This window comes from Nicotiana tabacum, chromosome 9, assembly GCF_000715075.1.
Source record: "Nicotiana tabacum cultivar K326 chromosome 9, ASM71507v2, whole genome shotgun sequence".
Classification (NCBI taxonomy): domain Eukaryota; kingdom Viridiplantae; phylum Streptophyta; class Magnoliopsida; order Solanales; family Solanaceae; genus Nicotiana; species Nicotiana tabacum.
In genome coordinates, this window is record NC_134088.1 from 43,874,760 (window position 1) to 43,946,848 (window position 72,089).

Here is a 72,089-nt window from a genome sequence, read left to right on the forward strand (position 1 = left end):
GTGTCACAAGTGCATGAGCATTTACTAAGGAATTAAAAATAAAATACAGCATCTGTCCAGAATACAAATTAGACAGGAAAATATAAATAACTCTGAAGGAGACTCTGTTGGCTGCGGATCGTAATATAGAATGTAGCTCACCTAAGTCCCTGCATTTTAACCACACCTCTGCGCCCACAAGGCTACTACAGCAAGTGTAGTATGAGTACGTAAACAACGTGTACCCAGTAAGTATCAAGCCTAATCTCGAAGTGGTAGAGACGAGGTGGCCGACTTTGACACTCACTATGGGTCAATAATAAAAAATGAAATAAAATTAGAATATCTAAATCAGCATGATTCAAAGAATTTACAATAATTTATTTAACCAGCAGAAATAATTAAATTCCTTCAAAAGCAACAATTCTCAATATATTAATTAAATTCCTTCAATTCCAATAAATTTCTAATTTATCAATTAGTCTCATTTACAGGAATAACAATAATTCCTTAACAAGCAGGAATAATAATTTTTTAAATTCCAAAGATTTCCAAAGCTTCGCAAGCTGCAATAAACTATCAAAGTATCGTGTAATTATTATTATTAAGCACGATTTCTGTCGAGGTCGTTCGGCCCGATCCAGAGTATTGTGTACACTGTAGAGGGACGTGCGGCATGATCCATAGATGCATCTATCCTGCCGAGGCGTTCGGCCCGATCCACAAGAAAGGATGACATTTTCTTATGTACCTCCGGAATAAGAGTATTTATTGTAAAATTTATTCGAGAGGATAACAATTTATTTCAACAATTAATTAATCTAAACAAAAATTAAGCATATGAAAATTTCATCTTTTACTACCTTTCATAACAATTCACAATATATATATACATCAAATAATTTAATTAATAAAGAATATAATTTACACAAGTAATTCATGCTTTAAGTCCTAAACTACCCGAACTTAAGCATTAAAAGTAGCTACGCACGGACTTTCATCACCTCATGCGTACGTAGCCCCCGCAATTAGCAATAATTATTTAATTTAATCATCTATGGGGTAAATTTCTCCCTCACAAGATTAGACAAGAGACTTACCTCGTCTTGCTCCAATTTAATCCACTAGTAGGCCTATTCCTCGATTATCCAACTTCGATTGGCTCTAATCTAACCAACAATAATTTGATACAATCACTAAAATTTATAGGAATCACTTCTATAAGAAAATACTACATTTTCATTTAAAATTCCGAAATTAATTAAAAATTTGCTCGTGGGGCCCACATCTCAGAATCCGGCGAGAGTTACGAAATCCGACAACCCATTCAATTACGAGTCCAACCATACCAATTTTACTCAAATCCAACTCTGTATCGCTATCGAAATCTCAAAAATTCGTTTCTAGGAGATTTCTAAAAATTTTCCCAAACTTCAATCTCAAAACACTAATTAAATGGTGAAAACAATGATATATTTGTGTATATAGACCAACTCCAAGTTGGAATCACTTACCCCAATATCTTTCCTTGAAAATCTGTCAAAAGTCGCCTCTGCTCAAGCTCAAGTTTGTCAAAAATGGCAAATGGGTCGAATGCCCCTGTTTTTATAACTTATAGATCTGTCCAGTCCGATCAGGGAGCTCGATCAGGGAGTCTGATCATGGAAGCTCGATCATGGGAGCTAGATCAGGGAGTCCGATCATGGGAGCTCGATCATGGGAGCTCGATCTTGGAGTCCGATCATAGGAGCTCGATCAAGGGAGCTCGATCAGGGGAGCTCGATCTTGGGCGTCGATCTTGGGCTCGATTTTGGGCTCGATTTTGGGCTCGATCATAGCCCAGAATTTCCAGCAGAAGAGAAAGATTGCAGCAGCTGTTTAAGTCCAATATTTTTGATCCGTTAACCATCCAAAACTCACCCGAGGCCCTCGGGACCTCAAGCAAATATACCAACAAGTCCAAAAATATCATACGAACTTATTTGAAACCTCTAATCACATAAAACGACGCTAAAACCACGAATGATGCTCCAATTCAAGCTTAATGAAACTTAAAATTTCCAACTTCTACATTCGAAGTCGAAACTTATCAAATCAAGTCCGATTGACCTCAAATTTTGCACACAAGTCATAAATGACATAACGGAGCTGTAAAAATTTTTAGAACTAGATTCCGACCGCGACATCAAAAAGTCAACTCCCCGGTCAAACTTTCAAACTTTAAATTCTTATTTTAGCTATTTCAAGCCTAATTTCACTACGGACTTTCAAATAAAATTCCGATCACACTCCTAAGTCTAAAATCACCATGCAGAGCTGTTGGAATCATCAAAATTCTATTTCGGGGTCGTTTGCATATAATGTTGACCGAAGTCAAACTTGGCCTTTTAAGGCTAACTTAAGGAACCAAGTGTTCCGATTTCAACCCGAACACTCCAAATTCTGAACCAACCATCCCCGCAAGTCATAAATCAATAAAAGCACATTCATGGAGTTTTATTTTAGGTAACGTGGTTCTAAAAGTTAAAAATGACCGGTTGGGTCATTACATTCTCTCTCACTTAACTATATTTTCATCCTCGAACGTGCTAAGGAATGTTCCTGAGTTGTACAAAATCATTGTTTAACACCTCGTGCCCATACCCGTGCTACCACACCCAATTGAGCACATTAGCTTGAGCCAATCTAAAGATTCTCCCCTTTATTTGATCAAATAAGCCTTAGAGCCAAATTCTAACATCCAGAATTTTCCACTATGCTCGTTTCCAACTTATGAACACCGTATCAATCACTACACGATGCACCAATACAGGATTGCATACCTTGGTTGAATTTAAAGCATGCACCACACCATTCACATGCCCAAAATAATATACTCGGTAACAATAGTCGAGATTCCACGAATCTGGTGTCCACAACACATCTCATGATACATATAAGTCATGTTCCAACTCTCGCAATGCTTCCACGATGGAAGAAATATGTAGAATTTTATAACCAACTGCCGAGTCAATAATTTACTAAGTTTCTCTTTCTGACAAGGACCATTATCTCATTCTAAGCTGAATAGCGATGTTTATTCTTTAATATACCTTATATAATTCTGATTGCACCTATTTCAGGTCCAATAGTCTCGTCTCACCCAATATAAACTACGCAGGAAATAAGCCGCCTCAAACCCTGACCAAGGTCTCGTATGACGCCAACAATGCACCAACATGCTACAAACTGGAATGCGATACATAAGGAAAAATGAACTCTGGAAAGAACTACTCAACCCGCGTAACTAATTAGACAACTGAAAAGGTGTCATGAACCTTCCTCGGAAAATGGGACACAAAACACATGAAATAGAATATAGGGGACTATACTCAACATCACACTGTTACGGCGTGCAACCTGATCCAAACAACATACCCGTGGCGGCGTGTCACCCGATTCGCACAAAAAGAATCTATAAGGAAATACTTACCGAGCTAGAATGCTCATTACAATAAAACATCTGAATATCGGACACAAGCACGCTAAGTGCATAACACCATCCCTAGAAGGACCGACAGCTCCATACGCTACAAAACACTAGCACAACTAAGGTACGACATATGATCTGAATCTCGAGAGCCATCCTGCTCACATAACACCATCGCTACGCGGAACCTCAACACATAAGAAATTTATCAAGCCGTTTCACAACTAACATGGCACAATATAGTATTACATGAAATAACCGACGACGAAATGACATCCAATGTCCGAATACTCCTCTATAGGGAGCGCTTATGCTGAAATGAACACGTCCGTCCTGATTTAAGGCTTGTATTCATATTTAAATCCATCAACAGAACTCAAGCCGATTCTGATCGCACCGTAATAGGCTAATAACCTTTCAAGGATCCATAATAACCCTTTTTACCATAATACACAAGAACAACCATCATAACCGGAACAAACTTCCAGAGTCCATAACCAAATTAACCGAGCTCCCTCCAGGCATAAATTCTCGAATTAGCGATACCGTCACAATCTTCATACTTGGTTGTTAAATATTTAATCAATCAGGTGACTACTTGTCACACTTATACATTCTTCCCGTGGAATACGCTCCTACGACCTTCCGTAACAGATAAAAAGTTTGCACATCCATATCACCGGCCATACTAATACTGTAAGGAGAATCAAGGATCCGTAAATCAATACACAAAGCCTCTTACACATAACACCGATCTCAGGTGACACTAAAGACAATACTAGCTTGCTTTAAACCTCTAAATCCTTTTCTGCTCGTCTGAGCTTTTGACACTCTTGTCAAAACCGAACTGCAACCTTGATACTCAACTTTCATATTCCCTATGCCGTTCACTGTACCTAGCATGCCAATACTCGAGAGTACAAGAATTCCATCATAACTCTTGAACCACTAACAGACCCAACACTTCATCATATAGCAACCTTTTGCTTAACTCAATTCAGGAGAACTATTGTAACACGCGATTGAATTCCCATATCCGCAGGAAATAAACTCCTCAAGTAGTGGTCTAAACCACCATAACTCTCCCGGGATCCATCTACACATAACATGCCATAATACTTGAATTTCTCCAAATACAATCAATTACGGCGGTCGTCAAGCCTCGCACGTACCGCCACAAATCACATTCATAACTTAATGCGCTAAAGGAACTGATCATTGCCACTATCATGCCAATTCAACCATTCTTAGCTGACCCATCTTTTCTCAATTTGTTTTCAACTTGCCTTAGAAATGATAATAGTCCCATTCATTACATCACGAATTCAAATCCACACTCATCTCGAGTGACCTTATTTTACGAGACCACGTTATTTCAAGACCCACGAATCATCTCATACTCTTCCTTGTGCAAACTTTTACATCTTCAACTAGTACACCCCTTCTGAAACTTCTTTTATGAATCCGAAGTTATTTTCTTCCATTTTTCTACTGCTACACCACAACCTAAAGATAACGCAGAGTATCCAAGCCCCGTTTCATAATCTGCTGTAAAAGCTCGATACTCAACCATACTACAGACTTGAGATCCTTAGACACTGTACTTTAAATTTTTGAACCCACTACGACCGTTGTTGTGAGTCACTTGCTCTGACTTGTTCCCAAACATGATCAACTCCAAGGCCTTATTAACACATGGACACTTTATCAAGGAAACACCCGACTTTCTCACTTTCCCTGTGCATTACATCTACACGAAGCATAAACTCTGAGTCCTCCTAAAGCCTAAACATGAATCGATAAAGCCAAATATGGCACACATTCCCCCAAATCCTTTGCTCAAATTACCACTGATGTTTTCTTTTCTTAGTTGAAATGACCCACTAATACACCGATAACCAGAAATCTCACAAATAGACAACCATGCAATCCAATTATAGACGGTGGGGCTCTCCCACTTAGCTTGAAGCTACAATTACATAAATTCTGGAATCCACCGAGATTCTTTCTTCATCGTTGACATGATTCTGCACACGCAACTCTCATTTATTAACTTTTAATAACCGCTCTGAACCACTAGCCACATTTACATATTTAATCTCTTATCGGGTGGCCAGTAGAATTCTTCGCAGAAGCTTTGTCAACACCACGCGACTGCTAACCTGCTCATAGGAGATAACCCGCCTGTGGAAATTACATGCTGACATATTCCAACATCGCTGCCCTGGGTGCAATTACTATGAAATCAGTAGATCATCCTGAGTCCTAGCTCATTCACCAGCTGCACCAATCTGTTCACTCCTCATGGACGTCAACTAGAGGTGCAACGATATATCCCAATCCAAAGTCATGTTGGATCCCTCTTCATATTAAGCAATTCCCTCCTGTCACACCAAATCTTCCTCAATATAGCAGTCAATATTACAACTTAAGTCCGTAGACTTAGTCACTGTCCATCATGAATTCCAAATCACTTCAAACTTTCCTCAAGTTGTGTAGTTATCCTACCACATAACCCATGTGCTACCTTGCCACTCTCCCACTTTGGTCAAACCCTCTCCTTTAAGCAACTACTCGACTTCTGTTTTCTCACACTTGGGCTTCTAGGAACTTAACCACCACAAGACACCTTCCACATGTCCTTCCTCATCCTTCGCTGCCCAAATATTGTATCAAATCAACATCCATTTCTGTAACACCTGAACTAACAAATTACTACCAGCCTTAATCCTCCTAGAAGATCATCTTCCTTGAGCCGTGACATTAGAAATACCAATTGAATCCTGAAGTTTTGCACACTGCTATTTCCGACAACTGCTTCTCTGATTCCAATTCCTAACACCCCGCCGTGAAAGCGAGTTAAAGAAAATTGTTACGACCAAACACACTCACGCAAGTATACGTGGTCGTCAAGTAATAGAGTAGTGAATAAAGTATCGTTCCCACGAAGACTTATGATTAACTTTTGACTAATTCAAACTCAAATAGCTTATTGATTCAAGCGATTTCTTATAAAATAGATAATTTTCTAATTTACTAACTAAAAACTATCAAGTAATGAAATACTAAAAATCAACACAACACTTAAATAGTTTTGAATAACAATCAATAGGAGATAATATTCCAGGGTCACGGGTTATCTAACAATCATGTTGCATTCTTAGCTTAAAATAACTAATTGATTTATCTGGATTGTTGATTGACAGGGTTGATATTACTCATAAGAATCTGTCGAGTCCTTACTCGCCTATTTAAGCTAACTTAATACCTATATGTCTATGGAAGTAAGATTAACAAGAACGCATTTACAATTCCTGTATTGCAACCGAGCAAGGCAATTAGTTATATGTCTATCCTAATTGCGAATCCGTTCCCCGATGCGCGGGTTTAAGAACTTGCTCTATTTAATTCTATATGCAATCTAGAGTTCCCACTTTCGAGTTCAACTCTAGATTCGTAGATAGTATTTCACTGTTAGCTACTCAGCAAAATAATTAAAAACAGAATTAAATAAACAACCTAATATGATAAAATCAACTTCGTCAAATTAAACTTCAAACATCAACATTCATGTATACCCATGACCCTAGAACAATAGGTTTCTTAGCCACTCATGTTCATACAATCATCAAAAATAATGTTTTCAAACATAAAATCAATGAATACTAGGAAAGGGATGGAAAAATTTATCAAATCCTTGCTTTCGAGTGTTTGGCGCCTCCCTCCTTTCTCTAAATCACGTCCCCCTCCTCAAAAATAGGTTTAGGTTGGCTTTTATATGAGTTGGGAGCGTCTAGGGGTCGAAATAATCGAGTCCTAGTCGAAAAAGGATACTTTCCCGTCTTCAGCGTCTAGGGCAGCGTGGGGCGCTGGCCCTGGCGCTCAAACATTTTGGCTGCTGTAAATTGCGCCACAGCCAGCGCCCCACGCTGGCTGTGGCCCTCAAATCTCCCTTTTTGCGATTTTGTCCGATTTTGCTCCAATTCGCGCCCTTTCATCCCAAATTGTATCCGAATGATTCCTACACATAGAAATACCAAAATGTAGCACAAATAATCATATTAAACATCTCAAATCGTTGAGACATGAGTAAAATCTGAGGGGATATATATCAAAATATGCATGCATTAAGTCGATTATCAACACCCCACACTTAGACTCTTGTTCGTCCTCGAGCAATGGAACTATATTAGCACCCTCAAAACGTATTTAGCACTATGAAAGAGGACCTCACAATTAATTCAATCAAACAACCAACCTTTTGACTATGATCGATGTCGACAATTAAGCATGAACACACAAATTTCATATTCTTCTCGTTTTTAAATAGCCCAAGTATACTCAATATTTTTCAACCAACTCAATCAACTCAAGCAACCTCTCCACAACCACCTTACCTCAAGAGACGACTCGTTACCACTAAGCATCCTCAACACACGCACTCATCCAACACAAGAAAGTGTACAATTTCACCAATCCGTCATGAGATCAAGTGCCCTCACCACAAGCAAAAGAGTGAATATCAAAGTAGTCCACAAATTTAAATATTTCATTGAACATAAATTAAGGACATCACACAATTGAACAACATTCACTCACTCTCACAAAGAATTCATGTGCATCCTATGGTCGTACCATAAGCTTGCCCGTAGTATACATCTCTACTAATCTAAGCTAGCTAAATCTAGGATCAATTAGGACTTTAAGGTTGTAATGCAGGCTAAGGGACGGGTAGGATACATTTAGGAATAGTGACTAACCCTCCTAAGCACTTTAATACACTACACTCACAATTCAAGCACAATATCTTCTCAACCCATTCACCTGTCATACACCATAACTAACATGACACTCTTTTCCATCAAGCACCTCTATGGTTTCACTAGCACGAGTGAGAAGGATAAGGAGGTGTGTCTTTCTACATTATTTGAACTTTTGTTTTCTTTTTCTTGCAAAATGTTTTCCTCTTTTTTTTTTTACACACTCCATACATTGAAGTTTATAAGCTAGTGATCTTTATTCACAATTTTAGTGCACCTTAAGGGCCCTTCCATGGTTCCACGCGAAAGCCACTTCCTAATCTCTCACCTTACTTCTTTTAGCGACTAAGTGCCTTAGGAGGTAAAGGTTCAACAATCTCAAATTAAGAACAACTAGGAGTACGGCTTGTAATGTGGTTGCCAAGGAAACGGTCTATAGGCTCAAAGGGGCTATCAATGGGAAAATTTTATTTGTCAGTGACAAGCACCTTTATGGTCAATCAAGAAACGCCTATGTCATCTCCTAGACTAGCACAACTTAATGATTTCGCGTTGATTAACACACGGGGCAAGTTCTAGACTGCACAGGGTAGCACAGAATATCAACAATCCTTACACACACATGGAACTTGACCCACTCAAGACGGTTCTGTGTGACTCTCAAGTCAAGAAAGCATATCAAGTTGAGGATTTTTAAGCAACAATGCACTAGTGGCATACAAGTCAATCAACTGAGTAAAAGGCATCAAAAAGTAGGTTACTTAATCTACTTGGGCATTACAATTCAAATCATATATGCAGGATGACAGAGCGCATGCTCTAACTTAACTTGCCAACACCAAATATGTCAACAGGTACCTCAGAGCAATCTCAATTTTCTCCCTTATCCTACTCCTAAAAAAATAAAACAAAACACCCGGTTCGAGCTACACTCTTGGAAAAGAACCGGCGTCCAAAGAAAAACCAAGGGATACTACCTAACTATCAAAAATAAAACAAAAGAAAATCTTTTTGGTATTTTTAATCGGACTTTTAATCCCTCAAGAAAATTATCCAACAGATCCATCGTCGGAAAAAGTCCAAGTTTTTGTTAATTTTTTTTTATGTACTCTAGCTAATTAGACTATGTTAGTCTTAAATTAAGCTAAAAGGTGATAAAAGAAAAAATAATAATAATAACACTAAAAATTTTATACAATTCAAGGAGTATTCCCTCCACCCCACACTTAAACAATGCATAGTCCCCGATGCTTAATAAATTCAAAAATAAAGTAAGGTGGAAAGAAAGAACTCCCTGTTAGTCAGAGTCTGCCTCATCAGGATGCCAACCAGCTACAGCAATGGGCTCATCATCATCTCCTAAGGGTACCAAAGCCATTGGTCCCATAACTTCATCATCATCCGCATCCTCATTATCAGATTTCTTGTCAGTGTTTTCATCCTCAGAGGGATAAACGGGACTGCTGGTGCTATGCCCAACATCTCCTTGGAAGAACTGGAGAGATCACTTCGCAATTGCGTGCGCTCCTCATCTGACACCCCAAGCCTGCTCATAATAACATTGAGGGATTTGTAAAGATACCTTTTGAAATTTTCGTCCCTCTCATTCCTAGCAGCCTGGGTGAGCTTGGATGTGGACTCTAGCATGGATGTGATGTCTAACAATGCTGTGGGTGCCTCCACTACCTCATCATAGCCAGGGTACTCTGGTACCCCATGAGAGAGCATGTATTGTGTCAGGATGTTGCCAAAAAAAAACCTTTTGATCCTTCCTCCAAAACGGGTGCGGGTCATCTCCCCAAGCATGAGCTCACCTACATTTATGGTGTGTCCGGTCATCAAAAAGTAGATCACGCACACTCCAGCTCGAGTGCACTCACTATTATGTTTGACGGGCATTAATCTAGCTTGCACAAAGTTTTGCCAAACCTTGGCCGTTTTGTTGAAATCGAACCGGAGCATTTCAAGGTGAATATTTCCCTTAGTTCGCGTCCATTTTGCATTAGAATAAATGCCACAAATTGTGTGACGTATTGCTTGGTAGCTTGGACTTTTGACGAACTTTTGAAGCCTTCGTGGGCTAGGACTATCAACTCCCAAAAAATGACACAAGGCTTCCCTGTCCATTAGAATTTCCTTTCCTCTGACCCACGACTCGTCATTTTTCTCGTTCCAGTTGGCATATAACTCTCTTACCATGCTGAGATTTGCCAGGCCCGGACATTCGAGGAGCTTATCCATCTTCTTTTCAATCAATGTAGCAAGTACAACTGGGAAGTTCCGTTCTAAAGCCTTCACATTTATTCCCATTTCAGACATATATCTCCCATATGGAACAAAAGTATCATGCCATTTGATGGCGTCATCCCGAACAAGTTCCACTTGAGGCCGTGGTGGCCTCATAGACTGCTAGCGTGTTGCTTTCCCTTGGCTTGTCGGGAGGAGCTCTCGCCTTGCTTGCGTTTCTTTGGAGGGGGAGCAGTAGTGGAGGACTTCCCCACCCCTTTTCCTTTAGCGGTATCGTCACGAGCCATAGCAACCTACACATGATAAACACAAAGATGAGAATGAATCAAGAGATGTTGCCTAAGGTCATCGTGAGAGGCAAGATGACCCCACACTTAAAACCTAAGGCTATGTATAATCGAATCATAATATTGATTCAATGTGCACCAATGTGTCATCACAAGGCTATAGGTACTTAGACTTCCCTATGCCATAAAATTCAATTAGTCTAACATGGCTGTAACTTAACTATGGTGCAAGCATAACAAAGCTAAAGTCTATATTACTACACTATTTTAGTACACTAACTACAACTTACAAAGGTTTACAACAAGATACAATACCCCCAAAACACCCCACACTTCGCCCTAACTCATATACAACTACACTCGGCTACTTAGACTTCACCGGTGTTCAAATTTACTCTCTTAAGCATTTTAGGAAACACCTTGTGGGCATCAATTTTGCTCTTCTATTTCAACAATGGTGGGAGAAGGTGGACCTCCCAAATTTACATGAAGTAGAGGGAATTATAGTTTACTACTTCAAACACAACTGCTCAACCAAAGTTTTGCACCAATTTCGTGTATAATCATTCGACCCACAATAACATCCAATATGTTAAAGAGGCCTAGGGGGTTTGAGGATTGGGGGAGAAAGAATACTACAAATACTCTAAGAACTTTCAAAATACAAGAAAACAGATAAGAAGACGAACATACCTTAGAGTCTTGAGATGGAATTGAGCAAGGAATATGGTGAGAACTTGAGAGAAAGGGGGAGAAGAAGAGCAAACCGTGTGTTTTTGGAGAGAATGGGGGGTTTTAGGTTTTAGCTATTTTAATTTAGGTGGGGGATGGGTATGGATAATTGGGTATGGGTTGGTTTGTGAGTGTATATGGGTAATTGGGTAGGGTATTTTTAATTAAACAAAGAAAACGAAAAAAAAATAAATTTTTTACTTACCTGAACCGCCAGCCCAGCGCCCCATGCTGGAGCTGGCGCTGAAGCTCCCGAGCTAATGCAAAGTGAGCCCCAGGCAGCGTGGGGCGCTGGCCTGGGCGCTCAATTCGTTTATTTTTTTTTAAAACAATCCCGACTACCCGAGTACTCAATATATACATTACACACATTCCACACCATTTCAACTTACAAAGAAAAAATTATGGCCTATAAAAGAAAAAACTATGCTTCGAAAGCGGTAAAAAATGGGTTGCCTCCCAACGAGCGCCTAATTTAACATCGCGGCACGACTCAACACGTGTTTAAGCATCTTCCAAGTCCACTGAGGTCTTGTGACGTGCAATGTCACCACCCCAATAATGTTTTATTCTCTGGCTATTTACCAAGAAGGTACCACTTGAGCTCGTATCACGCAGTTCCACCGCTCCGTGAGGCCTCACACTTACCACAACAAAAGGACCTGCCCAACGAGACTTAAGCTTTCCAGGGAATAGCTTCAACCTTGAATTGAACAAGAGAACTTCTTGACCCGGCTCAAACTCTCGATGTTGAATGTGCTTGTCATGCCACCTCTCTGTCTTTTCTTTATATAATTTGGCATTTTCATATGCGTGCAATCGAAATTCATCAAGCTCGTTGAGTTGCAGCAACCTATTCTCACCAGTTGAGTCCATATCCATATTTAGCTTTTTGATCGCCCAATAAGCTTTATGTTCAAGCTCGACGGGCAAGTGGCATGCCTTCCCATAAACCAACCTGTACGGAGAAGTACCTATGGGAGTCTTGTATGCAGTTCGATATGCCCATAATGCATCATCCAGCTTCCCTGCCCAGTCTTTTCTATTTCCACTTACTGTTTTCTCCAGAATCTGCTTTACCTCTCTGTTTGAAACTTCTACTTGACCACTCGTTTGGGGATGATAGGCAGTGGAAACTTTGTGCTTAACTCCATACTTTGTAAGAACATTATTCGACAATTTGTTACAAAAGTGAGTTCCTCCGTCGCTTATTAACACTCTTGGAGTCCCAAAGCGCGTGAAGATGTGCTTCTTTACAAAGCTTACCACTACCTTTGCATCATTAGTAGGAAGAGCAATGGCCTCCACCCACTTAGAAACATAGTCGACCGCCACCAAGATGTACCTGTGACCATTAGAATATGGGAACGGTCCCATGAAATCAATCTCCCAAACATCAAAAAGCTCTACTGCCAGAATATTTTGCAAAGGCATTTCGTGCTTCCTCGTGATAGTTCCGGTTCTTTGGCATCTGTCACACTTTTTAACAAAGGCATGTGCATCCTTAAATAATTTTGGCCAATAGAAACCTGATTGTAGCACTTTTTGGGCGGTTCTATCCCCACCGTGATGACCTCCATATGGCGAAGCATGACAGCCATGCAATATTGCATTCATCTCTTCCTTAGGAACAAACCTTCGCACTAACTGATCTACGCATTGCCTATATAAGAATGGCTCATCCCACATGTAGAGCCTCATATCATGTAAGAATCTTCTTCTATTATCAGGTGTTAATTCTAGTGGTGTCACCCCACTTGCAATAAAATTCACATAATCCGCATACCATGAGGCTTCACCTGAGGTGACTGCTAATAACTGCTCATCAGGAAATGTTTCTTTCATTGACCCTCCTTCAGCTACATGGTTCCGACTTTCTAATCTGGACAAGTGATCAGCCACTTGATTTTCTGTCCCTTTTCAATCTCGGATCTCTAATTCAAATTCTTGCAAGAGGAGGACCCAACGAATCAGCCTCGGCTTGGTATCTTTCTTTTCAAACAAGTATCTGATAGATGAATGATCTGTGTAGACGATAACTTTGGTTCCCACTAGATAAGATCTGAACTTGTCAAACGCCCACACCACTGCAAGCAACTCTTTTTCAGTAATTGTATAATTCATCTGAGCTGGATTCATAGTTTTGCTCGCATAATAAATGGAGTGAAATATTTTATCCCTTCTTTGCCCCAAAACAGCTCCGATTGCTATGTCACTTGCATCGCACATCAACTCATATGGCAGTCCCCAATCTGGGGCGATGATAATTGGTGCAGTCACCAACCTTCCATTCAGCTCCTTAAATGCTTTCAGACATGCATCATCAAACTTGAAGGTGACATCTTTCTCTAGAAGCCTGCATAACGGAGAAGAAATTTTCGAAAAATCTTTAATGAATCGACGATAAAAACCTGCATGGCCCAAGAAACTGCGAATGCCTTTGACGGATGCCGGTGGGGGCAATTTTTCAATCACCTCCACCTTTGCTTTATCCACCTGTAGACCATCTTTTGACACCTTGTGCCCTAAGACTATACCTTCACGTACCATGAAATGGCACTTTTCCCAGTTGAGTACCAAGTTTATCTCTTCATACCTAGCAAGCACTTTATCAAGGTTCATTAAACAATTATCAAAAGAACACCCAAACACAGAAAAATCATCCATGAACACTTCCACAAATCTTTCAACCATGTCAGTAAAAATAGCCATCATACACCTTTGAAAAGTCGCAGGTGTATTACAGAGACCAAAGGGCATTCTCTTGAACGCATACGTGCCATATGGACACGTAAATGTGGTTTTCTCTTGGTCCTCTGGGGCTATAGCAATCTGATTATACCCCGAATAACCATCTAGGAAACAGTAGTATTCATGGCCAGCTAACCTATCCAAAATTTGGTCAATGAAAGGGAGGGGAAAGTGGTCCTTTCGGGTGGCATTGTTCAATTTTCTATAATCTATGCAAATTCTCCACCCAGTGACAGTTCTTGTAGGAATTAAGTCATTATTTTCATTAACCACTACAGTCATCCCCCTTTCTTAGGCACACATCAAACGGGGCTTACCCATTTGCTATCAGAGATTGGGAATACAATACCTGCATCAAGCCACTTAATCACTTCTTTTCTTACCACCTCTTTCATGATTGGATTTAGGCGGCGTTGTTGCTCTACACTTTGCTTGTGTCCGTCTTCCATGAGGATTTTATGCATGCAGAAAGCTGGACTAATGCCTTTGATGTTAGACATCGTCCACCCAATTGCTCGCTTGTGCTCACGTAGCACTCTCAACAACTTTTCTTCCTGCAATTTAGACAAGTCAGAAGAAACAATAATAGGTAAAGTGTCAGAACTACCCAAATAAGCATATTGAAGGTGAGGGGGTAGGGGTTTAAGCTCCAATTTTGGAGCTTCTTCAATTGACAGCTTTGGAGAAGATCCGCTTAGCCTATTCAGGGGCTCAAACGGGTGTATTCCTTGCATGTAAGCACAAGATGCATCTAGGATATACATCATCTCCTCAACCTTATCATCAATCTCCAAGTTATCGAACAACATGAGTGCTTTTTCTAGAGAATCGTCTAGATATACACTCGTGTCAAGAAGTTTCTCATCCACCTCCATAACAGATATCATAGAGAGCTCCTCATAGTGGCGGGAAAGTTGGATCGCTTTGTAGACATTAAAAATTGCTTCCTCGTTCTCCATCCTCATAATCATTTTTCCCTCTCTCACTTTAATTATTGCGTCACCAGTAGCCAAGAGACGTCGTCCCAATATGATTGGAACTTGTTCATCAGCCTCAAAATCTAGAATAATGAAGTCAGCTAGGAAGATAAACTTCCCAATTTGCAGCAATACATCTTCAATCACTCCTTCAGGGTAGGCTGGACCTATCAGCTAATTGCAACATCACAGTGGTTGGTCTTGGAGCTCCCAGACCCAATTGCTTAAATAAGGAAAAGGGCATTAGATTTATGCTTGCCCCCAAATCACAAAGAGCACGACCCACGTCAATATTACCAATTCGCACAGGGATGGTGAAGATGCCAGGATCCTTAAGCTTTTGAGGAAGCTTGTTTTGGACCCTTGAAGTGCACTCCTCAGTAAGTGAAACTGTCTCAAACTCAGTCAATTTCCTCTTGTGAGCCACTATATCTTTTATGTACTTAGCATATTTTGGAATTTCACGAAGTACATCCACCAATGGAATATTCAATTGAACCTGGCTCAACATAGAGAGAAATTTGTTGAACATGCGATCATCATTCTTTTTCTGCAATCTCTGGGGGAAAGGTGGTGGTGGCCTTGCAGCCTCCACTGGATCTGAACTTGCATTATTTTTCTTTGACTCGTGTATTGCCTTAGGGATCAGCTTCCTCTCAGGTATAGGTTTGTCCTTTCTCTTCTTTGGCACTTCTTCTAGTTCCCTCCCGTTTCTGAGTGTAACTGCATTAACTTGAGGGTTATTCTCTGTATCACTGGGAAGAGCGCCTGCAGGTCTAGTGTTTTGATTTCTACAATCTCTAGGGGAAAGGTGGTGGTGGCCTTGCAGCCTCCACTGGCTCTGAACCTGCATCATTTTTCTTTGACTCGTGTATTGCCTTAGGGATCAGCTCCCTCTCAGGTATAGGTTTGTCCTTTCTCTTCTTTTGCACTTCTTGTAGTTCCCTCCCATTTCTGAGTGTAACTGCATTAACTTGCGGGTTCTTCTCTGTATCATTGGGAAGAACGCCTGCAGGTCTAGTGTTTTGATTTGTTGCTAACTGTCTCATTTGCCTCTCAAGATTTTTGAAATTGGTCCTGAGCTGTTGATTATCAAGCAACAACTTCTTCAGCAAGTCATTCGTATTCTCTTCTGTTTGTAGGGGTGGTTTCTGAGGTTGATTAAATTTTCCATGGGGCCTATACTGGTTCTGATTCTGTTGATTTCCTCCCCATGAGAAGTTAGGATGATTCCTCCAATTTGGATTGTAAGTATTCCCATATTGTGTATGATGATTCATTGGACCTCTGCTATGTTGCCCCACATAGTATATAGATTCAGGATTCGTGGGGCACATGTCACTCATATGACTGTCACCACATAGTTCGCAGCAAATAGACATCTGTTGTACATGTTGCATCTGTTGTGTTTGTTGCATTGTCATTCTATTCATCTAATTTGCCAATTTTGCTATATCGGCTTTCATGGCTGAGAAGTCATCAAGCTCAATCAACCCGGCTGCCTTCTATTTAATTGCCCTTCGTGAGTCCCCATCTCCTTGCCAATTATGGTCATTAGCAATGAAGTTATTTAGCAAGAGTTGTATTTCACTATACGGCCTCGCCATGCAACTACCCCCACAAGCTGAATCAAGATTCATCTTTGATGCCTCATCTAGCCCATCAACAAAAGTGTGACCCAATACTTCATCAGTCTAAAAATGATGCGGGCAGTCTCTGAGTAGCTTCTTGTATCTTTCCCAAGCTTGACGAAGTGTCTCTCCATCTCGTTGTTGGAACCCAAGAATTTGGCTCCTCAGCGACTTTGTCTTCTTAGTGGGGAAAAACTTGATTAAGAATTTCCTTGCTAGATCATCCCAAGTGTGGATTGAGTTCGCGAGCTCCTTTTGCAACCATTCCTTAGCTTCTCCCAACAGTGAAAAGGGAAATAGTGTCAGCCTGACATAGTCCTTGGAAACGTTTGGATAATTGTAAGTGCCCGTAATTTCCAAGAAGTTCTGAATGTGCCTCTGCGGGTCTTCATGAGATAGACCCACATATTTCCCCTTGGACTGAATCAGTTGTACCATGTACTGTTTGAGTTCGAAATGCCCTGTGATATCAGGCTTCACAATAGCCTGAGTCATATTCGCAAGATTGGGCCTTGCGGCTTCTATCACCGCACGCTCTTCATTACCTGCCATCTCTATTGGCTGTGGTTGAACTACAATGTCCAACTCTCCCTCTATTATAGTTCTTGTTTCAACTTCCCTCCTCACTCTATGAAGTGTTCGTTCAATTTCAGTATCAAAAGGAAGGGGGTTGTTTGAACTTCTACTCCTCCGCATTCAAGAGAAGATCCGGCGTTAACACAAACAAGGCGAACTGAAAATTATACACTTGAACAAATAACTAATAAAAGCTTAACTCAGTCAAGTAGCTAATTTCTAAGTCCCCAGCAACGGCGCCAAAATCTTGTTGTGACCAAACACACTCACGCAAGTATACGGGGTCGTCAAGTAATAGAGTAGTGAATAAAGTATCGTTCCCACGAAGACTTATGATTAACTTTTGATTAATTCAAACTCAAATAGCTTATTGATTCAAGTGATTTCTTATAAAATACATAATTTTCTAATTTACTACCTAAAAACTATCAAGTAATGAAATACTAGAAAGCAACACAACAGTTAAATAGTTTTGAATAACAATCAATAGAAGATAATATTTCAGGGTCACGTGTTATCTAACAATCATGTTGCATTCTTAGCTTAAAATAACTAATTGATTTATCTGGATTGTTGATTGACAGGGTTGATATTACTCATAAGAATCTGTCGAGTCCTTACTCGCCTATTTAAGCTAACTTAATACCTATATGTCTATGGAATTAAGATTAACAAGAACACATTTACAATTCCTGTATTACAACCGAGCAAGGCAATTAGGTATAAGTCTATCCTAATTGCGAATCTGTTCCCCGATGCCCGGGTTTAAGAACTTGCTCTATTTAATTCTATATGCAATCTAGAGTTCCCACTTTCGAGTTCAACTCTAGATTCGTAGATAGTATTTCACTGTTAGCTACTCAGCAAAATAATTAAAAACAGAATTAAATAAACAACCCAATATGATAAAATCAACTTCGTCAAATTAAACTTCAAACAACAACATTCATGTATACCCATGACCCTAGAACAATAGGTTTCTTAGCCACTCATGTTCATACAATCATCAAAAATAATGTTTTCAAACATAAAATCAATGAATACTAGGAAAGGGATGGAAGAATTTATCAAATCCTTGCTTTCGAGTGTTTGGCGCCTCCCTCCTTTCTCTAAATCACGTCCCCCTCCTCAAAAATAGGTTTAGGTTGACTTTTATATGAGTTGGGGGCGTCTAGGGGTCGAAATAACCGAGTCCTAGTCGAAAAAGGACACGTTCCGGTCTTGAGCGTCCAGGGCAGCGTGGGGCGCTGGCCCTGGCGCTCAAATATTTTGGCTGCTGTAAATTGTGCCACAGCCAGCGCCCTACGCTGGCTGCGGCCCTCAAATCTCCCTTTTTGCGATTTTGTCCCGATTTTGCTCCAATTCGCGCCCTTGCATCCCAAATTATATCCGAATGATTCCTACACATAGAAATACCAAAATTTAGCACAAATAATCACATTAAACATCTCAAATCGTCGAGACATGAGTAAAATGTGAGGCAATATATATCAAAATATGCATACATTAAGCCGATTATCAAAAATCATAACACCGGCAAACCTTAACGCATTTAACCACGCGATGACACCACATCACAATTGAAAATTTTACAACGCTCGAAAATATCAAGACTCATTACTCCATCAACCCCAAACCTGAACATTCATAGTACGATTACCTTCCCTTTTGCTGGAATAAAATGTAGAACCTTTTCATCATATACTGAGAATAACCCTTTATTTTCACTGCGTCGGTACATAAATGAGCACCCCGTCATACATCAATTTTGCGAGATAATAACTCATGAACATCGTAGTAACCTGTGCGTAGCCTCAAAACCCTCTGAAATATAGCTACTGAGCTGAAATGACATAACACCATTCTGCAAGATGACAACAATAGTCCAATCATTTATGCAGGGAGAAAACATCCTGCCTCACATCGTACCATTACAATTCCTCAATTCTCAATGTATAACAAGCGTTTCACGTCACATAAGATCGAGTAGGAAAGAAACAAAGGCATAAGCCTCAAAAGAATCGAATCGCACGATGAGGAATCAAGAAGGGAAATGCTCCTAACAGCCATGTAGCCTCTCGAAGATAAGCACAGACGTCTCCGTACCGATCCGCAAGACTCTACTAGACTTGCTCATGACTCGTGAGACCTAAGTGAACCTAGTGCTCTGATACCATGTTGTCACGACTCAAATCTCACCTAAAGGTCATGATGGCATCGGACACCGCTGTCAGGCAAGCCAACAATACAAACTTCACTTAATTACACATTTAGTATTTTTGAAATCAAAATTTCTTTAATGAAACAACAAAGATAGAACTCATAGAGTAAATGTTAAATATTTTTAGCAACTAAATTTCTAAACAATCCGTAACCGTTCCCAAAACCCGGTGTCACAAGTGCATGAGCATTTACTAAGAAATTAAAAATAAAATACAGCATCTGTCTAGAATACAAATTAGACAGGAAAATATAAATAACTCTGAAGGAGACTCTGTTGGCTGCGGATCGTAATATAGAATGCAGCACACCTAAGTCCCTGCATTTTAACCACATCTCTGTACCCACAAGGCTACTAGACATATCTGTGCATGCACAATAAAATGTGCAACAAGTGTAGTATGAGTATGTAAACAACGTGTACCCAGTAAGTATCAAGCCTAATCTCGAAGTGGTAGAGACGAGATGGCCGACTTTGACACTCACTATGGGTCAATAATAAAAATTAAAATAAAACTAGAATATCTAAATCAACATGATTCACAGAATTTACAATAATTTATTTAACCAGCAGAAATAATTAAATTCCTTCAAATGCAACAATTCTCAATATATTAATTAAATTCCTTCAATTCCAATAAATTTCTAATTTATCAATTAGTCTCATTTACAAGAATAACAATAATTCCTTAACAAGCAGGAATAATAATTCTTTAAATTCCAAAGATTTCCAATTTATCAATTAGCTTCGCAAGCTGCAATAAACTATCAAAGTATCGTGTAATTATTATTATTAAGCATGATTTCTGCCGAGGTCGTTCGGCCCGATCCAGAGAGTTGTGTACACTGCCGAGGGACGTGCGGCACGATCCATAGATGCATCTATCCTGCTGAGGCGTTCGGCCCGATCTACAAGAAAGGAGGACATTTTCTTATGTACCTCCAGAATAAGAGTATTTATTGTAAAATTTATTTGAGAGGATAACAATTTATTTTAACAATTAATTTATCTAAACAAAAATTAAGCATATGAAAATTTCATCTTTTACTACCATTCATAACAATTCACAATATATATACATCAAATAATTTAATTAATAAAGAATATAATTTACACAAGTAATTCATGCTTTGAGTCCTAAACTACCCAGACTTAAGCATTAAAAGTAGCTACGCACGGACTCTCGTCACCTCGTGCGTACGTAGCCCCCGCAATTAGCAATAATTATTTAATTTAATCATCTATGGGATAAATTTCCCCCTCACAAGATTAGACAAGAGACTTACCTCGTCTTGCTCCAATTTAATCCACTAGCAGGCCTTTTCCTCGATTATCCAACTTTGATTGGCTCGAATCTAACCAACAATAATTCGATACAATCACTAAAATTTATAGGAATCACTTCTATAAGAAAATACTATATTTTTATTAAAAATTTCGAAATTAATTAAAAATTTGTCCGTGGGACCCACATCTTGGAATCCGGCGAAAGTTACGAAATCTGATAATCCATTCAATTACGAGTCCAACCATACCAATTTCACTCAAATCCAACTCTGTATCGATACCGAAATCTCAAAAATTCATTTTTAGGAGATTTCTAAAATTTTCCCAAATTTCAATCTCAAAACACTAATTAAATGGTGAAAACAATGATATATTTGTGTATATAGACCAAATCCGAGTTGGAATCACTTACCCCAATGTCTTTCCTTGAAAATCTGTCAAAAGTCGCCTCTGCTCAAGCTCAAGTTTGTCAAAAATGGCAAATGGGTCGAATGCCCCTTTTTTATAACTTACAGATCTGTCCAGTCCGATCAGGGAGCTCGATCAGGGAGTCCGATCATGGGAGTTCAATCATGGGGGCTCGATCAGGGAGTTCGATCATGGGAGCTCGATCAGGGAATCCGATCATGGGAGCTCGATCATGGGAACTCGATCAGGGAGTCCGGTCATGGGAGCTCGATCATGGGAGATCGATCATGGGAGTCCGATCATGGGAGCTCAATCAGGGGAGCTCGATCTTGGGCTCAATCACAGTCCAAAATTTCTAGCAGAAGAGAAAAATTGCAGCAGCTGTTTAAGTTCAATATTTTTGATCCGTTAACCATTCGAAACTCAACCGAGGCTTTCGGGACCTTAACCAAATATACCAACAAGTCCTAAAATATCTTACAAACTTATTTGAAATCTCAAATCACATAAAACGACGCTAAAACCACGAATTATGCTCCAATTCAAGCTTAATAAAACTTAATATTACCAACTTCTACATTCGAAGTCGAAGCCTATCAAATCAAGTCTGATTGACTTCAAATTTTGCACACAAGTCATAAATGATATAACGGAGCTGTGAAAATTTTCAGAACTGGATTCCGACCCCGATATCAAAAAGTCAACTCCCCGGTCAAACTTCCAAATTTTAAATTCCTATTTTAGCCATTTCAAGCCTAATTTCACTACGGACTTCCAAATAAAATTCCGATCACGCTCCTAAGTCCAAAATTATCATGCGGAGCTGTTGGAATCATCAAAATTCTATTTCGGGGTCGTTTGCATATAATGTTGACCGAAGTCAAACTTGGCCTTTTAAGGCTAACTTAAGGAACCAAGTGTTCCGATTTCAACCCGAACACTCCAAATTCCGAACCAACCATCCCCGCAAGTCATAATTCAATAAAAGCACATTCAGGGAGTTTTATTTTAGGGAACGTGATTCTAAAAGTTAAAAATGACCGGTTGGGTCATTACAAATCTGGCTCAATTGAATGTCATGCTATAGTCGTTCATGATAGATTCGTTACTATGGGAATATAGGATTGATGGGTAGTATTGCGGGAGCATACTATTCATATAAATGATCCAGACAACTAACAACCATAGATAATTCGGGTTAACAAATGTAATCATGATTTACGAATTCAATAGGATTGATAAGCCGATCCCGTGATCTTCTTCTCAGTTGGTTAAGTCGTATTCATAAACACTTGCTTTTTTGTTAGTCTAGTTAATTTCTTGTTTAATTTCTGCAATATTAATTTAGTCATAACCACCAATTTTTAATACCTTGAACATATAATAATTTCTTGTTTGCTTAGGTAACTGACTAATCTAAGTCTATGTTGATTCCAATTTTGAATAAATTTACTACTTGTGAGCACATATACTTGTGTGCTGGCAGGTGACCATCTTATAATTGAATATAAGCACTGAAAGTAAGAGAAGTGAGGCGTTCGGGACCTACTCTAGTAGAGGAACCAACCCCGTAAAACTTGACCAAAAGATAGCTAAGTTCCTGTCACTAACTTTACTTTTGGGAAACAACAAAGATACAAGGTAAAAGTTCTACCAGCAACTGGTAAACTACAACTGGATTCTTTAGAAAAAAGTTGTTCTAATGTCTTCTATAAAATTTGGCATCTTTTTTTCTGTCCCTAAATGAATTAACGAGATATTAGCTTTTGTTATTTTCTGAGGACCTCAACTGAGTCAATTGTTAACGTCCGTTGCATTATTTTCGACTCAAATTCGCAATTGTAGTAACCCACAACAACATCGTACCAAATTATGTTAGATTTAACAAGTGACTAAATAGATCGAAGTGCCATAAAAGTTCGGGAAGATGCCACAAAAGTCCGATTAAAATTGTCCATAAATTAATCATAGTCCGATTTTTTTCTCAGGACTTTAATACTTAAATGGCCAATTCTAGTAAGCTGCTTATACATAGGTTGCCTAACTTCTATAATTCAGTTGGCTGCTTAGATTGACTTGTTTAGGGCATAAATATGAGTTAATACTTTTCTAGGGGTCTAAGTGTCCAAACAGGGCCTTATCTAGTAGTTTAGATGTGGGTACAAGGTAAAATACTAGTAAATCGAAATTTATCTATGTAAAATTCATTGGAATTACCGAAAATATTAAATTAGGAACCCAAAACTCATACAAAGTGATAGGGTTCAATGAATGGAACCTAAATTCTAAACTCATAAAATTAAAATATTAGATTCGCTATTATTACAATCATATACCTTATTTTAAGTATTTGCGTCCTAATTAGTGTTGTTAACATGTCCATTAGTTGATAGAGTCATTTGTGACCTATACGTATGGTTCGGGTTGAGATCCAAGGAGCTCGAGATGTCGGACTTGATTGCAACTTGAAAATAGTGCAATATTTTGTTGGTGCCAATTATGACTTACGCGGTTGCGGACCTGGAGGTCGCAATCGCGGAGTGAAAATGTGGATGGACTGAGGGTTAGGCAAAATGCCTTCGTGATCACTTCGGGTGGTCGCGATTGCGAAAAAAGATTTTGGAGTTGATTGAGTTTGATCTTTGCAATCGCGTGAGGAGGTCTGCGATTGCCTATAAAGCCTAACCTGGGTTTTGGACTTTGACAAATTTCAGACTTCATTCTTTGCCTTTTTGGAGAGGTGGAGCTCGTGGGTGATTCCAAAAATGGATGGATTTCAGCCTAAATCATTAAGGTATTGATTCTCTAATACTCTATGATGAATATACTTGATTTTGGTGCAATCTTGACCACAAAATCATGAGATTGAAAGAGTTAATTGAGAATTTTTGACATAGTTTCCTAATATGATTACAATCATATACCTTATTTTAAGTATTTGCGTCCAAATTAGTGTTGTTAACATGTCCATTAGTTGATAGAGTCATTTGTGACCTATACGTATGGTTCGGGTTGAGATCCAAGGAGCTCGAGATGTCGGACTTGATTGCAACTTGAAAATAGTGTAATATTTTGTTGGTGCCAATTATGACTTACACAGTTGCGGACCTGGAGGTCGCGATCGCGGAGTGAAAATGTGGATGGACCGAGGGTTAGGCAAAATGCCTTCGTGATCACTTCGGGTGGTCGCGATTGCAAAAAATGATTTTGGAGTTGATTGAGTTTGATCTTTGCAATCGCGTGAGGAGGTCTGCGATTGCCTAGAAAGCCTGACCTGGGTTTTGGACTTTGACAAATTTCAGACTTCATTCTTAGCCTTTTTGGAGAGGTGGAGCTCGTGGGTGATTCCAAAAATTGATGGATTTCAGCCTAAATCATTAAGGTATTGATTCTCTAATACTCTATGATGAGTACACTTGATTTTGGTGCAATCTTGACCACAAAATCATGAGATTGAAAGAGTTAATTGAGAATTTTTGACATAGTTTCCTAATATGATAAAATTAAGATTTGAGCATGCAAATGAACTGTAAATGAGAAACTAAATATAGATTTAGACTCATGAGCTTATGGGTAATCAGGTTATGTGGTTTATTATGAGGTTTGATTAGTTTGATTGAGAGTTAACTTTGAACGTCAACTTTGACTATGACTTATTTTAAAATTTAAAAATAGTTCCCGTAGACTAATTTGGACTTGTTATTCAATATTTGACATAGATTGAGGTGATTGGATGTAGTCTTGGTGGACTTGGGTTTTTCAAGTGAAGCTAAGGTTGACCATTTTAAGGAAAGTGAGACTTTTAACCTCTCGAATAAATGCTTTCTTTTCAACGCCATGATTTAGAACTTGTATGAATGCTCTTAAATACCTAATATGTTAAGTAGCGAGCGTGTATTAGAGTATTTATACCATTTTTTTTAGCTTAGATGCTATATGTGTCGACGCATTTCTCTTACGTAGTTGAGTTATAAGCATGTGTTATAATACCTTTTATGATAAACTGAGCATAATATATTAGTGTGTACTGATTATGAAGCATTGATAGAATGTGTGTCCTTCCTATACGTGTTAAGACTCATAGCAGGACTTTGTTCTTATCTATTGATATTGTTAGCTTGCATTGTTTGATTTGTGTGTATATGTTTGATGACTTGAGATATGTCACGACCCAAATCCCTTCACGGGGTCGTGATCGGCACCTAATTTCCCAAATTAGGTAAGCCGATCACTTAATATTATTTTTAAAAATAAGCATGATATAACAAAATAAAGTTTAACATCAATGTGAAAACAGAAGTAATACAGGCCAAAGCGGCAATACTCAACATAACTCCCCAGAACTAGGTAGTACAGAGTCACGAGCTCTAACTGAATACATGAGAATATTTCAAAATACAGTAGTGTGTGAAATACGCAAATAATAGAAATGAAACAAAGAGGGTGACTCCGAGACCTGCGGTCGGATCATGCAGGGATACCTTGAAGTCTCCGATATGCAGAATGCCTCACTAACTATCAGCCCGATCCAAAGTACCCGGATCTGCACAAAAATATACAGAAGCATAGTATGAATACACCACAATCGGTACCTAATAAGTATCAAGACTAACATCGGTGGAGTAGTAACGAGGTTCCAATCATATGATACTCACTAGACAAATATTATGTGCAGTGAATATATCAAAGAAACTGACAACATAAATATAACTGGAAACAACAACAACAATCTCTTTAGAACGTGTAATAACAACTCAGTGGAGTAAAACCCATCTTTCATCACAATTATCAAATAGAGGTGAGGCATGTGATAACACGTCAAATACAACAATTAACTCATATAAGTGCAAAATAAAAACTTTCAGAAACAATTATGTAATAAAAATATCAATCCCGTCTCAACACAATCACAATAACAAGAAGGACACCCAAAATATCACGTAACATTATCAGCAATGCCACCCTTATTCTGTCGCATGTGCACATAACAATGAAATGCCTCCCGTATTTTTTCACATGCGCATATAGCCACCCTTATTTCGACACGTGGGCAGCTTGAGATAACATCACCCTTATTTTGCCCCACGAGCACAATAATAGATACAACCGCACGACAAAGACCTCGTACTGACACCCTCAATCAATCCGCTTAATATGTCCACAAGTGCCATAATACCATAAAATAATAATACCAAGTGTCACAATATCACAAACAATGATACCAAAGTTTTACCAAGATATAAGCTCACAACTTTCAACAATAGTGCATAAGGACATAACAATAATCATAAAAGTGTAGGGGTGTTCAATAAATAAAGCATGACTATTCAACGTAATGATCAAGAACAAATAGTCATAAAGTGGTCTCAACATGTTTTATATAAAGTTCATAATCACATTAAGACATATTAATAGCCTACAGTCTATTCTAGTCAAAATCATACATATTACCCACATACACGCTCGTCACCTCATGTACACGTCACGTTTTACATCATAGAAATTAACAAATTAGGGCTAGAACCTAAGGTGAGTTTTTCCACACAAGATTAGACAAGATACTTGCCTCAAACAAGTCAAATCAGTACTCTAAAAATCCCTTCTCGCGTGAATCAACCCCCGGACAACTCGAATCTAGCCAAAATAACTTAATAATATAAATAGAAGCTACAGAAAATAACACCAAACAATAAAGCTTCGATCTTGAAGAAAAATAAAAAAGTCAGCTCAAAAGTCAATCCGGACCCGTCTCTCAAAATCCGACAAAAATCATAAATTTCGAACACCCATTAGAATACAAGTCCAACCATAGCAATTTCATCTAAATCCGACTATAAATCTAAATTCAAATCCCTATTTTTCATTTAGAAAGTTTTTTATTAAAACTTCCAATTTCTTTACTTAGATTCATCAATGAATCCCTAAAATCAAGGTTGGAATAATGAGTAATACATTAATCCGAGTAAAAAATGCTTACCCCAATCCAAATCGTGAAACTTTCCTCCAAAATCACCCAAATCTGAGCTCCCAATCTCAAAATGTAATAAATGAAATAAAACCAATGTTCAAGATATATTTTGCCCAGCATTTTCGCTTTTGCGGTCTCTCAGTCGCATCTGTGGTACCGCATATGGTGAAAAACTTATCGCATACGCGGAAGCAACTTAAATCCTAAAGATCCGCTTCTGCGGCCAAAACAGCGCTTCTGTGAACCAATAGGCGCACCTGCGATGTCTTTTTTATGACACGAATACTGCACCTGCGGACATCCAAGAGCCCAACCATTAACGCATTTGCGATCCCTTGTCTGCTTCTGCAGACTTGCACCTGCGAACCAAATGTAGCAAGTGTGAAAGCACCAGAACTGATCACCCCAAACAATCACAAAATTCGAAGCCCATCCAAAACTCATCCGAGGCACCCTGGACCCTATCCAAACACACCAACCAATTCCAAAATATAACACATACCTATTTGAGGCCTCAAATCACACAAAGCAACATCAAAATTACGAATCGCACCGTAGTTCAAGCCTAAGGAACTAATACAAATTTCAAAATTCAAAACTTACGTCGAACGTGCCTAAACACCTCAGAATGACCTCAAATTTTGCATGCATGTCCCAATTACCACAATGGACCTATCCCAACTCCCAGAACCAAAATTCGAACCCGATATTAACTAAGTCAAACCTATTAACCTTCAACTTTCTAACTTTCGCCAATCCAAGCAAAAATAATCTAGGAACCTCCAAATCTAAATCCAGACATATGCCTAAGTCCAAAATTACCATACGAAACTACTGGAACCATCAAAATATCATTTTGGAGTCGTCTACACAAAAATTAAACTTCGATCAACTCTTACAACTTAAGCCTCTAACCAAGAGACTAAGTATCCCAAATCAATCCAAAACCTCCCCGAAACCAAACTAACAATCCCCCCAAGTCACGTAAGCACAAATACACATGTGTAAAGCATAAAATGGGGGAAACATGGCTAAAACACTCAAAATGACCGATCGGATCGTTACATTCTCCCCTCTTAAATAAACATTCATCCTTGAACGAGTATAAAGACATACCTGAAGTGCCAAAAGGTGAGGATATCGGCTCCGCATATCATGCTCGGTCTCCCAAGTCGCCGCCTTGACCAGTTGACCTCTCCACTGAACCTTCACTGATACAATGTTCTTTGACCTCAACTTCCGGACCTGTCTGTCCAAAATAGCCACCGACTCCTCATCATATGTTAAATCCTTGTCCAATTGCACTAAGGTGAAATCTAATACATGTGATAGATCACCATAATACATCCGGAGCATGAAAACATGGAACACCGGGTAAACTTCTGATAAGCTGGGTGGCAAACCAAGTCTGTAGGACACCTCGTCGACTCTCTCAACAATCTCAAAAGCACCAATATACCGAGGGCTCAACTTGCCCTTTTTTCTGAACCTCACACACACTTTTCATGGGTGAAACTCTGAGTAAAACCCTCTCACCCACCATGAATGCCACATCAAGAGCACTCCTATTAGCATAACTCTTTTTCCTAAATTGTGATGTACGAAGCTGCTCCTAAATTAACTTCGCCTTCTCTAAAGCAACACATACCATATTAGTGCTCAACAACCCAGCCTTCCCAGGCTCAAACCAACCAACCAGAGAACAACATCACCTCCCATATAAGGCCTCGTAAGGAGCCATCTAGATACTCGACTGATAGCTACTGTTGTAGGAGAACTCTTTTAGCGATAGAAACTGATCCCAAGAGCCCCCAAAATCAATGACACATGCATGTAACATGTCCTCCAAAATCTGAATAGTGCGCTTGGACTTTCCGTCCGTCTGTGGATGAAATGTCATTCTCAGCTCGACCTGTGTGACCAACTCATGCTGCACGGCTCTCCAAAAATGCAATGTGGACTGCATGCCCAAATCAAAGATAATAGACACCGGCACACCATGAAGGCGAATAATTTCACGAAGATAAATCCGAGCCAGCTGCTCTGAAGAGTAGGTAGTCATGACTGGAATGATGTGTGTAGACTTAGTCAGTCTGTCCACAATGACCCACACTGCATCGAATCTCCTCAAGGTCTGTGGAAGTCCAACTACAAAATCCCTAATGATACGCTCCCACTTCCACTCCAGAATATCAAGCCTCTAAAGCAGACCACCTGGTCTCTGATGCTCATACTTCACCTGCTGACAGTTCAAACACCCAAAAACATACTCGGCAATATTCTTATTCATCATATGTCACCAATAGTGCTGACTCAAATTATGGTACATCTTCGCGGCACCCGAATGAATGGAAGACCGCAAACTATGGGCCTCCTCAAGAATCAGCTCCTACAACCCATCCATATTTGGAACACAGATCTAGCCATGAAGCCTCAATACCCGATCATCCTCAATAGTCACCTCCTTGGCATCACCGTGTCCTAAGGACAAGCAAGTGGGTATCATCATATTGATGCACCTTGATGCGCTCAAACAAACACGATCGTGAAACTATGCAAGTGAGAACTCGTCTAGGCTCTGAAACATCCGACCTCACGAACCTGTTGGCCAAAGCTTGAACATCCAAATCTAATGGTCTCTCCCCAACTGGAATAAAAGCAAGACTCCCCATCCTCTCAGCCTTCCTACTCAAAGCATCGACCACCACATTGGCCTTCGCCGGGTGATAAAAAATGGTGATATCATAGTCCTTTAGTAGCTCTAACCACCTCTGTTACCTCAAGTTCAGATCCTTTTACTTGATTAAGTACTGAAGACTCCTATGACCCGTGAACACCTCACAAGACACTCCATAGAGATAGTGCCTCCAAATCTTAAGCGCGTAAACAATGGCTGCCAACTCCAAATCGTGCACTAAGTAGTTCTTCTAATAGGGCTTCAACTGACGCGAAGCATAAGCAATCACTCTACCCTCATGCATCAACACACATCCAATGCCAATCCGTGAAGCATCACAATAGACTGTATAAAAACTCAATGCTGAAGGCAAAACCAGAACTAGAGTTGTAGTTAAGGCAGTCTTGAGCTTATGAAAGCTCTCCTCACACTCGTTAGACCACCTGAATGGGGCACCCTTCTGAGTCAATATAGTCAAAGGTAATATTATGGATGAAAAGTCCTCCACAAAGCAGCGATCTCAGTAGATGTAGAAGGTCTAGGCCAACCCTGAATTGTCTCAATCATCTTCGGATATATCTTAATCCCATCACTAGACACCACGTGGCCCAAGAATGCCACTGAATCAACCCAAAACTCACATTTGGAGAATTTAGCATATAGTTTTTTTCCCCTCAAAGTCTGGAGCACATTCCTCAAGTGTTGTTCATGCTCCTCTCGGCTACGAGAATATACCAATATATCATCAATAAACACAATAATGAAGGAATCTAGACACAACTCAAACACGTTGTTCATCAAGTGCATGAAAGCTGCTGTGGCATTGGTTAGCCCAAAAGACATCACCAAAAGCTCATTATGACCATAACGGTTCCTAAAAGCCGTCTTCAGAATATCTGAAGCCCGGATCTTCAACTGATGGTATTCCGATCTCAAGCCAATATTCGAGAATACCTTAGCACCATGGAGACGATCAAATAAAACGTCAATACGCGGTAACCTTGTTCAACCGCCTATAGTTAATGCACATCCTCATAGAACTGTCCATCTTCTTCACAAATAGAACTGGAGCACCCAAGGTGAGACACTTGGTCTGATGAAACTCTTATCAATCAACTCCTGAAGTTGTTCCTTTAATTATTTCAACTCCACTGGTGCCATGCGATATGGTGGACTAGAGATGGGCTAAGTGCCTGACACCAAGTCAATACCAAAATCAATATTCATATCGTATGACATGCCTAGTAGGTCTGCTGGAAACACATCTGGAAACTCTCACACTACAGGAACTGACTCAATGGTAGGCACTTCAACACTAACATCCCTCACAAAGGCTAAGTATGCCATGCACCCTTTCTCAACCATTAATTGTGCCTTCAGAAAAGACACCACCCTACTAGGAACATGACCCATTAAACCTCTCTACTCTAACCTCGGCAACCCCGACATAGCCAATGTCATAGTCATAGCATGACAATCAAGAATAGTGTGATATGGTGACAACTAATCCAAGCCCAAAATCACATCAATATCCACCGTATTGAAAGTAACAGAAGATTAACCCTAGTCTCATAGCCCCCAATAGTGACGAAACAAGAATGATAGACCAATACACCATAATAGAATCCCCAACGGGTGTAGACATATAGACATGAGTATCCAAAGAATCACAAAACATATCCAAATATAAAGCAAAATAGGATGACACATACAAATAAGTAGATTCCGGATCAAGTAGAAATAATGCATCTCTATGACAGACCAGAAAAATACATGTAATGGCGGGATCTGATGCAACTAACTCAGTTCTACTAGGAAAAGCATAACAACGGGCCTGGCCTCCCCCTCCAGGACATCCTCTACTCGCTTTTCCTCCACCCTCAGCTAGATGTGCAGCTAGATTAGCAACAGGAGTGGGAACCATAGCCTGAGTACCCTGCTGAGGTCCACCCCTCCGAAGTCTGGGACAATCTCTCATAATATACCTAGTATCGCCACACTCAAAACAACCCCTCTGCAGGCGTGGCTACTAGTACTGCGTCAGACGACTACAGTAACCACTACATGAACCCCGTGCAGAAGATTCATTGAAAGGTGGCTGTCTAATATGAGTATCTTGAGGTCCCTGATTAGCTGGAGCACGACGAGAAACCTGAAGTGCAGACTAAACTGGTCGACTGATAAAACCTCTGCCATGACAGAGTTTGCCTCCAAAGTAGGAGCCCCCAAGTCCTCTAAAACCACGAGGCTTCTTAGCCTCCCTATCCTCCCTCCTAACCACGGATACACTCTAACCTCCTAGCAATCTCTACAACCTGATGAAATATAGTATCAATCTCCAACTCTCGTGCCATCCCAAATCTGAGACCTTAACCGTATCCCTCAATAAATCCGCGGACTCTCTCTCTAATAGTGAAAACTAAAGCAGGTGCGTGACGAGATAACTCAGTAAACCTCATAGCATACTCGGACACAACCATAGTCCCCTGGCGCAACTGCTCGAAATCAGTGCGCAGCGCATCCCTGAGGGTCTGTGGAACAAACTCTCTCAAAAAGAGATCAGCGAACTGAGCCCAATTAAGTGGCATTGTGCCAACTGCCCTACTCTCCTCACATGCCTTCCATTATTTATATGTCGGCCCTGTCAGTTAGAAAGTAGTAAGGCCGACCCCGCTCAACTCCACTATGCCCATAGTGAGTAGAATATGGTGACACCGGTCAAGGAAACCCTGTGCATCCTCAGAAGGCCCACCGCTAAAATGAGGAGGATGGTACTTCTAGAACATTTCTAGCCTCTTGTGCTCCTCCTTTGATGCAGCTGGACTGACCTGGGGCTGAGCCGCAATCACGAGCTGCACCGGCATAACTCTCGTAGCCTGGTCGACAAGAGCCCGCTGCTCTGGAGTACGGGCGGTGGGAGTCTAAGCACCCCTCCCCCAGCCTGAGAAGTAGCTGGTGCTACTAGAATCAAACCTGCCTGAGTTAAGGTACCAAACATACTCAGAAAATGTGCCAAAGTCTCCTGAAGTCTAGGGGTAGTAACAGGCGCATCAGGTGTCCTGCTCCCAAACTAGAGCTACTGATGGTTCCTCAGATGCTGCTCTAGCAGGTGCTCTAGTTGTAGCACGTGCACCACCTCGGCCTCTGCCTGTGCCCTGGCCACTAGCAACACCGGCCCTGGGTGCATCATCATTAGTAACTGAAGCTCGTATCCTTACCATATATGAGAGAACAGAAAGAAAAAGGCTCAACTTTGGAAATTAACAAATCCGTATGATAAGGAATGAAAGAAGTGAAATTTCCTAATATTTCTATAGCCTTTCGAAGATAAGTATAGACGTCTCTGTGTCGATCCGCAAGACTCTACTAAACTTGTTCATGACTCATAGAACCTATGAACCTACAGTTCTATACCAACTTGTCACGACCCCAATCCTCCACAGGGGTCGTGATGGCACCTAGTATCCCAAACTAGGTAAGTTGGTCACTTAACGTTATTTAAAATAATAAAATCATGATATAACGAAACAAAGTTTAACATAAATGGAAAAAAGAAATAATTTATGCCAAAGCGGCAATACTTAACATAACTCCCCAGAACTAGGCAGTACAGAGTCACGAGATCTAACTGAATATAAGAGAATATCTCAAAATACAGTATTGTCTGAAATACATAAACAGTAGAATTGAAACAAAGAGAGTGACTCCGAGGCATGTGGTCGGATCATGCAGGGATACCATGAAGTCTTCGTTATACAAAATGCTTCACTGGCGATTGCCCGATCTGAAGTACCTGAATCTGCACAATAATATGTAGAAGTGTAGTATGAGTAGACCGCAATCAGTACCCAGTAAGTATCAAGACTAACCTCGGTAGAGTAGTGACGAGGTTCAAGTCATATGATACCCACTAAACAAATAACATGTGCAGTGAATATATCAAAGAAATTGACAACAGAAATATAACTGGAAACAACAACAACAATCTCTTTAGAACGTGTAATAACAACTTAGCGTAGTAAAACCCATCTTTGATCACAAAATATCAAATAGAGGTGAGGCATGTGATAGCACGTCAAATACAACCATTAACTCATATAAGTGCAAAAGAAAAACTTTTAGAAATATTTATGTAATAAAAATATTAATCTCATCTTAACACAATCGCAACAACAAGGACACTGCGAAATATCACATAACATCATCAACTATGCCACCATTATTTCACTGCATGTGTACATAATAATGAAATGTCTCCCTTATTTTGCCACATGCGCATCTAACCACCCTAATTTTGCCACATGGGCAGTTCGAGATATCGCCGCCCTTATTTTGCCCCACGACCCAACCACATGGCAAAGACCTCGTGCTGACACCCCCAATCCGCTCAATATGTCCATAAGTGCCAAAATACCACAAAACAATGATACCAAGTGCCACAATTTCACAAATAATTATACCAAAGTTTAACCAAGATATAAGCTCACAACTTTCAACAGTAGTGCACAAGGACATCATAATTATAAAAGTTGAGGGATGTTTAACAAATAAAGCATGACTATGGCTTAGTCAATGTAATGATGAAGATAAAATATTTATAAAGTGGTCTCAACATGTTTTATATTAAGTTCATTATCACATTAAGGCATATTAATAACCTACGGTCTATTCGGGTCAAAAACACACATAGTACCCGCATACACGCTCGTCACCTCATGTACACGTCACTTTTTACATCATTAAAATCAACAAATTAGGGCTAGAACCTAAGGGGTTTTCTCCACACAATGTTAGGTAAGATACTTACCTCAAACAAACCAAATCAGTACTTTAAAATTCCTTCCCGCGTGAATCAACCTCCGGACGACTCGAATCTAGCCAAGATAACTTAATAATATCAATACAAGCTATAAATAAATAACCCCAAATAATAAAGCTTGGATGTTGAATAAAAATAAAATAGTCAACTCAAAAAGTCAACCCAGGCCCGCCTCCTGGAACACGATAAATTTACAAATTCCGAACACACATTCGAGTATGAGTCAAATAGTAGCAATTTCATCCAAATTCGACGCCGAATCGGGATTTAAATCCCCATTTTTCGTTTAGAAACGTTTTTACTAAAATTCTCAATTTCTTCACTTAGATTCATCGATGAATCCCTTAAATCAAGGTTGAAATCATGAATAATAAATAATATTAGTCAAAAATGTTTACCCCAATTCAAATTGTGAAAATTCCCTCTAAAATTGCCCAAATCAGAGCTCCCTATCGCAAAATGTGATAAATTAAATTAAACCCTAGTTCAAGATATATTCTGCCCAGTATTTCTGCTTTTGCGGTCCCTCAGTCGCATCTGCGGAAAAATCAACGTAGATGCGGAAGCAACTTAGATCCCAAAGATCAACTTCTGCCGCCAAGACTCTGCTTCTGCGAACTAATATGTGATGTCTCTTTTGCGACACGAAGACCACACCTGCACACACCCTAGAGCCTAGCAAATAACACATCTATGGTCCTATGTCTGCTTCTGTGGACTCGTACCTGCGGACCAAATGTCACAGGTGCAAAAGCACCAGAACTGATCACCTCAAACAACCACAAATGATCTGAAGCCCATCAGAAACTCATTCGAGGCCCCCGGGACCCTGTTCAAACACACCAACCAATCCTAAAATATAATATGAACCTATTCAAGGCCTCAAATCATACAAAAAAATATCAATATCACGAATCGCATCTCAATTCAAGCCTAAGGAACTAATCCAAATTTCAAAATTCAAAACTTACGCCGAACGTGCCTAAACATCTCGGAATGACCTCAAATTTTGCATGCAAGTCCCAAATGCCACAATGAACCTATCCCAACTCTCGAAATCAAACCCGATATCAACCAAGTCAACTCTCAGTCAAACATATCAACCTTCCAAACCATCGACTTTTTAACTTTCGCTAATTCAAGCCAAAACAACCTTGGAACCTCCAAATCCAAATCTGTAAATACTCCTAAGTCCAAAATCACCATACAAAACTACTAGAACTATCAAAATACCATTCCAGAGTCGTCTACATAAAAGTCAAACTCTAGTCAACTCTTACTTCTTAATCCTGCAACCAAGGGATTATGTATCCCAAATCAATCCAAAACCTCTCCGAAACTAAACCAACCATCCCCGTAAGTCACGTAACCATAAATACATATGTGTAATGCATCAAATGTGAAAAAAAGGAGCTAAAACATTCAAGACGGCCGGTCGAGTCATTAGAAGATGATGCTACCATCATGCGACTATGGAATGGTACCCAATTAATGCACAGTCCGATTATTACCATAATGGCTATCACACCTCTTTTTTTCAGGGATGGGTCTTGACACATAATTTTGACCCTCTGTATAACTTCTGCAGGCTTTCTAGTCACTAAATAACTTTTTGACACATAAATTAACTTTTGCAGGCTTTCTAGTCACTAAATAGTAAAATATATCATTTTTACACATTTTTAACCTTAATGAAATTTATTGATAATTATTCCTATTTTTACCAAAATACATGAGTTCTTATCAATTTACTGTAATTATTTAAATACTACAACTTTTGTGTATTTTTTTAAAATTCAAAATAATTTATTGATAATTGTCCTATTTTCAAAGTATTAGGATTTTTCTATCAATTTATTTTCATTTAAAAAAATAAAATGATTACTACAACACTATTGTAGTAGTTGATATTTTTAAATAAATATCGCAAGCCATATATTTTAATTAAATAATTATATTTTAGTTGGTAACATAGTCTAATAATTACATGGGAATCAGTAGAATTTATCTCAAAATATGGATTAAGTCTAGTCAAATTCAATGTCCCGTCAACGTCCGATGTGACAGAACACTTGATGTGACATGGCATGATAAAACATGTGATTTGACAGCACATGTGATGTGTCATGACATCCCTTTTATCCAACGTGGAAAATCTCTACCCAATGAGTAAAGGCCATTATTTTGTCTTTTCCTATAAGCTAAATAAATTACACTGATATATATATATATATATATATAGATAAAATAAAGGAAAACACTATTTCATAGTGCATGGTATCTAGCACAAGGTATTTGGGCCCATGATTTTTGCCCATAGTTTTAGGTTAATGGTTTTACATATGACCCCCATATTTTCTTTTACATTTAACATTTATTTCACAAAAAATGAGGACCACATATTTTAATATGTATATTTTTCTTTTATATTTTATCTTCTAAATTTTGTCAAATAAAAATGTCCAAACCCTAAAACCAACACTCACTCTCTTAGAGATACACGAAAGGGACACAAGAATGGAAAAACAAGACGAGGATGCCCAGAAAATTCACCATAGGCGGGCACTATTGGTACTCCAAAACATGATCAAAGGATGAGCTATGGAATGACAACCCAATGCATTTCGGTACTTCAACTTCACATATACGGACTCATACAAAGTTTTCTACATATCAACGCTGTAAATCACAACCATACTTCCTCAAACTATACTGGTTCAATTACGTGCAAAACTGTTGCACAATGGAAACCAGTAAGGATACCCGTGGTTGTGCTGTGTTTTATCTTGATGTATGTGTACTTCTGGATCCTAGACATCATGAGGAAGAAATAATGACATGGGATTAGATTGGTAGATGCAAGGAGATAGAACATATGAAACTAGAAAATGGCAAGACAGAATACTTTGCGATACAACATGCTACCAGATATGTGGATGAAAACAGGAGATGCACATACAAGGAAGATGCAGATTCAGCCTGAAAAACGAAAATTGTGGCTACAGAACTGGATTTAATATGTTCATGTCTTTTACGGCGAAGGGAAGATGGCAAGAGTTGCAACAAAAGAAGATTACATATGGGCATCAATTGCGAAGAATTAGCATGGCTATTTTTTATAACTCAGTTTAATTGCTTTATTAGATTGCATATTCTAATATCAGTGTCGAGTACATCGTTCAACATTGATAATTGAAACTGTGTACTCGTCAAAGTTTATTTCTTTCATCTTGTAAAACCTCAATACATTTCATTTTGTTTTTAAGTTATATATACAAAAACTAACCCTATGCACATTGCCTGCCGGATTTGATTAAAAAAAAAACCCACTAACTCTCCCGTTTTTCTAAAAAAAAAAAAAGCCGTCTCCCGCATCTTCTTCTCTCATTGAGAGATCAGCCGCACCCAAAGGCTTTCTCTCATCTCTCTCTCAAGATGGAGAAGGCATCCTCCCTCCCTTAGCTCCATCTCCGGTGACTATGGTCGTCCCAACGGCCAAGACCCCACTGCCCGTCATTCTCCCTCACTCTTTATGCTACTATTGTCGCCGCCGCCGGAGGTGACGATCGGCTGGGCGACGATGCCACCAGTGACCTCCGATGAAGACTGCTCTCCTTCTCCATCTCCCCTTCCCCCATTTTCTAACTCTATACTGATTTTTCTCTTGCAGGTTATAGCCCGCCGGAAATAACTAGATCTGGCCGAAATAATTTTTTGACGGCCTTTCGTGTTCGCCTCTTTCAATGTTTCTCTGGGATGCCTTCTTTGGTTTCTGCCTTTCTTGATCAGATGTTCCATTGTTTGGTTTTGGACGTGACTTTTTCGTTCATGGAATTTTGAGTGACCGTGTGAAAAGATAAAACCCAAACTTTGATTTGTTTGGATGTACAGATTTGAATGAACATTGCACTAAAAGGCCGATGAAAATAATTTTTAAATTATTGAGACCACGAATTTCTCCGAAAATTACGAGGCGTTGATGATAAATATCAAAAAAAGAAAAAGATGAGAATGTGACGAACTAATAACCTTTGGACGGCAACAAGGTTGGCCACCATCGTCGCAACCAAGGCGGTTCACGTTCTCATTTCTAGATAAAAATAAAAAATACAATTTGAGCCTCCTATAATATTTTTTAACTATTTTTTAAAAAACTTTTTCCAAAACACTTTTAAAAAGGGAATTATTTTCTTAGTTCATCTTTATATTATATTGAGGTAAAATATTGTACTTAGTTCATCTTTATATTATATTGTTGACTAACATGTTTACTTCTTTTTGCGAGGTACGTTCACATGAAGCTGCTTCCAAAGCCGATATTTGGGTTGACTCGATATCCCCATCAAAATACCCCGCTTCGTACTACTCACTCTTAGATGTACACAAAAATACAAGTATAGTGAAAGCTTAGTTAGGTTTTATACATGTTATTTATTAGCCTAAAGTTAACTCCATAGATAATGAGTATGCTTAGTCAAATAAGTTACTTTAAGCATTTAGGTACTTTATTCTAATTAGAGTAAATACATAATACGTGAAATTTTAAATATATTTTTTATCAAATCAAATTTGTACATTTCATTAAATCATCAATATTTGTTTTTATATACTTTATTCACAATCATTGTATGTATGCCATTACATATGTGTTTATATTCTATCATGTGATACTCACATTTAATCACTGTTCTTCCAAACTACTTTCATATTCTTTGTATATATCACATTAATCATTCTTTATTTAATCCCTCTTTTATTTGATTGAGTCTACCGGAACTACATTTTGTGTATCTCGAGGGATGCCTAACACCTTCCCCTTGAGATAACTTGAACCCCTACCTAGAATTTCAACAGTTTCGCAGACCATAATTAAAGTGTACAATATATAGTGTAGTATAGGTGTCCTAGTATACCTTCAATACTAAGTGGCAACTCTAAACTCTAAATAACCTTATAGAGTACTATAATTTGTATATTATTTTGATTTGTGCAAAATAGGATGCGACAACATAGCGATTTTACTGGGATACTTTAGGTTCTAACCATAACTGACTTGATCAATTACTTGAGGGACTACAGGTTCTCCAATACTCAAATTTCTATTCTTTTGTATCACATGCTTCAAGTAGTATATTCTTTGTCATATGCTTCAAATCGTATATTCTTTGTCACGTGCTTCAAGTCATATATTCTTTGCCCGGAATTGAATTTGGAGATCCGTAGGTTGATTTGTGTTGTTTTGCCAGAAATTGGCAGTTTGAGGTTTAGAAGTTTGACTGTAGGTTGACTTTTTGCTATCGGGACCATGAATAGGTCTGTTATGCTATTTAGAACTTGTTTGCAAAATTTGGTGTTATTTAGAGTTGGTTTGACAGTATTCGGACATTTGGTTGCAATTCTAGAGGTTCTTGAACTTTACTTTTAAATTCATGTGTGTTGGTGTTTGATTCGTAGTTTTAGATATTATTTTTGTATTTTGATCACGCGAGCGAGAGCGTATGATATTTTTAGACTTGTGTAAATTTTTGGTTTGGAGTCCCGAGGGCTTGGATGAGTTTCGGACGTGTCGTGGAATGGTTTGGACTGCTGGTATGTTGATACCTCAGGTGTCGCAATTCTGAACATCAGCATCGCAATTGCGATCCTAGTAGGGGGTCTCAGGTGTCGCAATTGTGATACCTAGATCGCAATTGCGAAGAGTGTCAGGATTTGGGTAGGCTCGCATTTGTGACAAAAGTGTGGCATTTGCGATGAGGATAGTCTTCGCAAATGCGAAGCCAATGTCGCATTTGCGATTTCCTCTATAATGACCCGGCCGGTCGTTTTGAGTATTGTAGTCCCATTTCCTGATTTATTGCTTATTCTATATTCATTTGTTGTTATTGACTTGCTAGGGGGTTGGTTCGGTTCCGAAAATATTTCAAAATGAATTGGGACACTTGGTCCCAAGGCTGGAAGCCTAAGTTGAAAGAGTTGACCGGATATTGACTTATGTGTAAACGACTCTGGAATGGAGTTTTGATGGTTCCGATAGCTCCGTATGGTGATTTTGGACTTATGATTATGTCTGGATATCGATTTGGAGGTCCGTAGGTCATTTTGGCTTGAATTACGAAAGTTGGAAAATTGAAAGTTTGGAAAGTTGAGAAGTTCGACCGAGAGTTGACTTTGTTGATACCGGGCTCGGATTTTGGTTCAACAAGTTGGAATAGGTCCGTTGTGTCATTTATGAGGTGTGAAAAATTTGAGGTCAATCGGGGTTATTTTGATAGGTTTCAGCATCGATTGTAGAAGTTGAAAATCCATTAGTTTCAATAGGCTTGAATTGGGGTGCGATTCATGTTTTTGATGCTGTTTGATGTGATTTGAGGCCCCGACTGAGTTTGTATGATGTTTTAGGATGTGTTGGTATGTTTGGATGGGGTCCCAGGGGCCTCGGGAGTGATTCTGATTAAAACAGGATTGATGTGACTGAAGAAATGTTGAAGATTTGCAAGTCTAGTATGATCGCACCTGCGAGGCTTTAGTCGTAGGTGGAAGATCACAGACATGGTCAGGCTATCGCAGGTGCGGAAAATGCTGGGAGCCGGGGGATGCGCAGGTGCGAAGGTTAGTCTGCATCTGCGAGCTCGTAGATGCGGGAAGCGGAGCGCAGAAGTGGAGTGCAGTTTGGTCTTGTGTTTTCGCAAAAGCAGACATTTTGGCAAAGGTGGGCGTGCGTATAAGCGCATATTTGATCGTAGAAGCGGAAGTGGACTAGAAGGTCTGGGGCCGCAGATGCGGCCACCTTTTCGCATAAGTGGGGCCGCAGATGCGGTTAAGTGACCACATGTGCGGAATCACTGGCAGAAAGATATAAACAAGGGTTTGAGTCTTTTCTTTATTTTTGGACTTTGGAAGCTCGGTTTGAGGCAATCTTTGGAGAGGTTTTCACCTAGATTGAAGAGGTAAGTGATTTTTTATCACTTTTGTCCATGACAATTGAATACCCATTGATTATTTCACCTATTTATCGTGAATCTAAATTAGAATTTGGGGATTTTTTACCCATGTATTGGAGAGTAAGATCTGGGAGGCCGATTCGCGAGGCAAAGGTTTGTTGGGGCATTGAGTTGCGCACTTTGAGGTAAGTAACACTTCTAAACTTAGTACTGAGCGTATGAATCCCTGGAATACATGTTATTTGCTTGGTCTCGGGGTGACGCATATGCTAGGTGACGGGTATATGGGCGTGCACCGTGGTAATTATGACTCGGTTTATTCTGTGGTGTTGTGTAACTATCTAGTCTTGTTTCTATCCATGTAAATCCTACGTGTTAGGTTAATTGAGTTGTGATACATGTTAGAAAACATATTTAGGCTATGTGCTTATTTTGTTGGAACCCACTGAGGTCATTTCTGTAGTTGAGTTATTTACTTCAGTTGCAATTATGTACTCAGTCATATTTATTCATTTGCATATCATATCTCAATCTCTGTTATCATTTACTGTTACATCATGTTAGCATTGTTCGTGCTAAGTGGTATGAGATTTGTGAGCCCAAGAGACTAGAGAGATTGATGACTGAGTTGTGGCCTGAGAGACGGATTGTGAGAGATATTTATGGGATCGGGTTACACGCTGCAACAGGCCTTATTGTCTTATCTATTATTATGAGATCGGGCTGCACGCTACAGTAGGCCATATTGGCTTTATATTAGCACTTGGGTAGGATCCGCCCCTAATGATTCTGACATACCAACAGTGAGCGCAAGTACTGTACAGTGCTGAGTGATTGTGTGTGATGAGTGGGAGTTGAGACAGACAGATTGAGTACTCTAAGAGTGTGAGTACCTAGGGTTATCAATGTGATGCATTACATTTGACATGCATATTTGAAATGTAGTCATAGAGATGTAACGTTCCTCATGCTAGTTGTACTTGGAATATTTTATCAGTGTTGAGCTTAAATTGTTGAACATGAAAGCATGCCTAAGTTTCTGTACTGTGTACAAGCTGAGTATGGAAAGTTCTCTGAGTTATTACTGTCATTATCTTGTTATATCTGTGTTGTCATTATTTCGATTCAGATTGTATCTTTCTGAGCTCATCACAGCTTTCAGGCCAAGGTTAGTTCTGTTACTTATTGAGTACATTGGGTCGGTTATACTCATACTACACTCTGCACTTCTTGTGCAGATCCAGGTACATCTGGACACGGTGCTTGCAAGAGTGGTGATAGTACCTGTTCGGAGACCTTGAGATAGTTGCTATGACGCATGCAGACCTTGTCTCTCCTTCCTTTCATTTTATTTCAGTACTATTCTATTTTCTCAGACACTTGTACTAGAGTTTTAGACTATGTTGGCATTAGTAGCTCATGAACTCGGTGACACCAGGATTTTGTGATTTGTTGTCGTTGAGTTTCAGTTGTTTTTATCAGTTATATATGAGATTTTCCACTGTTGAACTTGTTAATAATCATGCTTTTAATTCAAATGCGTAGTTATTATGTTATTGTCGGCTTTCCTAGTAATGTGATAGGCGCCATCACGATAGGTTGGGATTTGGGTCGTGACATCCTCTTAGGCTATCAGTTTCCGTATTTGCGAGGATTTCTTCGCAATTGCGACATTTGTAACTGAATAAAAGGGTTGGGAGTCAAGATTTTTCATCATATTCTCTTATTTTAGAACCCTAGACTCGGTAGGAGGCAATTTGGAAAAGGGATTTTCATCTACAAATATTGGGTAAGTGATTCTAATCAATTTTTAACTATATTTCATGATTATATCTTGGATTTATTATCAAATTTATGAGAATCAAAGAGGAAAAATTAGGAAGTTTTGTCAAGCTTTTACAAATGAAGAATTGCGTTTTGAGAGTCGATTTGGACTCGTATTTGAAAAGAAATACATATATGGACTCGTGGGGTTATGAGTAGTCGGAATCTACCCTTGGACCAAGGTTTTGACCGCGCGGGCCTGGAGTTGACTTTTTATGAAAAGTGTAAAGATCATAGCTTTATCTGTTGTAATTAATTTGTCTTGCATTATTTGATGTTATTAAGTCGATATTAGTTAAATGTGGAGGAAACGTTTAGGGAAAAAGCTATCTCCGAGAGTTGAGTTGGTCTAGTCGAGATAAGTATCTTTCCTAACTTTGTGTGGGGGAACTATGTCGCACCCCGTTTTCTCGCGAAAGCGGATTTCGATAAGTGACAACTCTTTTAAATGGGTATTAAAAGAGAAGAGTCGCTACCTAACGATTTTGAGGTGCGTTAGGGCACCTATTTGCAAATAAATTTGTTTTAACTAGACCATGTTACCAAAGAATGGGTAAGGGCTCAAATTACCTCAAAGAGAAGGGATTAGGCACTCTTTGAGGTCCACAACTGTGGGTCCTGTCCGAATTTTACGCTATGTAGGGATTATTTGAAATACAATTATCCTATGTAACCATGTAAATTGTAACAAGGGATTCAAACATCCAATTATAACATGTATTGAAGACAAAGAAGTGGGTCATAATTGATACAACTTTCGTGGGTCATAAGATATATCCTAGTTTTGATCTAAGTTTGCGCAAATAGGTGCATAATTATCAATTATGTGGGGGGGGGGGGTCCCTAAATTTTTTAGCATAAAAGATCACCTCGTGCAACATAAATAATACTTCGCAACTTCCTTAAAGGTAAGGTTACTCATATTATTCAGCGGGCATAGACTATCATCTCCTGCTACCCAATTACTATCTTGAAGTTATTTACCTAAGAGCATTCTAATTCAATTCTAAAGCGCGTCCTATGCGTGCTTTACCCGTCCCATGCCTATGGCCCAGGACGCTTTTGGACCTACTACTTTGGTAGTTTTAGACTTCCCTTAGGCTGCTCAAAATGAGAAAACTAGGCGCGCAATCAAAATAAGTAGGACTTCACATAATCAACGCAAAAAGGCTCAAATTCACCTCCTCACACAACTCAAGTGCACGCTGTCAATTAGTCGGATATTTATGACTTACCAACTATATTCATAATAATTAAGTGGGTAGCTGTAGATAGGCAGGGTTGGAATTAAGACGGGCTAATTGTTCAAACCTTATAGACATGGTTTCTATGTGATTAAACGATTCAGCAAGTGACATAAAGCCTTATAGGCAGGATTTCTAGGCAACCAATTTGACGAAGCTGTTTTTACTACACAATTCTATTAAGTATCCTATAGGTATGTTTTCTAGGTGAGTAGTAGCATCCTATAGGCATGATCTCCAAACGATTCGTTTGGTAGTAAAGTCATTGAGAGAGCAAATATTTATTCGTTTATCCCTATAGGCATGCTTTCTAGACAAACTGTATGATAGGAGAGAAGTGCAATAGCAACAGTTTTGATTACTTAAGTTGAGAGCCTATAGTCATGATGTCTAGGTGAATCACATAATTGAAAGAAGTAAACCAAAACATACATTTTCAGTTATTCATATTGAACTCCTATAGGCATAACGTCTAGTTGTAACAAGTCCAATTTCAGATCCTTTAGGAATGCTCTCTAATCATTGCAAGTCATTATATTAGCCATAAGTCATGTTTTCTAAGTGAATAGCATATACATAGATAATTTCACAAAATGAGACATGGAAAACAAAATAATTAGGACCCTATAAGCATATTTTCTACCCATTCATGCAAGAGATAAAATATCCCAGTTCCCCATTTTCCACTAATCCCCATTATTCAATAACAACAAACAACAACATACCTAGTATTATCCCATACCGTGGGGTCTGGGGAGGGTAGTGTGTACGCAGACCTTACCCCTACCTTATGAGGATAGAGAGGTTGTTTTCAATAGACCCTCGGCTCAGAAAAGTATAAGCACCGCATTAATGAAAATATAGACACGAAGGGACAGTACCAAAAGCCATATAAAAGCAGAATAAAAACAACAAGACAGTAAGGTAATCAACAATTAAAGAAAACAACGGTTAGTCATAAAAATCTACTACCAACATAAAGCGAGACTACGTGCCAATACTACCAACTAATCCCCATTATTCGCTATTACAAATTATTACAAGCCAAATGAAATAATAAAAACAGAATAAAACAGTCACAAGCCTAGTGGAACAGCTATAAGCCCAACACAAAGTAACCCAGTGATGTTTGGGCCTTCAACAACCTTACTCTCCGGACAACCAGCAGGCCCAAATCCCAAGCTCACAAGGACAACTAGAGTGCATCTGAATCCAGTACTCAGGTCCAACAACACATACGCCCAACAAACCAGGCCCAAACGAATGCCTTGCTTACCCAATTGGATGTCAAACCAACCATACAAGTGACAAACTACATACTGGGTCAATTAACAACCCTTGAGATCCACACACTTAATTCTTAAGGCTATAGCTAACAACAATTTCTAACCAAATACACATGGACAGGATTACACGAAGTCTTGGCAGGCATACAAGGCATACACAAGATAGGCATGCTATGTTTTCCAGAAAAATAAATTCAGAGTGACGGGATTAAATATTATAAGATAGAAAACTACTCCAAATAGAGTTTCAAAGTAAAGCATGATCCAAATTAGACTAAAAAGGACTTTAGATATAAGAGTCTTAATCATGAAAATCTGCCAAAGTAATAGACAGGGAGAATAGTAGTTTTCACATGAGAGTCTCTAACATGAGAGCCTAATATGATCAGAAATAGTATAACAAACAGGCTAGGGGACATATTCTACAATAGCTGACCAGCAGCCTAAGCATAAGAAGCCTAACATGCTGAGTATTAATCATAACACAGAGATTCAAAATCCAAAGGAACTCATTATAAGTAAGAACATATGAACTCAAGGTTAACAAGACATGCAGACCTCAGGACCTATACCAGTTGACCACACATAAGAGAAGAAGCTAAGTATATTGGGACTCAACCAGAAGTCTTAGGCAATACCGAAGAATATAGGATTGAACAAGTCAAGAAGCACAACATTAGAGCAGATAAAGATGTTTGGATAAATATTGAGACAATATTTTTCACGTGGGATTCACATGATCATGGGTCAATTTGCAGAGAAACAGTAGACTATACATAAAATATTCAGCATAAAGAAGTTCATTCAAGAAAGTTCTGGGCAGGAAATAGTTCCCTAAGAGTTTCAGTACAAGAATTCAAAGAAAGGCATGAGAAAGGACTCACAACAAACAATAGGTAATCATAATAGTTGAGCAGGCTTAAGGTTGTCATAAATCATTCAAGTTGCACACATATAATGGGCAAGCATTAAAGCTTAGAGTTCAGACAGGTTCAGATGCTAGAAAAGCGCAGGGCTACAGAATAACTCCAAGGCAAATAGGACTACAAACAGAGACAAACAGAGACAAACAGTAGCATATTGATTCACAAAGGCTTAAATACATGTGCATACAAAGCATGAACACAAGCAAGAGAGAATGAAATTGCGAGACTCTAAGTACTTACCAGTTTGCAGAATTAACGAGCAAAAAAAGGAAGAAAACTAAATGCCAGTAGTAGCTAGCTTATCAGTAGCAAAGAGAGTACAGTAGAAACCCTAAAATTCTCAGTGTGTCAGAGTTCCCAATGGTCTCAGATGAACCTCGAGCAGTGCTCACGCTGAGAAAGGCCAAACAGTCAAATTCCGATGGTCTTGTCATTTAGCCGGTCAAGAGCCCAAGTTTCAGAATAGTATAGAATGAGTGTGAGTGAGAGAATAACAGTAATCAAGTCTGTTTTAGGTGATTGGGGAGGGGGTTATATAGTATTGAATCAGACGAGTAAATAAGGAAAGAAATCAAGCAAATATAAATAAGAAAAAGAAAAATAAACATGCAATCAGTAGAGTAACCGGCAAAGGAAAGAAATTGAATTCCAAATCCTAGTTAGGGCAACGTTTGAAATTGGCCAACTGGCGTGAGGAATCAAGCCCCTCTTCATATATATGGACGAAATACTGTCAAAATCCCAAAGATTGAGGTTGATCCAATGCGATCTAGGAGATGGTACTTGCCAAAATCGGGAAAGTACCTAGGTAAAACCACAAACGCGTGACCAGTAGCGGAGGAACATAGATATGGTAAGCAAATAATGGGTGAATCCCATTATCAACAGGATTCGGAGAGGGATTGAAAGGGAGAGGCTGCTAGGGTTCCTCAGAAGAGAGAGGGAGAGTTGAGAGTGTTTTGGGGTGGCCGTTTGGGGGAAATGGGTATTAGGGTTTAGGGTTGGGTAGTTAAAAGTGGTAGGGTTTTTGTGGGCCGTTGATCATCTGAGATTGACGATCAGGATTTAAGATTGACAGGGCAGATCAGGAGATGGGTTCCGACCGGGTCATTTTAAAAGGGGTTGTTTGGTTTGGGCTGGGTGGTTATGGGGCTAGGGTTTAGGGTGTTTGGGCTATTAATTTGGTTCGAAATTTGGTATAACTTGGGCCAGATTTTAATAATAAAGAAACTAAGGAAAACTAAATTAATAAACTAGCTAAATAAGTATAAAAAATATTATTTAAGCAAATAAGTATTTTAAAATAATAGCTGAAGGTTGTAAATATTTAAAAAGTTATTTTGACCCTAAATAAAAATAATAAATGCAATTAATTGTGAAATATAAGCTATTATTACAAAATATGTGTAAATAATATAAAAATGAAAATGTAATTATATAAAATAAAGTAAAATATTGTAAAGAATTCATGTGGGTACAAATAATAAATGTTTATTATAAAATCACTCCAAATTAATTTGAAGGAATAATTAAAAATTATTTGAATAATTTAAATGCGAGAAAATCAATTTTAAAGCTTTAAAAATTATGAAAAATACTTATATGACCCCTATGAGTTGGGTAATAATGCAAAATGATATTTTTAAAGTATATGGAATACTTTATAAAATATGAGGGCAAAATTGGATATCAGCAAATTACCCCTTAGGATTTGGGTTGATTGTACTATTTGTGTTATGTGAAAGTCGTGTACGCAAGGTGACAAGTGGGTACACGGTCTATATATAGTATTTGACCGGTTTAAGCTATTTAGACTCTTTCCATGCCTTTAATTGAATTGTTATAACAAGTCACATCTTTCATTGTTAATGTACTCTTACACTCGTTAACCTACTCTTACATGCTTTATTTGACGTTGTAGCACTTGTTCTACCTCTTACTTGTTATATTTGCTCTCATATATTTTAGTTGAAGTTGTTATTTTCCTTATTGCCTTGTTACCTATTTATTGTTAAATTACTCTTACTTGAGGTTGTTATTCGTGGAATATTTTCTTGTTAAGTTATTGGTGTTAAAGTTGTAAAAGTCGATGTCACATTGAGGTGAAGTTGTTAATTGTTGAGGTATCTTTCCTTATTGAGTATTCCTCATATATATTATTGTTATTGAGATTATTGTATATATTGTAATTTATCCATGGGTTATTTTGTTGTGGAAATACTGGTATTGTTGATATTTTGGCAAGTTGTGGCATATGGGTACTTGTGGTGCAAGTTATAAAATTGATACGCATGTGGTGGGATAAGGCTAGGGGTTGATACGCATGAGGTGAGATAAGGTGAGCTTGATATGCGTGTTTCTAGTGGAGGAACTACTTGAAGCCACATAGTGAGATAAGGTGGGTTAAATGCGTGTAGCTATTTCAAGAAAAATAATTTTCAAAACTAAATGTAAGGCTCACGCAGTGGTATAAGGAAAGATTATGATTGATAATTTGAAATATGAAAATGAGGCGGTACCTCGGTTGTGATTTCTTGTTGTGCACTCTATGTTAAAAAGGCTTGTTGGTTGAATAGTTCTTGTTGTTTCTTCATTGCCTTACTTGAAATTACCCATATTAGTTTTATTGTTGTTTTATCATGTGTTTACTCCTTGTTGCCTTTCCTGCTTAAACTTCCGTTATTAGCTTAGATTATTGAACTGTTTACTTGTCATTTACTTCCTCGCTTTCCATATTTAGACTGTGCTATACTCTGTTAGTTCTCTTTTATCCTAGTGGGTGTCTTGATCTGGCCTCATCACTACTCTACGGAGGTTAGTCTTGATACTTACAGGGTACCATTATGGTGTACTCATACTACACTTCTGCACATTTTTGTGCAGATCCATGTACGTCTGCTTGTGCTGGACGTTAGTGATTGATTGATTAGCTGCTTTCGGAGACTTCAAAATATACCTGCTCTCCGTCCGCAGGCCTCAGAGTCACCTTTCGTTATCTTCTCAATTATGTTATTTCCTTTGTCAGACAGTGTTGTAGTAGAGGTTTTAGAATATTTTGTAGAGCTTATGAAGCAGTTCCACCGGTTTTGGAAATTATGTTGTTGATGTTCTATTTTGGGGATTTATATGAGCTTATCGGTTTGATTTTAGTATCTAAGTTGGTTATTTCTATTAAGCTACTGTTTAATGTTAGGTTTACCTAGTCTTAGAGACATGTGTCAGCACGAAATCCTAAGGTAAAAAATTGGGGTTGTGACAGTTAGGAGTGTGCATGGGAAAGAAACAAGTGTTTAAAGTGGTATGATGGAGAGGATCAGCTTCGGGTAAATCATAGATTCCTGTGGTACCTCTTAATTATTCCTTAGTGACGCTCGAAAAAATTCTCATGCTTACGGTTAGGATAAGAACAAATGTGTCATGACCCCAAATTTCCACCTTAGGATGTCATGATGGCACCTAGTCCCTAAGACTAGGTAAGCCTAACACATACTGAGTTAATAGCTGGATTGAACTATTTAATCCTTAAACATAAACTAGTAAATGATATACATAGCTACAAACGACCAATAGTTATACATTTCCCCAAAACCGATAGTATGGAGTCACAAGCTCTACTGTCATATACTAGAATTTATAAATACAATACTGTTCTGAATTGAAGATAAATAGCAGTAAAGATAATATCTTAAGGTGACTCTGAGGCCTGCGAATATCAAGCAGATATACCTTGAAGCTTCCCACCACAGACACAAACCCTAACAACACGATCAGAAGTACCTGGATCTACACAAAATATGCAGAAACGTATCATGAGTACACCACAGTGGTACCCAATAAGTGTCAAACCTAAGCTCGGTAGAGTAATGACGGGGCCAGGTCAAGACTCTTACTATACGTAGAAACCTGTGCAAAATATAACATAAAGATAGCAATGGAAAGAATATCAATGGAAAACTAACACCGAAAAGATTATCTATTTGCAACCAACATTGAAAATAATAGAAGCACAAATGGCAGCAAGAAGTAGATGGGTAATAAAGTAGAAACATAATCAAAACACAGGTGAGATATGAATGAACCCAAATAAAGAAAAACAGATGACAACTCAATTAATCAAATCATTCCCAGCACATGAACTTACAACAAGAATTACCCCAAGGCACCACACCTCGTAAGCACAAATCACGAGCCACAATTTTCAAATCTTACACGTCTGGCACCTCGTGCCCACAATAACAATCACCTTCGCACAGCAAAGCACACGTGCTATCATGTATATCGTATTTGTGTCGAATATCAATTAAGATGACCGAAAGATACATTTAAACATAATAAAGCATAGTAACAATCTTGAATAAAGTAAGGCTTCAAATGAGATAATAAGTTTATTTTAGAAATCAAATAAAGTAAAATAAAGTACAAGTTATATAAAATAGAGTATCAGATGGGTTTAGTTTAGAAATTAATAAAATAACTTTAAAATATCATGTTTAAACAAAGTAAAACATCAGTTAAATTAACGAATTAACTATAGAATTTGTTAAAAGTAAACGTGATAACAATTTTAAGTAAGGTAAATATCAAATAGGGTGATGAGTATAATTTGAAAACCCAATTAAAGTAAAAATTTGATAATCATTTAAAATAGTAAAGCACTGTGTGAGATAATGAGTTCTATCTTAAGAGACACATAGAATAAGGCATGTTAATAATTCTTTTATTTAAAATTGTTATGTTACCAACAACTAAACTAAATATGAGATAATGACCCCGCAAATAAATTCACCTTGACAATCAATTTACCAAGTAATAATGAAGGCACAGATTGGCATGTTAAAGCGACATAACGAATCACATAGAGTGCATGACTCTCACAAGAAGTTACTATCGTTCCAATACTAGAATAACATCCACCAAATACGATCAAAATACAAGTGAAATGATTTAAGAAAAAATAATAACCACGCAACCGATAAACCGTTCCAACATAGAATGTACCATGAGAATCACAAACGAGGATAACTTTACTGTCACAAACAATTACAACATATCAATCTGTTGCTGCGTGCAACCCGATCCCACCTATATCATATCATCCGTCTGTATCGCTCCATATCATATCTTTTCATATCATTTCAATAGCGTTGCGGTGTTCAACCCAATCCCCAAATAATATGAATTAAACAAACAACTTCAACCAACTACGGCGTATCAAAAAACTTAAACGCAATAACGAATCTAAACAAAGAAGTCACAAGCGGAAGAAATAGTTACATGTAACTCACAAAATCAAATAGAAAGTAATGACAATTCATAAGTAAGGGCACGGTTAGCAAGAATCAATTAACAATTAAGGCATGTAACAGATAAGGCATGAATTCAACAAATAATTGCAATTAACAATTAAAGCATAAAAGAGTAAACTTGAAAATAAAAGATAGAACATGTACTAACAACTTCAAGTAAAGCACGTAAGAACAAGCCTAAGAATAGAAGATATAACATGGAATGAGAACTTCAATTAAATGCAAGAAAGAAGCCTAATAGTCTAAACCGGTCAAATACCACATATAAGCCTACCTCGTGTATACGTCTTCCACATAATTCAAATAGTACCATCAACCCAAAACCTAAGGGGTAGTTTCCTAAACACAAAGTTAGACAAGATACTTACCTCAATTAGGCCAAATCAATACTCACAATAGCTTTTCTATTTAAAATTCACCTCCGCTCGGCTCAAATCTAGTCAATAATGACTTAATAATATCAAACAATGCAAGAGAAACCAATTTCAATTAATAAAGCTATGATCTTTATACAATTCCCCAAAAGTCAACAAAATTCAACTCCAGGCTTCCCCAGTCAAAACCCGAGTCGAAGGGTAGGTCTAGACTACCCATAGGCCGACGAGTTCATATATGTGTTTTGTTTTCAAATTCGAGTCCAATTCGACTCTCAAATCTCAAATTTTTATTTTTTAAAATATAGACAAAAATCCCCAAAATTTCTCTTCAAATCTCATGAATTTGATGTTAAATCTCACAAATGATCATGTAATATAATTGAAAATTAATTAAAACACTTAGCCAATAGTTTGGTATGAAAATGTCTCTAGACAATTGCCTCCTACCGAGTCTAGGACTCAAAAGGTGATAAAATGAGACTAAATCCCGAAATACAAAACTTATAACCAGCCTTAGATGTCGCATTTGCAACTAGCGGTTCGCAAATATGACCACCACAAAAGCGAACTAAGGTCCATAAAAGTGACCCCTGATAGTCATAGCAAATGTCGCATTTGCGACAACCTCTTCATAAATGCGAAGACTCTTCCCTCAGTGACCCGTCGCAAAAGTGACAATCCAGCCTGCAAAAGCGAAACCCCAACTTTGCAAATGTGATGCTTTTCCTCGCAAATGTGAGTCCCTTCCCAGCAACCCAGAATCGCAAAAGCGATGTCGCAATTGCGAGACCTGAACACCAGCAAAAATCTGAACCTTCCTCAACACTCTGAAACGCGTCTGAAACTCACCCAAGCCCCCGGTGCTCCAAGACAAACATTCTCGCAAGTCTAAAAATATCATACGAACTAGCTAACATGATCAAAACACTAAAATAATATCTAAAACCATGAATCAGATATCAAAACGCATGGAATTCACAAGAAAACTCAAGAACTTCTAGAATTGCAACCAAGCGTCTGAATCATATCAAACCAACTCCAACTTATACCAAATTTTACAGATAAGTTCCAAATTTAAAAACGGACCTATTCTAAGTCCCAAAACCAAAATCCGTACCCGATAGCCTTAAAGTCAAACCATGGCCTAACTTAATAAAAATTTTAAACCTCTAAATTCCGACTTTCGCCAAATGGTGCTGAAACTTTCTAGAAACGTCCGAATGCAAATACGGGTATACGCTTAAGTCCAAAATCACCATTCGGGCCTACTAGAACCATCAAAACTCCGATCTGAGGTCAAATACATAAAAGTCAAACTTGGTCAACTCTTTGAACTTCAAGCTTCTCAAGTGAGAGTCATCCTTCTAAATCAATTCTGAACCACTCTGAAACCAAAGCCGACAATACACGCAAGTCATAATAACTAGACGAAGCTACTCATGAACTCATACTGCTGAACTGAATGCAAATGCTCAAAATGACCGGTCGGGTCGTTACATTGTCCCCCACTTAAACATACGTGCATCCTCTAACGTGCCAAGATTCGTTCCAAAGGTATCAAATCACTGCATGAGCTCACCATACATATACCCGCGGGTGATCCCATGTCACCCCAATCCATGAAAGCCTGACAACACACTTAACTGAAGATCCTACTTCCTCCTTGGCCCATAAACATTAGAACCAAATCCTTAACATCTAAAACCACATGGATTCTCACATAACATGGTCCATACACCAAGCAATCAATAACTCAGATATACCCTAAAAATAGAAAGAAAGTAAGGTACGAGGACTATCTAACAAGTATAGTAGATAACAATAAAAGTGTAATTTCATTAACTCACCCCACAAAGGGAAAATAAAACACGAAATAAACACAAGGAAGGGTATCCCACATAACTCCGTTGCGGCGCGCGACCCGATCCCAAATATATTAATCCACATAGGGATACTCATCGAGCCAAAATGCCCGGGTTTACTAATCACATGTACTCCAACATCAAGCACGATATAGTGCACAAATATAACTATGGAAAGATGAATAGGAATAATATAATAAGGAGAAAAGCAAGACAACTAAGGTGCAATAAGCAAATCAACATCACGAAGGCCATCTCGTCCATATAGCCATAAGGCCTGAACGGGATTAGAACATGCGTGTGAATAATCATATAACCTCACAACCCATCATAGCATAAGAGAGAAGAACATAACATAGACTGGGACACGAATAACATCCATTCTTACCGATAATATACCCGCAATAGCAATTGCGTAACAGTAACCACACATGATATGATATAGAATACACATTCTCATTAGGATTACAAATAGCCCCCAAACCAATTCCGATTATCTCCAAACAGGTAAATAAACTTCCAAAATTCCATAGCAACCTATCCATAACATATACCATCAGTTATCCAATTCTCAACATTCCTTCACAATCCCCAATCAAGGAATAGTCCGCCTACAAGGACATCCAACCCCTAAACCTCATGAATACCAGAATCTCCAAACCTGATCTCAACCCCGCTACTCAAATGGCTGATACATAACTCATACTCCATCATCTTATGGAAAACACCCACATAGATCTTCCATGCCACGTAGCAAAATCTGAACCTCAGAAGCCCAAAACTAGGCAATCACCGTAACACTATTCAAACATCCGCAAGTAAAAACATAAGGTGCCTCCTAAAGTGCACACTCTTCTCATGCGATATCCAATAATGCCAGCATTCTCTTAACTTCTGATATCTTCCATGCCATCTACGACTCGTGACCCCATCCAGGAGAAAACCATAATGCACAACTTATTTCTTATGCCAGTAGCAGATAGCCGGCTCAAGTCGTGGTCGACACCATCGAGAACTCTCTGAGACCCGTCCGCACATAACTAAGCCATCAGAACTGAATATCTCCAACTCAACCGAGTCACGCAAACCATCAAACCCAAGTGTACTGCCACAAAATACCGATAAAGCATTACCACCCCAAAAGAACCAATGACCTTTATTGCTTTGCTGACCCAACACCACCAAGCTGACCCATTTATTCAATTCCTCCTCGACTTTTCTTTAGGGTGACACTTCTCCTTGTCGGTACACAATGATGCCAAACCAAAGCTCACCGTAGGAGATCCTAACACAAACCACGTAGCCCGAAAGCTCATAAATCATTGTATTTCCTCTGAAGCACCCCATAATGCTGCAACCGAGATACCCACTCTAAAGAGACTTTTCGTGAATCTGAAGCTATTTCTCTAATCTCTCTGGTATTGAAATGTAGAATTAATAATGATACATAAATACCGCAAGTCCCAGCACTGTCCCATGCAAATCTCAGACCTTAGCAATACACAAATTTCGGGGAACCCTTCAATACCATGTATGCACTTCAGGCCAAAACTGATGTAACACATGACCCTACATTCTTATCTCCAATAGTGGACTCCCCCACTTGGCGCAAAGACATAGGACATAACATACGATGATCCACAATACCAACCTGTATAGCTCGTATATGACCAATCATAAGACATCTAAAATTATCTACTAAGCGCATGTCCATCCTCGTGACAGTCAAACTCGTTTTCTCAAGTGCCTTGAATGATAATATGGACCTTTCACTGAGTAGAAGTCCCATACAAAACACATACCTCTAATACCACCAACTATCTTCAAATCAACATTCTCCCATGACCCTACCACGATCTTGACAACTAGGAAATCAATTAATTCTTCCCAAGCTAGTACTCACCAAGTAGATGGCAGAACCTGATGCACCCCACGCATGAACAACTGAAAGATCTATCAATATATTTCTATCCTCATCCTGAAAAACACATTGAGACAATGATCGAGCATCAATGGCCCCCCTCATAGCCTATCAACAATATCACGAATCATCGGTGCATAGCTGATACCGAGTGCGCAATATCATACACGAGTGGATGCAAAGGAATATAAGATATACGCTTCAAACTAAATCAATGTCTCATGATAAGGAATGGAAGAAATGAAATTTCCTAATAGTTCTGTAGCCTCTCGAAGATAAGAACATACGTTTCCATACCGATCTACAAGACTCTACTAAACTTGCTTATGACTCGTAGCACTTATAAAACTAGAGTTCTGATACTAACTTGTCACGAACCAAAATCACACTTTAGGAATCGTGATGGAACCTAGTCTCTAAGACTAGGTAAGCCTAACACTTGAGGAAATATAACAGAGATAACCATCTTAACTATATAAAACTTAATTTGATAAATGGGATAACGTAACTAAAAATGAACAAATGTTATACAATCCCCAAAACCAGTAGTACAGAGTCATAAGCTCTACCGACATACACTAGAATTTCTAAATACAATATTGTTCTGAAACAAAGATAAACAGCAGTAAAGATAATATCTGAAGGTGACTCCCAAGGCCTGAGAACGTTAAGTAGGTATACCTTGAAGTCTCCCGCCATGCAGACACATCTCCCAACAAAACGATCAGAAGTACCTGGATCTGCACAAAATGTGCAGAAGCATAGCATGAGTACACCACATTGGTACTCAGTACGTATCAAGCCTAACTTCAGTACAGTAGTGATTAGGCCAGGTCAAGATACCTACTAGACGTAGAAACTTGTGCAAAATATAACATAAAGCTAACAATGGAAAGAGCATCAATGGAAGACTAACAACGAAAATGTTATTGATTTGCAACCAACATTGAAAATAATAGAAGCACAAATGGCAGCTAGATGTAGTCTGGAAATAAAGAAGCAACATAATCAGAACACATGTGAGATATGAATGAAACCAAATAAGGAAAACAGATCACAACTCAATTAATCAAATCGTTCCCAATGCATGGACTTACAACAAGAATTATCCCAAGGCACCACACCTCGTAACCATAAATCATGAGCCACAATTTTCAAATCTTACATGTCTGGCACCTCGTGCCCACAATAACAATCACCTTCGCACGGCAAAGCCCATGTGCTACCATGTATATCGTATCCGTGTCAAATATCAATTAAGATAATCGAGAGATACATTTAAACACAATAAATCATAACAACAACTTTGAATAAAGTAAGACGTCAAATGAGATAATAAGTTTCTTTTAGAAACATATAAAGTAAAATAAAGTACAAGTTATACAAAATAGAGTATCAAATGGGTTTAGTTTAGAAATCAATAAAATAAAGTGAAAATATCATGTTTAAACAAAGTAAAACATCAGTTATATTAACGAATTAAATATAGAATTTGTTAAAAGTAAAACGTGATAACAATTTTAAGTAAGGTAAACATCAAATAGGGTGATGAGTATAATTTGAGAACTCAATTAAAGTAAAAATATGATAACCATTTAAAATAGTAAAGTACCGAGTCAGATAACGAGTTCTATCTTAAGAGACACATAGAATAAGGCTTGTTAATAATTCTTTTATTTAAAACTGTTATGTTACCAACAACTCAATAGAATATGAGATAATGACCCTACGCAAGTAAATTCACATTGACAATCAATTTAACAAGTAACAACGGAGGCACAAATTGGCATGTTAAAGAGACACAACAAATCACATAGAGTGTATGACTCTCATAAGAAGTTACTATCGTTCTCCTGCGTGACGTTCTGAGGTTGTATGATCCCTATGATGTTTTTGTGAAGAGTTTTCTCTTACCGGTGGGTTATATGTGTTGCAATTAGAGAGTGGATCGCTTGAGGAAGTTTGATTGATTGTCATGGGGATGAATGTGAGTTTAATATATGATTTGAGGTATTTCTATGATTAGTGCTATGTGGGTTCATGAGGGATTTTGTTGAATTATAGTGCAAGATTATGGGAGTTATTGAATAAGGGTATTGTGGTAATGGTTATGTGTTGTATTAGTTTCAATATGGGGCATGTTTGAGGATCTGTTATGACTTGAATAAGTTGGTTTTGAGGATTACTCGGGTAGGGAAATTTCTGGATGCATGATGTATTACACTTTATGGATATATGGAAGTCTTGGAATGGTTTAGGTTTGCTGTTCATGATGGATGTAATGTACTAAGAAAAGGGATTCACATGGTTTCTTATAGGTGTGGATTACTTATTTGGGTGTTGGTGTGCTAATGGAGCACATGTCGTTCGACTTCTTTGGGCGGTGTTTTGAGTGATTAAAAGGGGATACAATGGCTTTTTGACCTTCAGGCGACGTGGTTTCATGCTAGGATCTTGTTTGGCAAGTTTTGGTTGAAGATCGTGGTATTATGGCAAGAATAAGTGTTAAATTGAAGGAAAGTCAGAAGAAACTCGGAGAAAATAGGACAACTTGGTAGTAGGTTGGATCAGTATGGCAATGGTATGCTCGGTTCTTTTGGTTCTTATGATGTGGTGAGGCTTTACAGGTGTTTTATAAAAATACTCTTGGATTTGGCGATCTGCATGACTTAGTTGAGTTGGAGGGATTCAGTTCTGATGGCTTGGTTGTGTGCAAATGGGTTTCGAAGTGTTCTCGATAATTTCTGCCATGGCTTGAGATGGATATTATCTATAAGTATGAGGGGGGGGGTGTTGCATGTTTTAATTTTCTCTTGGATGAGAGTCAAGTAATAGGTTTCTAGCTGATTGAATATGTACTACTACCTGTGACACAGAGTTGATAACTGGATTCTCGTATTTTATTTGATGGTATGATAGATGCGGTGCGTCATGTGGGATTGAGGTTTGCATGTACAAGTTGAGGTTTAGCTTTAAAGGGAAGGTCATGAGTTTTAGACCGCACAGACAGTTTCAGATGCTTAGAAGAATGCTTGCACTACTTGGTATCACCCGAGAAGGGCCCGTATTTCAGAAGGCGCACTATGTTTTGACATTCGGATGCTTCATTGGTACTGCGATACTCGCCTGGTCAGTCGACTACTTATGTTCCGATTTTGTTATATGGTACGAAAGAATTTTGGAAGTATTTCTCGTGGAATGGTTGTGTATGAAGGATGTTTCAGTCACGTGAGTGGTCGAGTTGGGATCGAATATGGTGATTATGGTATTCTAGGGATTTGGAGACTAAGAGTTCTCAGAGGCAAATTGTTCCTTGGTTGCGGATTGTGAAGGTATGGCCAAAGTTAGACAACTAATAGTAGGTGTTAAAATTTGGTTATTTTGGACTTTTGGAAGGATTATCTATCAACTTGTGGATAGATAGAGTTGATTTGGGGGCCCATTAGTAGGCTTAATGAGGATGTGTATTCTACACCGGGTCGTATTTGCTTACTCAACACAGCTATTATTGGAGGATGTGTCACAGGTTAGAGTTGATCTATTTCGTGTCTGTTAGATTCCATGTATGGCTCTTCTATGCTACGATGGGTTTTGATCAGTTGGGTATTTGCACACATGGTGCGTTCTGTCTGGTTCTTGTGCCGAAATTTGAGCGAGATGGTTCTTGGGGTGTTGAACGGTTGATTGTGCCTTGATTATGGTCTTCCAAGTTGTAGTATATTTTGCTATTCATTTATCCATGTTAATGGTTATGCACTCCGTGTACTTGATGTTGATTTGCGTGTGGTTGTCGATTTTGAGCATTATGACTTGAGGTATTTCATATGGACCGGTGTCTAGATTGGGTTACATACTGTAGTGGAGTTATGTTGGGATATGATCATTTGGGTAGATTTTGCGTGTCGTGGTTCTCCTTTATGTGATGGGTTTCTATTGAGCTTAGGATGGTTCCCTCATTTGATTCTCTTTCCATATTGGGTACATTTTAGTTATTGCTTTTTTGGGTGCAGATTGCACGATGTGTGGATATAGATGGTATTGGGTGCGGCATGTCAGTAGAGCAGCTTATATTTGATGAGGTGAGGTCATTGGACCTGGAACGAGTACTATCGGATTTGCTTACGGTATGGTTAGAAGAGCAATGTCACTAGTCTACTTAGAATTTGGACTATTGTTCTTATTCAGCGAGAGAGCCCTATGATTTTTTTATTTGAGGGATGGTTATTAGTTTTTGCATGTTCTTTCATCATTGTCAGTGTACGAAGTTTTGAACAAGGTTTTATTTGATATGAGATTTATTATCGGTATCAGGTTTGTTATTTAGCAGCTATTGTGGTTAGACGCTATTGCCTTGAGTATCTGAGTTATGTGATATATAATGTGATTACATCTTAGGTTATGGTCATGGTTTGGTACCGCTTGTTCAGACTTATATAGTGTATAGATGTGAGAATCGAGTCTTATAATTGATTCCGGGTGTTGGAGATGTGATTCCAAGGTTTATAAGCTAAGGTTGAAGAAAGGATCTTCAGTTAGGATGTGTTGTTAGGCTTATATGGATTGGGGTGGCATGCGATCACCCACGGGTATGTGCATGGTGAGTTTACACAGTAATTTGATGGTTTTGGAACGACTCTTAGCACGTTCAAGGACGAATGTATGTTTAAGTAGGGGAGAATGTAACGACCCAATCGGCCGTTTTGAGCATTTGCATTCTGTTAAGCTGTTTGAAGTCTTGAGTAGCTTCATATGATGTATTATGACCTGTGTGAATTGTCATTTTTGGTTTCAGATGATTCGAGATTGATTTGGAAGAATAATTTTCAACTAGGAAGCTTTAAGTTGGAAGAGTTGACCTAGTTTGACTTTTGTGTATTTGACCTCGGATCAGAGTTTTGATGGTTTCGTTAGGTCCGGATGGTGATTTTGGACTTGGGCATATGCTCGGATTTGCATTTGGATATTTCTTGAAGGGTTTGGCGTTAATCGGCAAAAGTTGGCAATTTGAAGATTGGGAAAGTTCATAGGTTTGACCGGGAGTTGACTTTGATGGTATCGGGTTCGGATTGTAGTTCCGGGAACTGAAATATCTTCGTTATGTCATTTGGGACTTGTGTGCAAAATTTGAAGTTATTATGAGTTGATTTGATATGATTCGGCACGAATTTTTGAAGTTGAAAGTTCTAAAGTTCATTAAGTTTGATTTGAGGTGTGATTGATGGATTTGATGTTTTTATGCGTGATTTGAGGGCTTGAGTAGGTCCATGTTGTGTTTTGGAACTTGTCAGTATATTCGGACAGGGTCCCGAGGGGCTCAGGTGAGTTTCGGACCATTTTGGGCCATGTTGATATTGCTGGTTTTCTGCTGTTACCTGTTGCTTCTGGTGAGCCGCGATTGCAAAGTATGTTTTGGCCACTGGTGGTTTGCTCATCGCAGACGCGACATATGGTACGCTTTCACAGAGGTTTAGTTTGGTTACTGTTCGCGTTTGCGTATGGGGCACCGCGCTCGCGTAGTGCTGAGTGGGAGCTGGGAGTTGGAGGATTCTTCAATGCGTTCGCGTAAGCTTGGATGCTTTCACGAAGCTTGGGCGTCTATGTGCTTCCTGTTCACATTGTCAGTGTCGCGAACGCGTAGAGCTTTTGTGTGGCAGTGGAATTTGTTATTCGCGATCGTGAAAATATTCCCGCGGTCGCGATGAGTATCCCTGGGCTGTGATTATAAAGTAATCTATTTCGAACGCTTCAGACATTTTATCATATTTTGAGCTATGGAGCTCGGATTTGGGTGATGTTAGAGGCGATTTTCATCACATGGATTGGGGTAAGTATTTTGTACTCGGTTTTGATTTTATTCCATGATTACATCTTCGATTTTGGCATTTTATTGAGGATTTTAAAAGAGAAATTGGGGGATTTTTGTCTAAACTTTCCTAAGATGAAGTTTTGAGTTTTGAACATCGATTCGGAGTTGGGATTGAGTGAAATTAGTATGGTTTGACTCGTAATTGAATGGGTTGCCGGATTATGTGAGTTTTGTCGGGTTCCGAGGTGCGGGCCCGAGTTTGACGTTTTGGTTGACTTTGAATATTTGATTAAAGATTTGACATTTATCAATTGGGATTGTTTCCTTAGACATTATTTGATGTTTTTAAGTTGATTTTGTCTAGTTTCGAGCCGTTTGGAGGTTGAATTGCGCGAGATGAAATTTCTAGAGTGTTGTTTGGTTTACTCGGTATTTGATTTGGCTTGTTCAAGGTAAGTAACATTTCTAAACTTTGAATTGAGGGTATTTATTCCCTGGGAAACGTGTAATTTGTGTTGTGTTGGGGTGATGCACATGCTAGGTGAGGGCGTGTGGGCGTGCATCATGGTAATCATGATCCGGGTTGATTTTTGTACTGTGTTGCCATCAAGTTTTGTTTTATCCGCATAATCCATACTTGTTAGAGTAATTGAGTTGTAATTCATGTTAGAAATAATGTTTAGGCTATGTGCTTATTCGGTTGAGACTTAATGCGGCTATTTCTGTTGTTTTGAGTTATCTTCTTTAATTGTAATTATATCTTCAATCATGGTTCTTTATTTTCATATCATATCCAATCTCTGTTCATCATTCACTGTTACATCACATGTTATCATTATTTGGGCTGAGTGGTATGAGATTGTGAGCCCTTGGGACTTGAGAGATTGATGACTGAGGTGGGCCTGAGAGCCGTGTTGTGAGTGTATTATGGATCAGGCTGCGCACCGCAGCAGGCCTTATTGGCTTATTTACCATTGTGGATCGGGCTGCACGCCACAACAGGCCTTATAGTCTTTTGATTAGCGTTTGGGCAGGATCCGCCTCTCCGGAGTCTGACATACCAGCAGTGAGTGCAGGCACAGTGATATATATATACACGTGCTTTGGTGAGGGACTTATGAGCCAGGCACCCGTACAGTGCCGAGTCATTTGTGTGTGTGTGTGTTGAAGTGCGCATTTGAGACATACAACTTGAGTATGTTGAGGGTGGGAATACGTGGGGATATCACTATGAAATCATTTCATTTGACATGCATACTTGACATGCAGGCATAGAGATGCATTTTTCTCATGATAGACGGTACCGTGACATTCATGATTTGACATGTACATTTGACATGTAGGCATAGAGATGTACATTCCTCATGCTAGACGGTATATGGTAATTGATGACTTGACATTTATAGTGATATGTAGGCATAAAAACGTACTTTCCTCATGCTAATTGGTAAACGGAAATTCCTATCTGGTGTTGTGAATTGGACATACAGTTTTATTGATAAACTCATGTCTAGTTGATTTTCAGTTGTAATATCTGGACTTGACTGTTATACCTGGAAAGCATGTCTACTTTTCCATAACTGTGAACGAGCTTAGCATAATATTATTTTTACTGCCTCCATTATATTATTATGAGTTAATATTGGCTATTGGTGTTGTATACTGACCTTCTTCCGAGCTCGTCACTTCTTTCAACCTAAGGTTAGGTTTGTTACTTATTGATTACATGGGGTTAGTTGTACTCATACTACACTTCTGCACCTTGCGTGCAAATTTTGGAGCTAATGCTATTGTGTATGGCGGGATCTGGCATTGAAGATGTACCTGCGTTCCGATTATAACTGCCTCTTGTTTTTGGTAGCTTTAGATCTATAAATCTGTTTATGTATATTTCGAACAGATGATGTATTTATTTTGTACTGGCTTTGTAAATTTTAAGTCTTAGAAGCTCATGACTTATACTATCAATCCTTCGGATATTTGTATAGAAAGCTCAACTATTTTATTTATTAATTCTTGTTATCCTATTTGAGTTGTGTTGTCTATCACGACTAGCTGGATTTTGGGTCTTGACAGGGTGTCTTGACTTACCTCGTCACTATTCCACTGAGGTTAGGCTTGATACTTATTAGGTACCGCTGTGGTGTACTCATGCTACTCTTCTGCATATTTTTGTGCAGAACTCAAGGTATACCTATCGTTTCGGCATATTTTTGTGCAGAACTTATCCTATGCGATTGGAGACTTCAAGGTATACCTGTCATTTCGTCATAGGCCTCAGATTCACCATCTTATTTTATTATGCTGCTGTTAAATTGTAATTCAAAATAGTATTGTATTTTTGTAATATCTTGTGTACTTTCTGTAGTGCTTATGACTCTGTATTACCGGGTTTTGGGATTTGTGAAAGTTGTATTATGATATTGGTTGTGCTTTGGGCAGTTGTTCTTAATTTTATTAAACATTCAACTATTATACCTTATCTGATATTGTTAGGTGATCGGCTTACCTTGTCGTAGAGACTAGGTGCCATCACGATCCTAAAGGTGGGATTTTGGGATCGTGACAAATATCTACTAGGAATTCTCGAAACCCGGTGTCACAGGTGCATGAGAATCTACTAGTGAGTACAATACAAATACAACATCTGTCTAGAATATAAATAGATATGATAAAATAAATAAATTTGATGGAGACTCTGTGTGCTGCGGATCGTAACATAGAATGCAGCTCACCATAAAGTCCCCTCAGCAGCTACGCCTATGCGCCAAGATGACCACAAAATGAACCCGTCACAGTACCTGCACAATTGGTGCAGAAGTATAGCATGAGTACGTAAATCAACACGTACTCAGTAATTATTTAGCCTAACCCTGAAGAAGCATTGATGAGGGGTCTACTTTGACACTTTCGAGTGGTCCAATAAATCAGGTATAATGAAAGTAAGCAGATATGAGGCATAGCAAGTAAAACAACGAGACATATATAAGTTCATGATACGATCCTCAACAGAAAATAAATACGAGGTCCTCAATAACCGGGTACTACCTCGAATGGAACACATAATGGTCAACACCAGATAAAATGTCACATCTCAAGTTAGGAAAACTCACAGGTATACTAACTTCTTATCAAATATTACACACGATTCTTTCAAGGCGAACAGTCCGATCCCATAAGAGTGTTTCGTAGAACTACCGAGGCAAGCGGCCCGATCCCATAAGAGTGATTCATAGATCTGCCGAGGCGAGTAGCCTGATCTAATAAGAGTGATTCATAGAACTGCCGAGGGGAGTGGCCCGATCCCATAAGAGTGTGATACATGATAATGCCGAGGCGAACAACCCGATTCTATATGAATATGTTACTCTGTCGAGGAGAACGTCTCGATCCCATAAGAATATGTTACTATGCCAAGGCAAACAACCCGATACCATAAGAATATGATACATAACCCTGCTGAGGTGAACGACCCGGTCCCATAAAAGTACTGCTGAGGCGTTCAGCCCGATCCCATTAGAATATGAAACTTTAAGGGTCCTTAACCCCACTCACGAATATACGTGTGAGTAATGAAATTCAAAATAACTTTCTGATGAATACGCACAACATGGGAGAAATCTGTAAGGGAAGTAAAATTTCCACAGCTAACCAAGTAGCTCGTCAAGTATCTAAAATAGCAAGTTCATTACTCTATGTGAGTCTAGTCTCAGGCTATAATGTAAATTAAAACATTTAAACAGGCAAGAATATACAGTTAAAGCATGGTGTGAGTCTAAATCTACCCGGACATAATCTGGAATTCTAGCATCCGCATGGATACTCGTCACCTCATACGTGTGTAGCTCCCACAACATGTAGCACATAATAATATAACACCCACGGGGTAAATTCCCCCTTACAAGGTTAGACAGGAGACTTACCTCGCTCTGAAATTCGATAACCGGCTCCAACGTCTCTCTAACACCTCAAATCAATGGCAAACAAATCTGAAACTAGCCAAAGAATATGCAAACTAATCAAAATATTCTTAAAGACTCGTAATTTAACAATTTATAACAATTCCCAACTCCACTTGAAAAGACAAAAAAGTCAACCCCCAGCCCACGCACCCGGAGTTAAAAAATTCTCGAAGATAACAATACCATAGCATTACGAATTCAAATATATAATCTATTCCTAATTCCATGTCTAATTTCGTGGTCAAAATCTAAAAATATAATTTCTAGGTTTTCTTCAAAAATCCCACAATTTCTATAAATGTTCTTGCTCAAATCCATTTAGAAATCATGTATTTAGCTCACAATGTGTGGGAATTACTTTCCTTGCAATAGATGATGAAAATCTCCCCTTAAAGAGCTCCAAAAATCTCCCAACCAAGTGAAAGTGTGAGAAAAATGGGTTAAGTCCCGATATAAATTGAAGTCTGCCCAGCGATTCCTTCTTCACGTTAGCGAGAATAGCCTCGTGTTTGCGAAGTCCCTCCTGCCCAATGCATCGCGTTCGCAATAAAAACATTGCGTTTGTGATGGCCAATTTTTCACCCAGCCCAGAACTCCTCTTTCGCGTTCGCGAAGGGAAAACCCGCAAGCCCTACATTTCTCCGCGTTCGCGACTCCCTGTCGCGTTCGCGTAGGGTACCCCAGCCCCTTCTCTGCGTTCGTGACTCCTCTGTCGCATTCGCGAAGAACAAATTCCCAGCAGCTAAAATCCTTCTTCACGAGCGTGAGCATCCCACCGCATTCGCGAAGAACAACACCAGCAGTAGCAAATCATCCAAACTTGGTCTGGAACCATCTCGAAACACACCCGAGGCTCTCGAGACCCCGTTCAATCATGCCAACCAGTCCCACTTCCTTATCCAAACTTTTCAAAAGGCTCGAAATGCCATGAACAACATCCAAAACCACAAATCGACGATCGAATCCTTCGCTTAATGTTCAAACTTCGCCGAACACATCCGAATCATACTTTGACATTTCGAATCACGACCAAACTTCACGCACAAGTTTCAACCAATAAAATGAACCTATCCGAGGTCTCGAAACACCGTCCGGAGTCCGATAACACCAAAGTACACTATAAGTCAAACTTAGCAAATTTTAAACCTTCAAAAATTCCAACTTTCGATAATAAGCACTGAATCGCTCCCGGACCATCCGATACTCAACCCGAACATACGCCTAAGTACGAAATCACCTTACGAACCTATAGAAACTTTCAAATCTCGATTTCGATGTCCTTTACTCAAAAGTCAAACCTTGGTCAACTCTTCCAACTTAAAGCTTCTGAATTGAGGATGATTCTTCCAAATCAACTCCGAAGTTCTCAAAAATCAAAACCAACTACACGTGCAAGTTGTAATGCGTGAAGTGAAGCAACTCAAGGTCTCAAACCGCCAAATGACATGCTAGAGCTCAAAACAATCAGTCGGGTCGTTACATTCTCCCCCACTTAAACATATATTCATCCTCGAACGTGCCAAGAACTGTTCCAAAGTTGCCAAAATCACTGTATAACTCCTGATGCATCTACTCGTGCCATCACAATCCATATGATCACATTAGCTCAACCCAGACAGAAGATCCTTCCTGCTACCTTAGCCCACAAGCCATAGAACCAAATACCAATATCCAGAATTTCCTCTAAGGCCCAATTCTTGCATACCTACATTATATGAATCTCCACAAGCCATACTTACACATACATACACACCCAAGTCGTAACCACACGATGTACTGCATCGCTAAAATGCCCATAGTAATATCTTCCAACAACAATAGCTATAAGTTTTTCCGACTTCGGTACTGGTAATGCACCTCCTAACACATGAAGGCCATGTTTCAATGCTTGCAACACTGCAACGAAGAAAGAGATATACGGAATCTCATAACCACCAGTCAAATCAACAAATCATGGATCTCTTCCACTCGACAAGAACCATTGCCACATTCTGAACTGATTAGCGACATTATTCCTCCGAATATACATTACACGAATACAATTGCGCTGATTCCAGGCCCAACAACCTCGTCTGACCCAGTACAAACAGCTCGGGCAATAAGCCATATCAAACACCATCTAAAATCTCATATGACACCATCAATGCACCAACAAGACACAACTCGAATATGACCAATAAGGAAAGCGAACCCAAGTACAGAAATATCCAGCCCGCGTAACGAATAAAACAACCAAACAAATGGTATGAAACTATTCCACATAACAGAAGTAAAATACACAAAAATAGTATAAGGAACCGTACTCAACATCTCATTGTTGCGGCGTGCAACCCGATCCAAACATCATACCCGTGGCAGCGTGCCACCCTATCCACACATAATCAATCTGCATGGGAATACCCATCGAGCCAAAGATGCTATACTTGCTAGACTCTATAATAACCACAAACACGCCAAGTGTATAAACATAACCATGGTGGAGGCGGATAGCCTCATGCTCTACAATTGACCAAACATGACTAAGGTACAATAAATAAATCAGTATCTCGATAGCCATCCCGCTCATACAACACCACAAGACTATACAGGATCACAACACACGTGTGAATAAAAATCAAGTTGCCTCGCAACCCACATGGAATAAAAGAGTAACACATGAAATAGACGACGATGGGAATAACATCCATCATGCCCGAAAACTCATCTGTAAGCAATGCTATGAATAATAAGCATATCTGATCTACTGTAGAATATGCATTCACGTTGGGTGAACCAACGAACCTCCAAGACGATTCCTATAATCCTAAAATAGGTCAATAACCTTCCAAAGATCCAAAATGACCCTATCCATGACACATACGATCAACCATTGATTCGGGAACAAACTTCCACAGTCCGCAACCAAAGGAAAAGAGCAATTCTCAGACATAAACTCTCCAATCAGCCACAATACCTGAATCTACATACCTCATTTTAATCTCTACCACTTAAATGATTAACACATCATACTTACATAATCATCCCATAGGAGGTACTCCTACAACCTTCCGCACCAGGTAACAAAATCGGAACATCAATGGCTACCGACCATGCTATTCCGCAAATCAATACACAATACCTCTTCCACCCAAGCATGCCATCTTCAGGCTACCTGAAAATAGTGACATCATACTCTGAACATTTGAAATCTCCCCCGCTCCTTCGAGCTCGTGTTATTCTTGTCAAAACTGAACCACAACCTTGATCCTCCAATTCCAATTCCATACCGCTCACTACACCTATCATTTTGCTACGTGAGAGTACAAGAATTTCATCGTAAATCTTGAACCACCAGTAAAATAAACACTTCCTCGGCTAGGAACCTTCCACTCAACTCATTTTAGGAGGAAAATTGCAACATGCAACCAACTTCCTATAACCGCAGAAAACACAACCTCAAATCGTGGTCTAAACCCATAATTCTTTTGGGGCCCATTTACACATAACAAAACCATCAGAATTAAATAACTCCAAATCAAAAATATTACGTAGACTGTCTAGACTGCAAATATAGCCACAAATAACTTGTATAACCTTTCCACACTGAAGGAACCAATCATTTACTTTACTATGCCGATCCAGACCACTGCTAAACTGACTCAACTCCTCAGCTTTCTCTTGACTTACCTTCAGAATTAGCACCTCTCTTTTCCAGCACACAATGGACCTTAATCGATACCCTTCCCTCCCCCCCCCCCCGAGTGACCCAAAACTGCAAGACCATATTGCCTCAATACTCACAAGTCACTTTATACACTCCTCATGCACACAATAGTATCTCCAACCGATACACCGGCTATAAAAGATCTTTTGCGAATCTGAAGTTGTTTCTTCCATCTTTCTAGCATTGTACCATAGACACGATGATAACATAGAATACTCCCAGTACCTTTTTGTAAGGCCCCATAAAAGTTTTCCTAAAAGCCCGAATTCCGTGATGCCAAAGTAGGTGTAGAGATTAATAATAATAAAAATTCTTCGTGACGAGCTTGCAAGCAGCGGTTCGGCCTTTTTGGATTGAACAGTGCATTGGGGAGTTAAAGGAAAATGTTGGGTAGAAGTACGCATTTCTGCGGCCTAATCTGCAGCCGCAGAACCACTCTGCGGACCGCAGACTGGTCGTAGAGTGGGGCAAATTTCTGGGGCATTTTTTATGCCCAATTTCGCGGCCATTATGCGATCGCATAACCATTTCGCGGGCCGCATTCTTGTCGCATATCCCGTCTTGGAAATTTTCAGAGGGAGGTTCTGTGATGAATTATGCGACCGCAGAACAGGTCTGCGGGCCGCATAGTGACCGCAGACCAAGTCAGTTTCTTTCCACCTCTAGCACCCATTTTCGCGATCATTTTGCGGACCGCATAACCACTATGCGGTCGCATATGCGACAGCAGAACCCGTTCCGGAGCTTTATTTTATGGGTTTTAAAGCCCGACCCAATTCCGTTAAAACACACACCATAGTCCATTTTGAGCACATTTCTGATATTTTAGAGTGACAGGGAGAGTTCTTAGAGTGGAGGAGCAATCTTTAATCATTACCCATCAATTCTTGCTCAATCATTGAGGATTAACAAAGGAAGTCTTCACCCTAAAGGTAAGAATCTATGTCCTAGCTCTTAATTTCGAAAATTTATAAAAATTGGGTAATTAGAGAAGCAATTATTGGGTATGGGGGTTGTTATCTTGCATGCATGTATCCTTAAAGTATGTGGGAAGGTTGTGAGCTAAACATGGGAGAGAGTGGGTTGGGAAATGATGGAATATTCCACAAAGGAGCCTTAGAACCTTAATGCACACCTAGTGTTAGATAAAATGCTAAAATGAGCTAAAACTATGATCATCTTCCTAATTTTTGGTTCAACTTATTATATTTCTAAAATAGATTAAAGTTGCTAAGAATTCCGGATCATTTTAGAGTTTGAGAAGCTCAATTGAGGTATGTTGGCTAACCCCCCCTCCCCTCCTCCTTTTTTTCTTAGAATCGAATCCCACGATTTTCATGTAATTGGAGTAAGTCTTTGATCATTATTGAATTGGCTTTTCCTAATGTGGTTGCATCGAAGGATGTTTGTTCAATGTTTATTCTAAATGTTTCATCATGTCATCTTGCCATTTGAGAATATGTTCAAAATGTGGAATATGTGTTAGGAATGTTAAAACTTCATGTTAAGACCGAAAGAAAGGTTGTTATGCCAAATTGTATGAAAGCCCTCTATATGCCTAAGATTTTCCAAATTGCTCATATGTGAATTAACGTCTTGAATGGGAAGTCCTATTGATGTTGATAATGATAATGATATTTGAATGTGGAAAAGGGAACTGGAATTATGAAATACGGCCAAGTGCCAAGAATGACTTTGTAATTGTTAAGAAGTATGATGTGAAATGTTTGACTGAAGAAGGTAATGTCTCAAATGAGATGGCCGAGCCGATCGGGCCGATATCGGACTCCGTGTAAGAACACAATGGTATTGTGGATGAAATTGTGGTAATGTCTCAACTGAGATGGCCTAGCCGATCTGGCCGTTATCGGATGCCATGCCGCACACATGGTGGTACTGTGCTAGAAATTATAATGAAATTGTGGTAATGTCTCAAATGAGAAGGCCTAGACGATCGGGCCGAGATCGGACTCCGTGTAAGAATACGGGGGTATTGTGAATTGTGGAATATTAGTGCTAAAGATCACCCAACCTAATAATATGGAAATTGACTTGAAAACGTATATGATCCTTAACTTGTTGTTTTAATATTATTTGAAACCTTATTGAATTCTTGATTGTTCCTCTTGTATTATTATTCAT

General features: G+C 39.0%; 1 long non-coding RNA gene across 1 annotated transcript; it reads left to right on the forward strand.

The window, feature by feature from the left end:
• The first annotated feature begins 23,605 nt into the window (after positions 1 to 23,605).
• On the forward strand, positions 23,606 to 38,083 carry LOC107778678 (uncharacterized). The gene is made up of 2 exons (XR_001646431.2): positions 23,606 to 24,707; positions 37,284 to 38,083. It is a non-coding gene; the product is annotated as an uncharacterized LOC107778678 (long non-coding RNA).
• The last annotated feature ends 34,006 nt before the right edge of the window (positions 38,084 to 72,089 follow it).